This window comes from Alosa sapidissima, chromosome 1 (assembly GCF_018492685.1).
Source record: "Alosa sapidissima isolate fAloSap1 chromosome 1, fAloSap1.pri, whole genome shotgun sequence".
NCBI classification, from domain to species: Eukaryota; Metazoa; Chordata; class Actinopteri; order Clupeiformes; family Clupeidae; genus Alosa; species Alosa sapidissima.
Genome location: NC_055957.1, coordinates 11292651 through 11359785, shown reverse-complemented (window position 1 = coordinate 11359785; position 67135 = coordinate 11292651). Strand labels below are relative to the sequence as shown.

Here is a 67135-nt window from a genome sequence, read left to right as displayed (position 1 = left end):
ACTAGTGAACTGTGCTCGTCCAGTAGCTTTGTGTTCACTGTGGAATGGCCTTTTTAGAGTTTTTTTTTTTTTAAACCATAGAAATATATTTGGCATATATAGAAAGAAATGTATTCATTTAATGTATACAGACAGTGTGGCATCTATATGTAGGGAATGACATAATCTGTATATTATTATTAATGTTATTTTGTGTGCTCTCTCTCTCTCTCTCTCTCTCTCTCTCTCTCTCTCTCTCCCAGCATGCTCTAGAGGGCCCAGTCCCCTCACCATGGGCTCGCAGGACACCCTGCCTGTGGCCGCTGCCTTCACAGAGACCATCAGCGCTTACTTCAAAGGCGCTGACCCCAGCAAGTATGTTTGCCCCTCACAAACACCAACTTAAATCATATACGCACACACACACACACACACACACACACACACACACACACACACACACACACACACACACACACACACACAAGCAGGCTGTGATTCTGCTGCTTTAGTTCGGTGCTGACTTGGCTTGCAGGCCTTCCCATGCTGATTAGTGTAATTATGGGCAAATACATAAATAAAGGAAAACACAAAGCACTGTTTGCCAGACTTTGACTAGAGGAATATCATTTTAAATATGTTAGTTGTTAGTTAATGATACCAATCATAGTTATCATCATGATTGAATGTGCATTGTCATTTTGCATTCGTGCAATATATTGTGCATGTATACTGTAAACAGTAATTGAGCCCATCACCTCTGTTTTGTTAGCGCTTTGCTCTATTTGTCTAGGCAGTTCTTGAAGTGTTTCATTGAACAATGTTTCATTCTCCATGTAATGTTTCACGACACTTTGCTGTAAAATAAATAATGGCGAGGTTTGTGGAGGTTGGGCAGGTGTTGCTGTGTGTGCTGCTGTGCTGTAGCTCAGGCTGATGTTCAGGGGGAACGGTGTTGTTTTGCTCAGGTGTGTGGTGAAGGTCACTGGGGAGATGGTGCTCTCCTTCCCTGCTGGAATCACCCGGCACTTCGCTTCTCATCCCTCTCCCCCCGTGCTCACCTTCAGCATCACACACTACTCCCGTCTGGAGCAGGTCCTGCCTAACCCTCAGCTGCTCTGCTGGTAACCTACCTCACACACACAAACACACACACACACACACACGTGCACACACAAACATACACACTTAACAGTAGTGGCCTTAAGCTAACCTAAGCTAAAAGTTCAAAGCTATCAAAGTATCAAAGCTTTCTTCCCTGCATAAACGGTGGCAGTTTCAAGGGGTGTGTTTGTTCACTGCTGCCATGTTGGATACTGCTGTGCACAGAAACACACATACACACACACACACACACACACATACACATAGATTATACAAATACATTACCCACTGCACCTGCACAGCAAATGAAAGTACTATATCTATACTTATTCAACTATTGGATAAGGGTAAGACATCTGTTCAGCATTGTGGTATGAAGGAAAAGGCAACGCTGGCAGTGCTGTATTTTTGTCCTGAGATCCTCATTAAAAACAAAAACATTCCATAGGTGGCAAGCATTTTTCACTCCAATAATCCCTGAAACATACTGGCATTATAATTTTCTTTTTTAAAAGGTTAAAAGTCATAATCATGACAGCTCTTCACAGCAACACAGACCACTGTTCACTGACCCGAAAATGCACATACCAGTGTCTTCTTACACAACAGATGCTGACCTGTGCCTCTGTAGCCTAATAAATGTGGTGAAAGCCTAATTATTGCAAACTCTTCAGCAATTATAGACAGCAATTTGTCTCATCAGCCCCAGTGTGTGTAACAGGATCCATGCCAGTATGCATTACTTTCGCTGAGCCACAGGCCTTCCTTTCATGGCATTTGCTGACACCCCCTCAGGAAGTCCATATCTGGTGTCACTGTAAACCATTTAATTAGAGCCGTGTGTAAATACTGGTGTTGTGATGTTGCATTCTGATTCACAGTGAAACAACAGAGCCCAGCTCTGACACAAAGGAGTTCTGGGTGAACATGCCAAACCTGATGAGCCACCTAAAGAAAGTGGCTGATCAGAGGCCTCAAGCAACATACTATAATGTGGATATGCTCAAATACCAGGTGAGAGTTTGGCCATACTCCCATAGCATTGGCCCTCATTCGTTACTAATGCCCTGTATGTAACGCTACTGTCTGTATATTGGTTGTTTGTGTAATACTGTAAAAAAAAGCTGTTTACTAAAGTACTGTTTTAGTTTTTGTTGTTGTGTGGTTATTAATAGTGCAATAAGTCCTATATTGTACTGTAATTTAAGTATAAGTATATAAGTATATATACTCTTTTGATCCCGTGAGGGAAATGTAGTCTCTGCATTTATCCCAATCTGTGAATTAGTGAAACATACACAGCACACAGTGTACACACAGTGAGGTGAAGCACACACTAATCCCGGCGCAGTGAGCTGCCTGCATCAACAGCGGCGCTCGGGGAGCAGTGAGGGGTTAGGTGCCTTGCTCAAGGGCACTTCAGCTGTGCCTAGTGGTCGGGGTTCGAACCGGCAACCCTCCGGTTACAGGTCCGAAGTGCTAACCAGTAGGCCATGGCTGCCCCCTACGATGGTATAGTCAAGTTATAAGGCTTTACTGACATTTGTTTCACATTTGCATTGTGTTGAAAGGACATATTGCCCTCACATACATGTTTTTTAAAACACTGATTTCAAGATGTGCCCTTCACCTGTTCACCAACAGAAGCTGTCAAATCCCTGAAAGCCTCTAATGTCTAAGTGTGCATCTTCCACCTCCAGGTGGCAGCAGATGGCATCCAGTCCACCCCACTTAACCTGGCAGTTAGCTGGCGTGGTGATGCCACCAGCACTGACCTCAGGATAGACTACAAGTACAACTTGGAGGCTATGCCTGATCCCGTGCCCCTTACTAACATCAGCTTCATGGTGCCTGTGGATGGTGGCGTCGCCAAACTCCAAGCCATGCTCCCACCTGCTACTTGGTAATGCCTCAGTACCTCAGAATCTACAGTACATTGTTTCCTAAACTAAGGGAAACACAAAAGCTGTACATGGTCCCTTTTTCTCACAAATCACCAGTTGCGGCTACATAGTAGTTCTCTGAAATTACTGTAAAGATGCTTGCTGTGGGGTCCATGTGTAGAGGCAAGCTAAACAATGGTTATAAAGTCTAGCCTTGTTCCATTTTATGCCTCTTGAAATTTTGATCGAGATCTTCTGCAAAGAAAGGCTCATGTATTGGCTGTCTAAGGCTCAGCAAGATTCATAAAACCTGTCCATAAGTTGACCAAAGTCCAAGCTGTTTTCTTAGTCAAGCAATTATTGTATGATTTTGTATAGAACATCTGAAATATTTGCAGGGTTGTAATAATAAGCTATTTTACCTTTGAAGGAATCCAGAACAGCAGGAAATGCTTTGGAAGATTCCGGAACTTTCTCAGAAATCTGAAAATGGAGGTCAGTAATGTAGCCGTGTATTTGTGGTGTTTAGCTTGTACACATTTGTGTCTGAATGTTGCTGCTTATTCCTCATGTACTCTGACTCAGGAACAGAACTTAAAAGCAGTTTTCTTCCTTCCCATTAATTGCATAGCCACATACAAAGACCAGAGTTCGACCATAAACCAAATAAATGTTCTCAATTAGCATCTGAGTATCAGTATGTACTGTAGGAGACTGAGTGCAGCCAATTGACTAATTTCACCTCTCTCCCTCTCTCTCTCTCTCTCTCTCTCTCTTTCTCTCTCTCTTCCCCCAGGAGTGGGTGCTCTGCTGGGGCGCTTTGCCCTGACGAATGGCCCCAGTAAGCCGTCCAGGCTAGCTGTGCAGTTCTCTAGCGAGGGAGCCACTCTTTCAGGCGCCAACTTCCAGTTAGCAGGGACTGGATATCGACTCTCCCTGGTCAAAAAGAGATTCTGTGCAGGTATCTTTACACTGTACCCCCCCCCCCCCCCCAGGACTGTGTACAAATACCACAGTGTTTTGACTACACACACACACACACACACACACACATACAGTGGGCAGCTAGAGTCCCATAAGGAGCAGTTTGTTGAACTTGACAAAAATGGTTTTGGATTAGTCATAGATTCTACCTTTAGTTCTATAACTAACAGAAAACCCATCTATATGATGTTTAATGTTAAGATGCATCAGCAGTACTTTTTTAAATTATTTTTTATTTTACTGTAAACCTAGACGTGATTCATATAATGTCAGTCTAGGGAAACAATGTTCTATTTTTCTTCACAGGGAAATATATGGCTGATAACTGATGCTGCTGAAAATATGACCATATCTACAATGGCTTTAGACTGCTCTGCAGAAGGAAGGATATCTGTCTTTCATTCATGCGACAAACTGAGAAGGAAATGAGAAGAACATTTTTAATTGAAAAAAATCATCTGAGATCCTTTATCTCAACAAAATGATATGTATTTAGAGAATAATGTGTGTGTGTGTGTGTGTGTATGTGAGAAAGAGAGAGTGTGAGAGAAAGACAGAGAAAGAGAGAAAGGGAGTTATGTGAACCTTGTATGCATACATTTATTACAAAAAAATGTGCAATATCACAACTCCACAATTGAGTTTATGCAAGTTGACACTACCTTATCCTAATTTTTTCATATTCTGTCAAATTTATATACATTCCTCTCTGTCACTTTTCCACCCAGATCTGTTAGTGTAACAAAAACGCTAATTCAAATGGGGCACTCCTTGTCTCCAGTGCTGCTCAAGCCCTGTTTGAAACGCTGAGGAAAAAATAACTAGGACTAACTGCCTGTGATTATGATAACCCAACTATTTGTATGGGCCCATTATGTAATAGGAATATCACAGTACATGTCTTGACTAGGAGTGTTCAATATTAACAATGGTGAGCAATATGTCATATGACAGTATGAGACTATAGTCTGACAACACAACTGTAGGAGAGGGACAATTCTAAACTAGCATGCAGCTGAAGGGAAATGACAAACCCCCCCCAAAGTCACTATACAACACATCCCATAATCTTTTAGAAATATATTTGTAATGTGTGATAGCACTTTTTTCCTAGGTATGTAATCCTGAATGTGGCGTGATATAATGAGAGTTTAGATAAGAGAGGCCTTGAGTTAACTTGGAATGATTTAAAGGTCTAGTTAGGCTTCAAAGACAGTTACACTGACCATTTAAATTATTGGAAATATAAGGGCAGGGTGCCTTGCTGACTGGCTATATTGACTTTGTGTAGAGTTTTTTTATTTTTCCTGCAGTATTTTTGTGAGAAAAAAAAAATCCTCATGGACTGTTGACAGCTTCGTAGTCTAAATCAGTAGACACAAACTAGGTGAATTTTCAGTCTTTCAACATTCTGTGTTAAGGTTTGAAATGCATGACCTTGGGTTGGGGGGGGGGGGCATAATTTGTTTTCGTGTTTCTTTCCATGGTACTCTAAAATCCAGATGATGTGTAGTGGCTGTTTTTCAGTCAACTTGCTCTTGAAATTTTGCACACAAGAAGACCTTAACCGTGTATATGAGAAAGATTTGGTGACTGAAATACAATTTGATCTCATACTGTATGTTAATTTGTTTTCCACAATGTGGAGTATTTTGTTTACCATTTTCCTGTAGCAATATTTCAAGAAATGATATGTAAAAATGTAAAATAAGAATAACTATTGCTATATCCACATGGATATAAGGTTTCTATGTGTGATCATAGAAATGTTCTATGTTGCTAAACAAGATGTCTTAGCCTTTACAACACATGACAGCACTTTATGATTTATATTTTGTTTTCTTTGTCAATTTCTTAATATATATCATTGACTTCATGTAATATATGTAATGGATTTAAATGGAGTTTCTGTTATTATCATTAGACAGTGTTTGTGTCCCCATGTATCACCTGAAGCCACAGTAGCTCTGTATGGATTCATTGTTGATCAAGTTGATTTGCACACGTTTGTTTGAGTCTCAAGAAAATGGTTTTGTTCCTCTTCGTATCGGCACTTTGCAATTTAGAGCAGTAATAGTCTAACTGTGTGTACATATTTTATCACAGTTTCTCCATGTCCAACTTGTTTAAACTCTGCTCAGAGAACTTAATGTCATCATACCTGGCATGACTCAGATTCAGAGAAACTCTCCTGGATATATATTTAAGTGGAAAAAAATAAATGTCATCAAACAACCATGCACCTCATAAATACATTAACCTGGGTCCCTTTTCCTTACAAATAAAACAAATCCAACAAATAACTGATATGATTCTTGATTATGACCCATGTTGCAAAAGACTGTTATATCATGGTGTGACATTTATAGGGCTACCTAATAATCATTTTAAGGCAGCATGAAAAGCCAGTGACTCATTCGCGCACGCATATAGCTACTTGTGTAGCAGGAAAGTGCATGGCCACTGGCCACTAAAGAAGAACAGAGATCAGAATGCATGGCCCTGAAGGTCTGTTCTCACAAGAACTAGGCCTAAGAACTATTATTTCTGTCTGTCATCATCAGTCTCCAATGTTAAGCAAGATCCTTTTCCCCTAGAGGATTAACATGACTTTGACCCATGCATTCGTTGAACTAAGTTCTTAGCCATTAGACCTTCACTGAAGGTGGGCCTGAGAATAGATGATGACTAGGCCTACTCCAGTTTCACTAGGAGGAAGTCGATGAATACAATTGAAATCCCTCCCATCGTTGTCAAGACAACACAATGCTCAAGCTGCCTCGTGAGTTTCCGGTTCTCTGTGAGTTCTCATCATTACACTTTTTAATGTCCCATGGCATTGCAAAAATTATGTTTCATGTTTTACCTTCACTTCCGCCGGTCATGTTACGTCAAACAATGGAAGTTGAGCTCACGTTTTTGTAAACTTTAAATGTATGCTTGCTTAACTTTGGCTGATAGAAATGCGCTCTGTTTATGGTTGGGTAGGCTGTTCTTCTGCCTTGTCAGTGCATTCAGAGAATAATCAGTTTGCCAGTTCGACCACTATGGTTAGGCTACATAATGGCCTCTTGGCCAGACAGACCTAGCAGAGCAATTCCCAAGTCTGCCTAAAGTTCGTATTCCCAGGCTAGAAACTCATATTTAGGTTAAATAGATCTGGTAGGCTACACGATAACGTTAGAGCTTATAGCCCTACTTAGTAGCCTATAGGACATGAAATATACATGAAGTAGCCTGTTCTGAGAAAAATAATGAGTTGTGTTTGCGTCAGATCTAGGCTACCTAGGACTTTGGGAAGATGTCTGATCTTGCCAAAGAGAAAGCTGCTCGGCTGCTGAAGAAGAGAGGCAGTTTGTCTTCTCTTGGAAGTCACGAAATTAAAGCCAAGGAGACTACTGGGAAAACAAAAGAGTACGTCTGAGTTATTCAGTTACTTCTGGAATATTTACTAATTCAGACAGATGCGCACCAGAAACCTTTTTTGCGCATGTCTTAGTGGCTTTGAGTTGCTGGTGTGTAGAAAAATGTTCGGGCGCGCACGCAACAGCAATTTCCTTCTTATTTCGTGAGTGACACACGTCACTATGGTGTACACTGTAATGTGTGGTTGAATCACAAAGTAGGCTTATGGATGGCCTCTTACTATGCATTTCTGATATACAGCTCCATGTTTCATGTCTGCAACCATTGCAAAATAGTACCTGAATAGTAACTACAAGTTGGGACTGCTATATAATAACTGGTCTTGTCAGCTATAAAAGTCCAAATAAATGTAAATGGTCCATGCATTTTCTTTGCTTATGACAGCTCCATTAGTACAGTGTCCTACATAGATGACCCTGGTCACCATGACGATAACCCACGACCAGCAGTGCAGATGGAGAACACCTATCAGCTCAGTAAGACCCCTCAGTATACTAACACATTAAAAATATAATCCACAGCTCTGGTGAGACATTGTTGATATGTCAGCCCAATAGACAATTGAAATTTCACCTCTCCCTTTTGTGGTCCTGAAGTAAAATGGTCATTTGCTGGAATAGATTGAATGCATGATGAAAGATCCTCTCTGTCCACTTCCCTCCAACTCACCTGAATAGGCCCCACCAGACGCTTCCCTGTGATGACAGTCAATGACATTTTAAAGGATGTTCTGGCCAGTTACCTCCAGGAGGAGAAGTATGAGGCAGAGCTGTGTCGGCAAATGACCAAAACAATATCCGAGGTAAACTTGTCAGAGTGGACAGATTTCTATCTATAAATCGGTGTGAATATGTCCATGCTTTCAGTCATAATCTGGTGATGAACCCCCGCAGTGAACAGCTGTGTTCTGAATCGCAGGTGGTGAAGGCAAGGGTAAAGGACCTGATGATCCCACGCTACAAGATCATCGTCCTGATTAGCATCGGGCAGCTGAGTGACCAGAACATGCGCATGGGGAGCCGCTGCCTGTGGGACGTGGTCAACGACACATTCTCCTCGCACACCTTCAAGAACAGCTCACTGTTTGCCATTGCCAACGTCTATGGGGTCTACTCGGAGTGAGTCCTTGTCACTTTTCTAGATAGATCATATAGATCATGAGTCCTTGTCACCTTGTTTCTAGATAGATCATAATAGCACCAATGCATCATGTGTGTAAGGTGTAAAAAATAAGTCTTGAGGACATTGCCCACTAGTTGTTTTCAGATCTGTACTAATGTCCAGGACTGGCCATACATTTTGTTTGAATGAACTGTATTATGGCTTTTTAACAGTATGTCACAGTAATATGAAACAAATGTAGTGTTATTCATGCTTTTTCCTATTATTTATTTCATTATGGAAAATGTCCCATACATAACACTGCTGGATTAGTCATAATAGATATTTTAAATATTGAAATATTTAAAATATTTTTATGGAATCCATTTTACCAATACTAAAGCTGTTACACAGAGACATATATTGGAATATATTACCGATGTTATACTCTATATGTTACCTCTGGATACAACATGTACTCTATGTGCAGGTGGATGAGTGTGTGTTCAGATGAGTTGGATGTATGTTGTAGTGCAATTTTTAAACAATGGTTGTATAAGACTGACTTTTATGACTTGATTGCACATGAAAAGTTGTGACAGATGGAAAGTCAATGGACTTCTAGCTGTTCACCAAAGCACTAGTTTTCAGTTTTTTCTGTTTTGCTGCTATTACTGATAAAATTCAACATAACAAGAAAGACTGCACTACCTACTTCACTGACACTGACACAACTTCACTGTTTGTGAAGATGAATAATAAAAAATGTATTGCAGTTATTGCAGTTTCCTGTGTTTTCCCCAAGTTTTTTCATTGCAACACACTCATCCTGTGCTCCAATAATATAGTAAGTATTGTTCTGTATTTTAGATCATATGAGAAAAAATATCAACACCATCTACTGTATGAATGGGTTTTATTGCAGCAGACGCACTATGCTGGTACAGAAGGTAGGGTGTGACTTTGGCCATCAAAGAGATGTGTCACCTTTCCATGTCTGGCCTGTGCTGGCAAGATCCCCATTTTTAGAGTTAGTCCGTATGCGGTATGTTAGCATAGTTTGATAATGTCGCTCTTGCGGCAGCCCACCTGACAGCAGATGACGCTGAGGAGCTGGGTCATATCTCGCCTCTGTCGTTGTGTCTCAAGAGGGCTCTCGGTGGATTCCAGGCCAGTCGGGTCACTGTAGTAACCTGTGGCCGGGAGAAAACCAATCAGGATCAAGATATGGGGCCTCTTGGTGCACTGTTGTGCACTTTCTCATCATTAACTAAAACTATGTAGTGGAAATACTGGTAGTTGCTCGATATTTACACAAAACTGTATAATGCAAGAGATTATTCAAATGCAAAGAAAGATTGTCTTCTCTGTAAAGTATTTTTAGAAACTTTACAGTAATTACACAGAAGCTTATTCCCAACATTCTATGCTTATAATAGCTGTGAGCACAGCATACAGAGACCAAGTATTCTGAAAGTTGTAACACATTTCATATATATTCCCATAGACATGCATTATGTATAATTTAATCAACATTAATCCTCCTGATTCTGCCCTGTGAAGTGGATACAGTGGCACTGACCTTCAGATGATGGCCCAGTAAGTTCCCGTCTCCACCTGGAACCCCCACACATGTAGACCACGGAGCGCAAGAACTCCCGTCCACACAGCTTCAGACCCGTACTTCCGTTGCTTTGAGCTTGGACAGTCGTGGTCAACAGCAGCATACTCAGCACCATGACTGGAAGCAGGAACGATCCCATCTCTTCTTTGTTTTGTGCAGTTGAGACAAAGGCTGACTTTTTGATAGTTCTCTCTGAGTATTTGACGCTGACAGTTACTGACTCACTTGGACAAGAACACTCTTGACTAGCTCTGTGGTCAGCTCTCTTCTCAAATCTGTTGATTCCTGTTAGAGAACCTGAATGCCCAATTTATACCTGCCCTGTTCTGTGTGCTTTTTGGTGATGCTGGCTTCCTTATAGCATCCAAAAGCCGACGTGTGTGTGTCATATTTCCATCTTCTTCCCTAATGGGCCCATTCTGATTGTATCGAGTGAGCTTTCCTCTTACTCACATTTGATGAGGCTTGGGATGGCGTCACAATTTTGTTTGTGGAATCACAAGAAAAGGCAATTATTGCCATCCTCTGAAATGTCACGGGCTTCCATGGGAGTCGAGTCAATGCTTTAATGACAGGCATATCCCTAATGCAGAGGTTTAATGGTGCTGCTCAGGTAAAGTGTGCCTTAATGGTCAGGCCCTCCTTGACACATAGTGACCTGTCCACCCATAAACAAGGAGATTCCCGGCTCTGATGAGGCCAACTGTCTCTGTGGTTGTAGCACTAACTCACAACCTCCAGACCTTTGTCCTACCTCAGAGGACACAAATATGTTGTAGTCCCTTTGACTGGGAATGGCAAAAGTCTGTCGGCTGTGAACATACTCTATAAGAAGAACATTAAATGTAAATGCTAAAACATCATACATGGCTATATCTTATTTAGTTTTGTTTTTAGATTGATTTGAATTTAATTTAAAACAGAAATATACTTTAGTTAGCAAGTAAGCTGTTATAAGTACTCTAATGGTCTGCTCTGCTTCACAAAACTGGTATGGGCATGTGTAGTTATTTCTGTGCCCATTAGATGTCAGCATATGAATTGTGCTACTGTACTGGAATCATGGACGTGCTTGACACAGGTTTTTGTAAAAGGGAATAAGGATTCAAAATAGGCACATAGACATAGTAACTGTATAGTTACTATATCATGTCTATGCTCCTTCACCCTATTTGTTTTCAATAACTTTGCTATACCAATGCTACACTGCCTTCAAACTATTGCTTATTAGATTCGATTGATCCATTTTGCCAGTGAGTTAAAACTCACCTTCATACAAAACATTAGCTTTATAAACAGTATAAACAAAAAACATCTTTCCTTACTTAATTGCTTGACCGCTATGAATCTGACCCTAGATGACCAGAAGTGGACAAAGTCACAGAATTCATGCTATTAGTTCCACATGGAAGGTCTTGCATAAATTCTTCTATTAAGACTCTCACAGTCATAACAATGTGTTCCACTTCCTTTTGTTTCTACCCCCATAAAGGTCAGCAGGTCAGCACAATGACTTGCCATACAGGATCTCTTTAGAGCTGTGGAGGGATAGGTGTCCTCTACGTTGAACCAAGAGGATCAACAGAAATGAAAATAAGGGCTGTCTAGATTTGAACTACTGTTGCCTGTCTCCAGGCTAGCGAGAATCCCACATTAAAGAGAACGGACACATGACACAGGATCATGAGATCAGATCATGTGCATCATCACTCTCAGTCTATGATACAAAACATCCACCAAGCAAGCTACCCCCAGTTTGAAGGTGTTTACTGACATATAATACGCTGTGCTAGGAAAAACAGGTGTCCTTTAATGTAGGTCAAAAGAGACAGCTTTTGAAGAAGGATACTGACCTCTATGGTGAAACTTCTATAATATCCTCTTTTCATACACACTGGCTGTCCTCAATATGATTATGCTCTACCTGTGGATTACATGTCTCAGGTTTAGTGCAGTTTAATCAAACTTTGCTGCAAACTTTCTGGTGGTTTTGACTTCAAAAGCAAAAAAGTACCTGAAAAAGTATTCCTGCCCCCACCCTTGCTGATGACTGGTGTCTGTCAAGTGCTAAAAGGACAAGACTGACCCCACTAACAACTGGAGGCTCTACAGCGGTATTGATCAAACTAAGTCTTGGTGTTTGTATGAAAAGCACACCCAACACTGATTGATGAAGTAATAGTCTCAGGCTGAATATTTTAGTATTATGACTTGTCCATTTCTGGTTTGAATACATTTGGTTTCGTTTCGTTCACATAATGACTGGTTTTGTTTCATTCACATTTGCTTCTAACTGTTTCAGTTTGTTTGGTCTACAACTGATATAGGTTTTTGACACAGCCTTGACACAGTTTGACCTTTCCCTCCCATGAGCCATTCCCTCTTAAATCTAGTGTGTAGGCTAGTAAAGCTTTGCTCTATTTCACCACTAACTGTGACTAACTAACAAGTATGGACTGGCTTTTCCTTATACTTCTGCAACCCTCTGTGTCACACACAGAGTTGTGCTATGAAATAGTAGACATCCAGATTTATACTTATGGCATATTTAATTTTTATTTGGACATATTCAGTGCTTTACTACAGGGTCAATAGCGCTGCAAAACCGCTAGATGTCTCGTACCAAAAGATCACCTTACTAGCTGAAGTGGGTAAACATGACTAGAGCAGATTTAAAGAAAGAAAGAAAGAAAACTACAAAAGAACAAAAAACAGCTCTAAAAAAACGTTCAGTCTTGCCTATGCCAATCATGTCATGTGCAACTAAAACTCAGCCTTACGACTGTACCCCTCTAGCCATGCGCCAGATGGGGCACATACCAAACATAACTACAACATGCTGGTTTCATTTTCTTTTCAGCATTGTCCCTGTTGAAGGTAGGTGGACATGTGCCCACCAAGATTTTTAATATCTGGATCTTTTAGGTTTTAGAATAATCCTTCCACTCAAGTCTTTGAGTATGCCCAATTTAAGATAACGGTTACTTTTTATCCTGGTAAAGGACCAGGGACTTCATGCCCTCAGCTCTAATTGTGCCACCCAAAATGTTGCTTTCCACATCACTCTTATCTGAGACCAGTTGCACTTGGACATTCAACAATATTGTGCTGGGTGAAAGTTTGCCCCTGCACATGATGTATTTATTGCAGCTTGTTACAACAAAAAGAACTTGCTGTTACTTGCTGTGAATTGCTGAATAGTTCATGCTGATGGTGTGGAATCCAAAACCACACTGTGATTGCGTTGCCATAATGGCAATACTTACTTTTATTGGTGTTTTTCACTTATAGCTAAATATACGTATTGTAGAATGTTGTATGTGTGTGTGTGTGTGTGAGAGAGAGAGAGAGAGAGAGAGTGTGTGTGTGTGTGTGTGCGTGTGTAAAGCCACATCCAGGGATCAGAGAACACCCGTCTCAATGGTAGACAGGCTCCTCCTGCTGGCAATATTCCAAATGCCCTTTTAATTGTGTATTGTGTTTTCTTCACACTTTAAAAACCATGCTCATAGGCGTTGTTTGTTTTTCCATTGCAAATCTCACCATACCAAAATAGGTGATACAAGGTTGTGCTGCTAGAAGTTTGCTTAATTTAAAATAACTGGCATGTTATACATTGGTGCTAAATGCTTACTTTAAGGCTTTAAAGCACTACTGATTGTTTATAAATCAGTAAATGGAGCAGGACCTAAATCAGACATCCTTCAGCAGTACACACCTTCTCGTCTTGACTTCGTTTTTCCATGGCCAATCTCATCACCAAATAATGTAGGTGCTATAAAGTTGTGCTAAGCTTGCTCAATTTAAAATAACTGCATGTGTTATAAATTGGTGCTAAAGGCTTGCTCAGTTTATTAGAGGTGTAAGTGCGATAAATTGGTGCTAGAAGCTCGCTCAGTTAAAAAAAATATTGCCATACCTCACAACACTTGTGCCTTCCATTATGCGAAAATTAACCACTTTTTCTATGAGACAATATAAACCAGCACAATGGTATAGTGTGTTTAAAGGCGCCATGTGTAATGTCCACCAAAAATCAATTCCACATTCCATAAAAGATGGGGGCAGTATACCTCCAGAAAGTGAGTTGGTCTACCCTAGAGTAACAACCGAGAAACGTGTATTGCTGACGGTTATGTTGCCCGCATACCGCCTCCCATGGCTGAAACTGGTATTATGACACCTGTTGGGCTGTGGCTAGTAATTTAGCATGCTAATTCAAGTTGATATCTCTGCAGCACTATACCTTGTCATTTTTTTTATGACATCATCACCCTTATTTCTTATCATTCTTTTGATGTGTTTAGCTCATTTTTTGGATATTCTTGCCTCAATTCTTACATAACTTCTAAATAACTCTGTCCTGCAACCATACAGCCTTCCAGATAAGTAGCCTATAGCTACACCACACTTTCAAGTTCCTCCACTGTTGTTTGTAAATGAGTTGAGTGAGACCAATGAAACCAGCTTGTTTCCAGCTGCCACATTTATCACACGTTTATTCTTACGCTGGAATTGGAGTGATACGAAAGTTTCATGAATCGCATGAGAGCGTAAGATTATTTCTGCACTCAGACTATGTTCCAAATACAGAAATGGAATCTACAGCTTTCCTTGTTAGACCCAGATTTTCATGTACACATATATGGTGTACTTTGTCCTCTATCTGTTCATGGGATCATGCTGTGTTCTGATCAAGGACATACTATAGCTACACAGCATAGAGGACAAGAAGGCTCTCTGTTTTGAATGCCAGACAGAGACCTTAAATAGCACATAGAACGAATATTCAATTGAAGCACTGAACGGAAAATGTAGCCTGACGAGCCAGACCCACAGTATGTAATTTGCTGCCGCTAGGGGCGCGTCTAGATTTCTAGGCAACTGAAAATGAACCAATAAAAAAAATCTTGAAACACTGTATTGTGCCTATGATCTTCTTAAGAAATCAGACAGCTCTATATTCTATTTACACAGAGGAAAATAATGTTAAGTTCCTTGTGGTAGTAACCAGTGTGACTAAACTGAACTAAACTTTCGACTGTGTGACTAAACCCTGCACTTGTCTGGGCTCAATCCTTCTAATTTGCCCCCTAGAGGCTGGCATGCTAGCAAGGAGGCTAAAACCCATGGATGCTAGCGTCTGTCAAGTCTCTTAAAGAAACATATGCTGCCTTTTGGGAAATTAGCTATTTTGTATTCTATCCTAGAGTTCGATAAATTAGTACATACACCCAGTCATAGTTAGATAAATTAGTACATAACCCAGTCCAACACATCCTACTGTTAGCCTAATTCAATTGAGGTGGGAGGGTCTAATTCCCATATGCTAAAGTTTTTTTTAAGGCTTATAGTGATTGTTTGAAAAGGTCTATTTTGTTTTATTGTAGTTTAACATTTTGCATCCCATAAAATTATTATGCTTGTTAATGAAGCTAATTTAAATACGTAATACCTTATGGGTTTAGCTCCCTCCTGACACATTAGGGCTCATGCTAGTCAGTGAACCAGCACTTTTAGGACACTTGCTAGTGCGTTCAGCGCCCAGTCCTTGGGTGTGCTTTGTGGTGGAAACACCAAAAGCTGAAGACAGGTAAAGTTGAGTATCGTCCGCATAGCAGTGATAATCAAATTCATGGGAGCGAATAGTCTCACCCAAGGAAGTGTGTAAATAGAGAAAAGTAGGGGCCCTATTACTGATCCCTGAGGCACACCTGTGGTGAGGTCATGTGCCCTTTAAGGTAGGATTTAAACCAGTCAAGGGCTTTCCTAGACATCCCAGTTCAGATAGTGTAGAAAGGAGAATGTCATTGTTAACAGTATCGAAGGCGGCAGATAAGTCTCGTAGAATGAATACTAATGACTTAGCAACTTAGATGAGGACTTAGCTACTCTCAATACTTCGGTCACAGACAGAAAAGCAGTTTCAGTAGAATGACTCTTGAAAACAGACTCCATAGGGTCTAGCAGGTTGTTCTGATATAGTAAGTCCAAGACTTGCTTAAAGACCACTTTCTCCAAAAACTTTGACAAGAAAGGAAGAAGGGAGATAGGTCTGTAAAAACAGGAATGGTTTTAGAGGTGGTGGCAAATGATACATTTTCCATCTTTATCCTCCTTGACTGGTTTTTCACTAGTTTTACATTTGGCTAGGGTCAGTGTCACTACTGGTAGCATAAGCCAGTACCTGGAGCCTACAAACGTTGCACAGGTAGTCCAACTCCTCCAGAATGTGGCAGAAGGCATTGATACCATTGACTGTCCCCCCACACTCCCCTGACTTAAATCCGATTGAACACCTCTGGGACATTATATTTTGGTCCATCCAACACCGCCAGGTTGCACCACAGACTGTCAAGGAGCTCAGTGATGGCCATCCCAAATAACGAAGTGGCATCCTTTTGGTCCTAACATATTACCCAGTCCATATCAGTTTGAATCCTACCTCACAGGATGCTCGTTTAACGTATCATGGCTTGGACAGCTGTCCGCACCTCACCATCCCACCACAGGGGTCCCCCAGGGCTCAGTACTGGGCCCCCTTCTCTTTGCTATCCACACTACTTCTTTGGGACAGATTATCCATTCGAACACCTTCTCATACCACTGCTATGCAGATGACACACAGCTTTATCTTTTCTTTCCACCTGATGACCCCTTGGTCTCGGCACGGACCTCGGATTGCCTCTCAGACATATCTACATGAAGGCACACCACCTCCAGCTAAACCTCTCAAAAACCAAACTGCTGGTCCTCCCAGCTAAACCTACTGCTCCCACCTACTCGAATGCCCTCATACAGGCATATATGCTATCCCCCGACCGTTGCGCTCTTCAGAAAAACATCGTCTACTGTAGCTCTGCCTCCGGTACGCTCAGGTCAATCCAAACTTTTTTCATCTGTTGTTCCTCGTTGGTAGAACACGCTACCAGTTCCTACTAGAGCAGGGACATCCCTCTCAATCTTCAAAAAACTCCTGAAGACCCAGCTCTTCAGAGAATATCTCCTCTCGTAGCACTACTTACAACTAGCTAATTCTAGCACTTACCACCTGACTTGACTGTATAAAAACAGCACTCACTGGTGCACTTTTCCCTATTGTACTCTACCTTTTTGAATTGTTGTTAACCAGGTTGTAAGTTCCTTTGGCTAAAAATGCGTCAGCCAAATGTAATGTAATGTAGAAATCCAGCATGATGTTTTTTCCCCATTGAGATCTGATGTGTTTTATTTTTGAAAGTGTATACTTTTTTTGAGCAGTGTATAGTCAAAGTTAAGGTTTGCTCAGAAAGAGAAGAAGGTAGAATAAGAATTTATTGATGATGTAGGTAGTTACTTCAATTAACCAAGATATAGAATAATTGGCTTATTTTCTTACACATAGTGGCCATATTGGAATATTACCAGATTATACTTGATGCCTCGTATATTATTGAGGTTGTCATGTGATGAAATTGCTGTTCAAACTTTGAAATTGTTTTTGATATTGATTTCTATATAGATGGTCTATATTTTCACATTTGGTATCCGCCATATTGGATTTCAAAATGGCCAACATCAAATTTGTTTGGAAATCATGTCAATAGCTTCCTTGACCCTAAAAATTGAGTGTTAGAACTTAAAAGACTTTTTTTTATCTTGTTTAATTTTGAAGTTGTATCAACAATTCTATTAAGAATGGTAGGTATATTTGAATTCAAGATGGCGGCCACTAGGGGGTGCTATATGTTTGGGTCCATTTCAATTTTTGATCACTAGGGGTAGTAGTATAACTGTGCCAAGTTTCATGCTTTCTGCAAAAACTGAACGATTCCGGTGCTTAGCCGCTGTATTAGGACAGCCTGTGCATAGCCTACTGACCTGCTTCCTGTAATTTACATGTCTTCCTACCAACTGAACCTGATTTTTTCTGTTCTATTGGACCCATAGAGTTTAACCATCCAAATTTGCTTTAGCACATGTAATATCACTTTAGCAGTGTTAATGTTGGTATTGGTTAGCGTACATCTGTCTTACTGCAGGGTATTGGGCTGCATTTCACATCAGTCAGATGAGCCTTCTCAGAAAATACTTTTTATTATACACGTATAACATCCACTGGTCTGGTTGCATGGTCCAACACTAGTGATTCAAATAACAATGAACAGAGAGAGAGAGAGAGACTGTGTGTGTGTGTGTGTGTGTGTGTGTTTTAGGTTTTTCTCACGAAACAGTTTTCAGAATCTAACAAATGGAAGGACTGAAGGAAGGCTTACAATGAATGCCCTGATCAGTAATAACACCGAGTCACATGCAGAAGTTTTCTGATAATACTGCAATTGTGGGGTGTATCAGGAACGGGCAGGAGGAGGAGTACAGGAGCCTGGTGGAGGACTTTGTGCAATGGTGCAAACTCAATCATCTTCAACTTAACACTTCAAAGACCAAGGAGATTGTGGTGGATTTCCGCAGGTCTAAGCCCACTCTGCTACCAGTCCACATTGATGGGGTCAATGTGGAGGTGGTTAGCACCTACAAGTATCTGGGTCTCCACCTGGACAATAAACTGGACTGGTCAGCCAACACTGATGCACTCTACAAGAAAGGGCAGAGCAGGCTGTACTTCCTGAGGAGGCTGCGGTCCTTCAATGTGTGCAGTAAGCTCCTCAGGATGTTCTACCAGTCTGTTGTTGCCAGTGTCCTCTTCTATGCAGTAGTATGCTGGGGAGGAAGCACAAGGAAGGACGATGTGGGGCGAATTGACAGGCTGGTAAGGAAAGCTGGCTCTGTGGTGGGAGCTGAACTGGAGTGCATCACTTCACTATCTGACAAAAGGACCCTGAACAAACTGATCAACATCTTGGACAATGAGCGTCACCCACTCCACAGCACTATTGTTAAGCAGAAGAGCCTGATCAGCTGGAGACTTCGCTCACTGCCTTGCACAACTGACAGACTGAGAAAGTCATTTGTCCCCAGGGCCATTGAACTGTTCAATGCATCACTTAAGGGAAGAGGAGAGATAGACTTCTCTGCATAGTCTGTCTGCCTCTTCACCCCCTCCATGTTTGGTACTGTCTGTCCACTAGCCACTTGTACCACTGTCTTTATGCCTCACTGTTTGCGTGCTATATTAGCACATTAGCACATATGCATAACCCCCCCCCCCCCCCCCCATGCCACAGCCGAACTGTGGCCACACTTATACATTTTCTTAAATAGTTAAATATATAGATATATAGACTTTACTTTACTTTATTTCTGCATTGTTGCACTGTTGACTTGCAAATGTGACAGAGCACCTTAGAGCACCTTACCATATTACTATGCACAGAGAATCACAGGCTCAGTCCCTGCCTCAGTCATTGCAAGCGCCTCTGATTTATTAATCACCACTATGTGGATACTGTTTTTAGAATTGATTTAGATTAAGTGTTAGTATAATTTGTATTTTTGTAATTTGTATTTTAGTATATTTTTATATATTGTATTAAGTGTTAGTATAATTTGTATTTTAGTATATTTAGCATATTCTTTATCTTCTACTGTCCTTACTGCTTAGTTGTGTTTTTATATTATATACTTTAATTACTCTTTCTGCTGTTAAAGAATGTGTTTGTGTTGTATGTATGCTGCTGCTGAGACCTTGAATTTCCCCTGGGGATCAATAAAGTATCTATCTATCTATCTATCTATCTATCTATCTATCTAACCTACCTATGACTGTGTCATTCTATGAAACGTTTCTGACCCACTGTCTGAAACTCGAGTTCATACGTCACCTCAGATCATACCACAAAGGGGGGTGTTAAAATAGACTCACAGAATGAAACATTTGATAAAATGATGATATACTATATTTAAATTACGGTTGTTGGAAAATAGATGGTTAACAAAGTCATTGAAATGAGTAGATTTAGCCATGACAACAATAGACCCAAAGTTGAAATTAAATACTTCCCCTATCCGGTAGACATGGTACTGTCTCTCGGGCTAATTCCGAGAATTATGCTGTCGAGATTCTATGAACGGACTTTCCGAGAAATTGCTGGAGGACACTTCGAGGAAACACAACAGGTGGATTTTTAAGAATTTTACTGTATGGATAGACTATACATATACATACACATTAACATTTAAGAAGTTGCCAATGTTTGTTGATTTGTAAAGTATATCACAGTATTCATTTTCCACCAATCCATTTTTATGTTTTTAATACTAGTCTTTGCCTTTAATGTCATAGTGTTTGCTTGGCACTTTGGATAGGCTGAATTATCGAAGATTGTTAAATTGAGTAAAGTTTATGTGAACATGTGAATGGGGTTTTAAGCGTAGGCTACATACAAATCCTGGTGTTTTATCAGATTAGGCTTAATCCAGTTGTCTACGAAGTTGACAGCCTTCTGTGCTGATTTGACATTTGATTTCATGTTTGGTATGGCATGTCTGCTGCTATGATTGTCGTGATAGAACAAGGTCATAATAACTTTGCTGGGTCATGATCACGGATGGTCATTTAACAGTAATTTATAAGCCTTTCCTTGTAATGAAGAAGGCAGGTGATAGGGATGAATAGTTCTAAGCATGGCTATGGGTTTATTGCTGAGCCGGTCCTGGGGAAAAGGCACATTCTGCAGGACTGCATGCCACCTAGTGTCAATGTGATAGAATAGGCTATAGATTTAAATGTAGAGTTACAATGTTGGCAAGGTCATGTAAGACATAAGGGATGTATGCATTGAGTTAAGAATTCTTTCACACACACACACACACACACACACACACACACACACACATATATATATAAAATGTCATTCCTGTACTGGTAAAGAGGAACTTTATTCGGAAAGTCTGGGTGATGAACTCTGGGACCTCTGGCCCTGTGCCTATGGCCAAATCACAGCTTCACAGCTATTGGTATATCCTTTACCAACCCCACTCTCACTCATGCCATATTGCCTATTGACTGGTGGGTAATGAGCTTAATTTTTTACCATATTTGAAGTGCCAAAATTGACCGGAATCATCTTTCTTCATCATCACCTTCCATTGTCTTCAGTAGGGTATTGTGTGGTCATGACAGGTAGAGCGATAGTGTTTGTTTTGTTTGTTTCTCTTTTCGATAAATAAATAAATAAAACTACCATTATGTTGAGGTCAGATGAGTCAACTAAAATGTTTAACAACGTCCAGCATCAGTGAAAAGTTATGTGCCGTCTGTTATGTACTGTTGTCCTATACGAGCGGTGCACTTCACTGTCTGGTCGAGGGGATCTCTCGGGACAGCTGGACCTAGGCTAGGCTACTCTGCGAAAGATCTGCCGTGGCCGCCGAGCTGTTGCTGACCTGCGAGCTGCCATGCCAACTGCAGACTAACGTTAACGGTGAAGAGCTACAATCTCACGGAGCAACAAACGGTCGCTGTTAAAAGTCCATATACACGATCGCCCACTACTTCAGACTGTGCTTCCAGTGATCTCCAGACTGCAGTCTACAAGGCCTAACGTTAACGTTATCTCCAGACTGCCAGTGAATTCACCGGGTTGGTCAGTTGCTAAAGAACTTTGTTGGCGTTGCATGTGAAGACAGCTCTGTGCGCAGAGATTTTTCAGCTGGTTTGGAAATTGGACTAATTTTAACATCACTTTTCCCACTTTTTAAATATATATATGTTTTACTTTTTATTTGTTTTGTTGTATGTCTTGGTGTCACGGGTACGCTGGCGACTACGCCGCTCCGTCCGGCATTTTTTGTATTTGTTATTTTTTAAATGTATTTGTCATGTCTTGATGTCATGGGCACGCTGGCGACTACGCCGGCATCTTTTGTCTTGTTATGTGTCTTGTTTGTGGAGCGCTTTGGGTTGCACTCTGTGCATGTTTAAATGCGCTTTAAAAATAAAACTGACTTGATTTGACTTGACTATAGGATTTAATTAATGAGATTGCCCAGATTGTTACTAAATCGTAACTATCTGGAAGCCCTCATAACAGTTCCGTTTGACTGTAGTGCCTTTCAGTTTCCTCTGATTCAGACTTCCTAAATGGACAAAGATGAAATGAAAGTGCAGACTGTTAATATTCTCAACATGCTATGGTGTGCCAAAGTCAGTTTTATGTACATTTGTAGCTCTACCTTCCTGGTTGTTATTCTGGTGAGAGTACACACATTGTTACTTGGTCTTTTATGTGTACATATTGATACCCAGTCTGAACTTGACATACAAAGAAATGTCATAATGTGCTGTATGTTTGTCTGTGTACCACATTTTATAAGATGCTGAACTACAGTACCAGTACATAGCACACAGCATTTCATTATTTATTAAATTATTTTGATCAGTGTTGTACGGTATATGAATAAGGTAGAATCCTCTGGCATAAAAAACAGGACAATGTAGCTTACTTTAGTTAATTGATTTGGATGTTGTGTTGTGGTTGCAGGTCCCATACTATGGCAAACACACCTGATGGCTGTATTCAGTTTACGCGACATGCTGGATATGTCCTTCTCAACTTCAACCGTTTACGCAGTCGAAATATCATGACGGATGTCACTGTAATGGTCAACGGACAGCAGTTTCAGGCACACAAGACCATTCTCATGGCCTGCAGGTTAGTGGTGTGTTTGAATGAGTGGTAGTGTGATAGAACTCTGAAAAGTGTCACATGTCATGTGAATTTTGCCAGGTCATAACCAGACTGAGGACTTAGTCAAACAGATATATCAGAATCAGAATCTGGCTCTATTCACCGAGCATGTTCACACATACAGGGGGAACGCATTGAGCTTTTATGATGTGAGTTCAGGGCATTATGCCTTTGATGCCATGAAAGTTCTCCTACATTTTTGAATAATTCCTTCCACACAAATGCTACTGCCATTATATTGAAACGCGAGGCTAGGTACCGGTAATTGTCTCTCTGCCCTTTATTGCATTAAATCCAAATCACAGCATGAGTACTTGTTCTCTTCTCCACATACTTATCTATCTCATCCACTCTGCCTTCTCTCTTTACTTCTCTTAGTGGGCTCTTCTACTCCATTTTCACCAGCGCTGACAAAGGCAACGTGAGCACCATCAGTCTGGACCCCTCCGTGGACGCTGTTGGTTTCTCAGCACTGCTGGACTTCATGTACACCTCCTGTTTGGCCCTGAAGGACAGTGATATCTTCTCCATCCTGACCACAGCCATACACCTCCAGATGGACCATGTGGTGGACACATGCCAAAGAGTTGTTAAGGCCAGGTGAGCAGCCAGTTAGAACAAAGAGGGAGTTGAATTAAAACACGCTTTTAACCTGGTGTACTGTAATATGTGTTGCGCGCACACGTGTGTGTGGAGGTGGTGAAGAAGTGATGTAACTTTGTTCTACAGATTAATCTATTTCACTCTCTAACATGAGGTACACTTGCTCTTTAAAATAATCCCCCCTCCTCTCATCCTTCCAATCAAAGAGGCCTGCATAAACGACAGGAGGACTTGGCACGAGTCATTTGGCGGACGCAGGACCTACCTCCTTCTACACGCCGTGCCAGCAGTGATGCCCCCTTCTCTAGTCACAGCAATCCCCTCAGTCACATCTATGGCCAAGCCCCCATTCCCCTTGTGCCAGCGGCTCCATACTGGCACATCCCCAACCGCAGCAGTGCACCTAAACAGCGCCCAGCCTCTCCGTCCAACGTGGTGAATTTATCTGCAATGAGGCGCCTCCACTCCACATTTCAAAGCAACCTTGGTAGGCACCCCGCCCCCTCTCTGTCCCCCATGGACTACCAGAAGCAACTACCTCGGCCCGTGGCCAGGCTGGAGCAGAAGCAATCGCGGGCACCAGACACTGGCTGCCATGAGCTCCAGGAGGTGAAGAGGGGTGATGAGGAAGAGGAGGGGGAGCAGGGGGATAGATCAGACTGCCGGCCCAGCTCCCCCATGGAGTCCAGCAGCTGCAACAAGGAGACCTCCTCCTCCTTATCTTCCTCCTCACCTCCTCTTGGTCCTCACAACAGTCACAGTCAGAATGAGAAGGTGCACAACTGGAAGAAGTACAAGTTCATTGTCTTGAATACCTGTCAAGAAGATGAACAGCGTAGCGAAGAATCTACCTCACAGATTGGCCAAAGAGAACGGGAGGAACAGGAACATCAAGTCCAACAAGTCAACCAGCTTAGTAACATCAGCAGGTGAGGACAGGACATGCCATGCACTCTTAAGCTGTGTGTGTGTGTGTGTGTGTGTATCAGCGAGAGCAAGCGGTTAATGTTTTTATTTCTGCTGCTAGGATATCTGAAGAGGGTCATCAGAGATTTGACTCCGCAAAACCTCAGGCAGAATCTTCAGAATCAGATTGCACTGCTTCAGGTTGGTCCTCAGACATACCCGGTTACCTTTTGCCAGAAGGTTTCTTTGATGTAATTACAAATGAGAACAACAGAGTTCTTCATTTATCAGAAAATATGTCTTATGCAAAATATATTCTCATCTAAGGAGTTTCTCACCTAAGCTGCTTTGTTCTTTGTTTGTTTCTCTGAAAACGTAGCCGACTTCTGCAAGAAATGTGAGTCCCAAATCACAGATGGAGAACACTCCCTTCAAGCCCACTGCATCAAACCATACAAATGTGACTATTGCCCTGCAACTTTTCGGTGCAAAGGAAATCTTGCCGGTCATAAGTCTGTTCACACAGGTAAAGAGTCACTTTTAAAACCAATAGGCAGAACTATAAATAGTAGTGCAGTAGTTTAATAGTAAAATTGAAGGAAAGATTATATGTGATTTCAACATTGGCTCTTACTACTTTTGAGCTAGAAATTATACTTGTTCACTATTAATTCTGCCTAGACATAAAATCACAAATTGTTGATAAATATCCTTGCTCAATCTGATGTTTTACAGGAGAAAAACCTTACCGCTGTTCCGTGTGCGGAGCTCAGTTTAACAGACCAGCCAACCTCAAGACCCATAGCCGTATCCATTCTGGAGAAAAGCCATACAAATGTGAAACATGTGGTGCTCGCTTTGTACAGGTTAGCCTTGCAACTATTATGGCTAATGCAATAAGTCGTTTTAACAATACAGTCACGGTGGAGTGGAGTTGGACTCAGTGAAGTTGGATGTAGCCAACTGGGGCAGCCGTGGCCTACTGGTTAGCACCTCAGACTTGTAACCGGAGGGTTGCCAGTTCGAACCCCGACCAGTAGGAATGGCTGAAGTGCCCTTGAGCAAGGCACCTAACCCCTCACTGCTTCCCAAGCGCCGCTATTGTAGCAGGCAGCTCACTGCGCCGGGACCTCTTCCTCACTGTGTGCTGAGTGTGTTTCACTAATTCACGGATTGGGATAAATGCAGAGACCAAATTTCCCTCACAGGATCAAAAGAGTATATATATTTATACTGTAACTCATATTTCTGCATATTGTTGTTTTAAAAAAAAAAAAACACACAAAAAAACAATAGCATGTTAATTCCTAGAACACTTTTGGGAACAAATAAACCACATTAATGTAGTACTCTTATAAAGGTCACAGGAGATCACTGCCCTGTGGTGTCCCAACCCTATATCTCAGTCCCTTCTCTCTCTCTGCAGGTGGCTCACCTCAGGGCCCACGTCCTCATCCACACAGGAGAGAAGCCTTACCCCTGTGACGTGTGCGGCTCGCGCTTCCGTCACCTGCAGACTCTGAAGAGTCACACACGCATACACACTGGGGAGAAGCCTTATCAGGTGAGCTGTCGTCGGTTGCCTTAACTGCAACACAAATCAAAAAACAAAATGAATATCACAAGAACTGCCAGTCTCAGTAGTTTAGCACATCCTCGTTGATAACACTTGTACACACTTGAGTACACAATGTAACCCAGCTCAGCATTCCTCAGCTAAGGCTTTATGAACCCTACTTGAAAAGACACAATAGGTTCACCAACATTTCTGGGGCATAAATTCTGTACAGTATGCTGTGTTATTACAAATTAATGGGGCATCTAGGGAAACTGCATTGTTTTAATGCCAGGTGTCAGTCTGACATGTAAAGCTGTCCTTTCCCTTCATTTTCCTTTTCTCAGTGTGACCACTGCAAGTTGCACTTCCGCCACAAGAGCCAGCTGAGGCTTCACCTGCGGCAGAAGCATGGCACTGAGTCCAGTTCCAGGACTCCGCACCTCAGGCCGGCCACTGCCCCTCACAATCCTGCCGTCCACACCCACTGAGCAGAGAGGGGTCTGCCTTAGGGGAGAGGGAACTGGGCTACTTCTACTCAGGGTTACAAGGTCCAATTTAGTGTTCATCAGTTCATCAGTGATGCTGAAGAGATGTTAAAAAATGTCTAGCTTTGTTCCATGGCTTGTTTTTAATTTGTGCGGAAAAAAGTGTAAATATTTGTAAATATTTAAGTGTTAAAGTTTGTATTAAAAAAAATCCAAAATTAAGGTATGTGATTTTTTCTTTGTACTAGGATTATGCCTGTTATAACATCAGGCAAGGGTGCCGTATTGGTATACATCAGATTGTATGAGTAAGTCGACCATAGTGAATTCAGCTTCACTGAGATATTGGTCCAGCATCCAAAGATCCCTAGCATTTCTGCGCAGACTAATCCATGAGGGGGGTATCAGTGGTTGCAAAATTTGCCTTAGGTAGTGGAGCTGCCTCATTGACAGGCACCACTGGGAGTCAGTATGATGTAACTAAATGCAACACCCATGCAAGTGTGGTTACTGCCGTATTGCATTACTTCTGTGTGCAGTATCACTTCACTTTTGAAGTCTTCTGGCTTTGTTTATAGTGCAATTTCCTCTTCAGTGTGCTATCCATGAGTTTCAGTTACTGAATCAGCAGCACCACTATCTTCCAGCTGTGTGTTTTTTATGACAAATATTTGGAATGCATCTCTATTCATTTAGTGTTAAACAAATGAACAGTTACACAGAAAATAGTTGTCAGGTGCTTTGACAACTGAGCTTCCTCTTCAACTTCAGCATTACTAATACAATTTCCTGTAGTGCAAGTCATTAAAATGCATGATATTCAGTTTGGTCTGCATGGATTTATGCAATACTGCGGACACAAGAATTTCTTCTGAGGAACTAACTATGCATACAGTGTGCAATTAAAAAATCTGTTTTTTTTCAGTGTTCAATCATATAAATATACATAAGAGAAATGTTGTGTATGTATGTGTGAGAGGTACCCTGGAAATCCAGAGTTCTCGTGAGAGCACAATGGAATTGTCTCTGCGAGACACTCTGGTAAGGAGCAATGATGCACGTCACTTTTACCCCAACATTCCGGGGAACCAGCTAAACTGATGAAGACAGCGCTGCAACGTTGGAGAACAGTACACATTGGTCATAGTGTTCTCCGATTGCGTTGAAGTCCGAAATCATTCAGAGTAAACATGGTCTAGTGCAGATTTTTAAATGCATGCTTGTTGCCGCCCCTCAAGTTGGGCCATTACATTGTTCTTGGCCAGACCCTTAATCTTTCTAGATAATCAGGGTCTGGATTTTCCAGGCTATGTGAGAGGGAGAATGAGAAAATCTTTACACTGAAAACTCACTTGAGTAGAGATCATATTTTCTGTAGTAATGACTTGACCAAGGACACTGAAAGAATCAGACAATGCAATGGTCCTTTTTCTTTACTAATTGTCAACAACAGGTGTTGTTACAGCACAAACAAATACATTTGGAAAAAGCCATTTGTGCACCTGTCACTGACTTTCAAGACTTGGCATACAGCAAACTGATGTTGGAAGGGTAGGGGAAAAAAGCATGATTACTGGCCCTTGCTAAACAAAGAACTATTATTGCAACTTCATCTAACAAAATGCCGGCAGTGATGCTAGCTTTAATCCGGTGTTTATAGTTGCTCCTTAACAAGCTGTTTCTCTGACCCTGTGGTCTTCTCACAATCAGATATCTCCTCTGAGAGATGTACTCTTGTCAGAATAAGCCTACGAATAAGCAGGTGTTTTATTTTCTTACATTGACAGATATTAAACATTTTGTTCTCAGAAACATACTCAGTCTAACACAGGACTCCTGATCTTTATAACATGAAAGTAGCAGTGATTAAGTATAAAGAAATGTATTTGAACTGAATACCAGTTTACTGTTAGAGGAAAAATGCTACTTTTAGTCCAAATCATCATGATAAGGTTTTAAGTATTGAACTGGGTACAGCCTTTCACAAGCAGCCTAAGTCCCTTTTCTCCAGGTTTCCACAAGACTTTCAGATTAACCAAATTTACTTGGCAATTGGAATCACTGGGTGAATAATAAAAAATAAAAAAAAACGTCTGGTCTGACTAACTATAGGCCACCATAGTCGAAGGAACGGAAATGTGAAATGTATTTCAGTCAATTATGTCAAAGTGGCAATAAATCAATGAGGGTTAATGAGAGCTACATTATCCATGAATCAGTAATTTACTTCAAGGGTAGTGTTCGCTGTAAAGAAGAAGAGCTGGACCCTTCACAAAAACAGTTGGTTTAGTGTAAACCTGGAGTCAAAGTCAGTAAATTAAGGAAGCTCCATGGTTGGAATCAAACTGTGGCCATTTTTACTCGTAAGACACTGCACAAGGCCTGGCGAGGAGACATCCCTGAAATGCACATTCATCACTATACAGCTTCCCAATTTGACATGGAGGGGTTGTATCCTGCCCTCCACAGACACTATGTAATTGTAAATGTATCATGAACAAGCATAGGAACAACTTATTGTATCACTCAAAACACTGCTCTGCAGCCTTTCTCAGAATGGATCTTATGCCTAGATTTAGAGTGCCTTCCATTCACATACATGCACCCTCTCACACATTCACATTCACATACACACACACACAAACCAGTTTTCTACTTCTCTAGACTAACCTACCAAAAATATATTTATAATTACATGAGTAAAAAGTCAACAAAAATGTGGACATGTGAACAAAACAGAGTATTTGCTGACACTGATAAAAATAACATGTTGAGTCATTGTGATGGGACACAGTCCTTGGCAGCCTACATGCGAGACACTTGTCAGCCCTCCTTTTTGAAGACGCTCTTCACATCCCCAAACACCTGTACCGAAAGGAAACAGGACAGATGATCAGAGGGAACCAGCACAGAAAAGGATGATGCAGAATGCAGAAAACACACACACACACACACACACACACACACACACACACACACACACACACACAAGGCGGTAAGATCCATTCAGAAATACCAAGATGGCATTTTATACTGAGCCAAGCCAGCACACCCAGAGAGGTCAAGCTCACCTCATCCACACCGCGAGAGGCATCAATGGTGCGCACTTTCCCCTGCTTCTCAAACAGGTCAATGATGGGGCGTGTGGACTGCAAGTACGTCTGGATCCTAATAGAAAAGGGTGACATTTCTCTGATCATTCAACCACACCTCCCGAAGACAAGTTCATAATTTGGCCGTGTCTGTAGCTATTGCTAGTGCTTTTCTATTGCTAGTGGCAGATTAGAAGGTTTTGTCTCCGAAATGAACAATAACCAATCTGTGTTCTCAGACTGTAAGAACCAAAGGACCTAACACCTGTATGTGAGGGGAGCGGTCAGTTTCGGCAGCAGTCCTTACCTCTTCTCCATGCTCTCTCTGTTGTCATCGCTACGGCCACTGCTCTTTCCCCTCTCTAGACAGCGGTCAATACACACCTATTGCAAGGATACACCACATCAGCCGAGAGCAGAGCATAACCACACAGTTCATTACACAATTTGAATCTTTGTTGGCACTGTTCATCTGTGACAGACCCTTTCAGTTGAAGCCACTATCTTCAACAGAAGAAAGAAGAAACAAATATTTGAGACAAGACACAGAGGAATCTTACTCCACACATTATATTTATTTCTGTACAAGCAAACTGTATCTGTACAGTATAAAAAAGATTGTGCAGAGAATATATCAAAATGTGAATTAATATAATGTTTTTGCAGTGCGTCATTGCTCTGCATTGGTGTATCCCCTACAATTATCAGCTCTGCTATCAGCTTATACAAAAACACACACATTTGGCCTTATTTTCTTATGATGGCTCACCTCATTGCTACAGTCAAAGAAGAGGACGAATTTGACATCAGCTTTGCCATCCATGACCGTGTTCCAGCCCTGCAGGTTGTCTTGGTTACGAGGAAATCCATCGATTAAGAACCTGAACTTCTGTTCATCTGCCTGCATGGTGGATTCCATGGCCTAGATAAAATACACAAGATAAAAAGTAAGGCATATTTTCCTGACAAACAAATATGTTAGTAAAGTTTGTAAATAGTAAAATGGCATCAATTTAGCCGTGAAAGAAGTCTACAAGTTTATTTAAAAAAGTAAATGTTAACTTTAAAATATTTACAGTAATAGAGCCAACACATGATTCTAATCTGATATTCAAATTCAGCTGCAAATAGTAGCTCAGACTGAGTAAAATATCATGTCAGCCAATCAATCATTATTAGTTCCCATTTTATAACTGTCAGCATTTGCAGCAATGAGTCCAAACCTTTTTAAGCAAGTTGATGGTGATCTCAACAGGCACAATTTTTCCCTCTTTGATGTAGTTGTCGATAAGCTGACCAAACTCTGAACCAGTTCGGCTGCGTTCCTCCCTGAGCAGGTCTCCTGCAGATAGATGGGTGTAGCTGTAATTCTACAGAGAGGACAAAAGGTTAGCCAAAAAGGCAAACACACGTTTCAAGAGACTCTAATAATAATCCCTTAACATTTCTATTGTCCTATTGTATATATGGAGCTGTTATTTGTTGCTACTTACACCTGTGAAGAAGGAGCAAAGGTCCTAACAGGGTGGAGATTTAACCTTTGCTTCAAATTTTATACCATCATATAATGTTGAAATGTAGCCTATTTTCTGTGCTGCTACTCAGAAGAGACTCAATATAAATCATTTAAGTAACGGTGAAGGATTATGGCATGCTCAGAAGTCATAATATATAACCTATACATTTATGACCCAATAGTTCTAACATAACCTCCAAGATTTGACACTTACACTGTGGCTTCAAACATCCTTGAAATCCTGTCATCATGCTAGGCTATAGGCTATTATTGAAATGAAATGACACGTCACCTGGGCCCCGTTAACCCTGTTAATAACAGGCCACATTGAAATTAAACCTGACAGGAAACAATGTGCAACAATGTAACAGTTTTGAAAATATGTATCCCTAATAGTCATTTTGTAACTTTTCTCTTTATTTTTTTAAGAGGACACCCGGAAGTTGGGTTAGCTAATGAATGATGTGCTAGCGACTGGAAGCCAAACGCCAATGACACGGCAAGAAAACCAGACACATCCACTCTATGGGTATGCAAGTTTAAACGGTAAAAATAATTTGGTTAACTTACAGTCCCAAGCACTTTAACCATGACCCTTTAATTATTGCTCTCCATTCGAGGTTTCTTACCTCCACGATTTTAGCGCATTGTGTCCCTTTCCCCGCGCCAGGCCCGCCCAACACAAATACAACTTGAGGCTTCATGGATGAAACGACTCGATGCACTGTATTTGGAACTTTCTCAGCGAGCCTACGTAGTAGTCTGAAAATCATTAACTGATGCCAGTGGTGATGTGTTCAAACATATGAATGACAACCAACCCCAAAAGAGTCGGATAGCAAGCTTAAAAACCGGCTGTGTCGTGTCACCGGGGAAGTAGCAGCAATGGTACTATATCCGCTGTACACGTGTTCATCCAATGAGAAGAGAGAGGGAGTGTTCATGTGGTACAGACCGCGCCCCCTCATTGACAGCGACTCTCTCAATGCAGAGGGCAATGCAACTGTAGCACCCCACCCCCGTTTCCCCCTCCCTGCGCTTGTGTTCTCTAGCATCAGCACCTTACCCCCGCTGAACAGCGACCGTCCTCGAAGATGTGATATCAAGCGTGCTGAACTGACAGCGACAACAGTCGACCAGGCCTGCCAATTGCTAAGCCAATCATGGAACATTTCAAACCACGGGAAATTTGAAATGAGCGTGTAAAGACCACGTTTGTGTTTGTGAAGCCTTCATCGGTGCTTTTGTTTCTTTCCTCAGTTGTGCAGGGTATCTGATGTGGATGATGGCAACGCACAAAGAGCAATGAAATGAGACCGACCCTTGGGCAGTGTATAGGCCTAAGCTGCCTGTTCATGATTCCTTGCCGATGTTTCCAGATTTTGGATTTGCTTCCTTGAGCTTATGTTCAATTTAGGCTAGTCAACGGCGTCCCTCCTGATCCCAGATTTTTTAGGGCGCCGCATCATGATGATGTTGGGAATGTCAGCCGCCGCGGGTAGAGAAACCCGGACTCCCTCCCTGCCTCACCAGCTGCCTGCACGCCACTGACATGACAACGCGTGGCAGGAAAACAAAGATCAAAGGGCTCAGACCTATAGCTGGACGTGTGAATGGGGAAAGAAGGGGTCTCACGCCAGGTTATCAAACTGGAGGAGGCCGAAACGCATCTGTTGGGGACAAGCACCAAGGGCAGTGCGGAACTCTAACGCGCCGGGAAGAGACTGGGAGAGGTATCGGTGTGTCGTACCCTCCTTACCCTGATAAGGTTGCATCTTTTTCTATAACTGCTTAGTATGTCCCAGATTCTGAGGATAGCATGATTTTTATGTAACAAAATGTGGATATTTCTATCACCTGTGTTTGTGTTTTTCCACATTTGCCCGATTTGATAGTTCGGTCCAGTGCCCACTGAAGATGATCATACTCTGCAATTCGAGGCTGATTATGGAAAAGCAAAGGCACCGATGAATAAACTGGTTAAATCAGAACTCATTCTACCGTCGGTGGTCGTTCTGGCACTGCTTCTAACTAGCACCATGGGTTGCATTCAGAGCATCGCCTGCAAGCCGCGAATCAGACGGGAGAATATTGTTGTGTATGAGGTCTCGGCCTCCATTGACCAGTGCCCTACCGTGATTGAGGAGAACTCACCGATTGTGCTGCGCTACAAGACGCCCTATTTCAGGGCTTCTGCGGGTATTGTGATGCCTCCTGTGCCACGAAATGAGACCTGGACTGTAGGCTGGATTCAAGCTTGCACTCAGATGGAATTCTATAATACATATGGGGACATTGGAATGTAAGTATAGGCTATATAAACTTCTTTTTCTAAATGCCACTAATTGCAGAATATGCAGTGATGGCACACTTTTGTTCAATTGCATGGTGGGTTGACAGACATCAACAAATGCAGTTCTGTCAATTTCTGAAAATTGTTTGGCTGTTTTAAAATGATTTTGTTTAATTAATATATCAAGGATAGACTTCCTTTCCTTCCCCATCCCCTCTCTCCCATCTCCTGAATCACACATAATATTTGCACGAGATTAAGTCTTAAGCTCCTCTTTCTCACCTCCAGAGTATCAACCTTTGCCTCAGCAAAGAGCATGAACTGATCCCTTGCGCCATCTTAACCCATCTTAGCTCTTCTCTCATTTTTCCTCTCACTATCTCTCTTTCTCTCCCTCCCACCACTGTGGTCTTCTCCCAGGTCCAGCTGGGAGCTTCCAGAGTTGCGCGAGGGCCGTGTCAAGGCCATCAGCGACTCCGACGGCGTCAGCTACCCCTGGTACGGCAACACCACTGAGACAGTCACGCTGGTGGGACCCACGTACAAACCCTCGCGCTTGACCGTCAGCATGAACGACAACTTCTACCCCAGTGTGACCTGGGCAGTGCCCATCAGCAACAGTAACACGCCCATGCTGACGCATATCACCCGTGACCAGAGCTTCATCACCTGGCTGGTGGCACTCAACGCCGTCACAAAAGAGCGCATCGTGCTGCAGACCATCCGCTGGCGCATGCGTGTGGACATCGCCGTGGAGCCCGGCATGCCGCTTGGCTCACGCGCCTCCCTGGTGGGACGGCCGCACCAAGAGCAGCCCCACATCCTCAACAACCCGGAGCCCATCCCGCCCAACGCGCTGGGCCGGCCGAATGCCAACGACGCACAGGTGCTCATGTGGCGTCCCAGGAGAGGCGCTCCACTCGTGGTCATTCCCCCCAAGTAGCCGCCAGTGGACCTAAGAACTCACGCGTGGGAGTGGCTGGGTTGGAAAAAGAATCCCTCCCCACCCCCAACCCAAACAGAGGCTAGGAGCTACTGGAGATCCAGATGTGCGGACAGCAGAGTGGAGAGCACGGGGCCGCCAAACTGGATTTGTGGTGAAACGTGGCTTTGGAGAGGCTTGGTTGAACTGAAAAGTGGATGGTTCTGCACAGCACTCATTTGCAACCAATACACTGTACACTGCATGAGAGGAAAAGAGAGAGAGAGAGAGAGAGAGAGAGAGAGAGAGAGAGAGAGAGAGAGAGAGAGAGAGAGAGAGAGAGAGTTAGAAAACTGATGCTCTGGAAGGAAAGTCGGCGATTTGGTGTCAGGTGGCATGAGATTCTGCAGGTCTCTGGGACAGAGGGGACTGTAAGCCCCTGCACTCGGACAGTACAAACCAAATGAAACAGTGCTTGTAGCCAAGAAGTTTGTGGTGAAACAAAAAAAAATTAAGAGCAACACTTTCATAGACTTAAAAAAACATATATTCAATAATTTGTAGTTTAATTTAATTGGTTTACAGAGAACTAAACCATTTGTTTTTAATTGACTAATTTAGATACTGAAACAGCTCCGATTATTTGAGGAGGAGAGAGCATGCGTCACCACCATCACCACCATCACCACCACCACTGATGAGCATTTAAACCACTACCTTCAATGAACACACCTTCCTTTGCCTTGCATGAGAATAGTAGTCTGAACATAATAGGTTCAAAGCAGAGGTGCAGCACTGTGAGTGAGTCGTGTGATACACACACACACACACACTCACTCACACAGACATACTGTATATACACACACACACACATACACATACACACGCGCACACACACACACACACACACACTCCATCTGTGCCGCTCCCTTGCTTCCATTATCCCCTCCCATCTGTCTTTTTTCCAAACCTCCCCCTGATTTTTCCATGTCTCACCGCGCCCCCCGTCTCCTCTCTGTAGGTGTGTATTACGTTGTGGAGACCTGGACGCCACGGCCAGGACTGGCCTGGTGTGATTATTCTGTGTTCTAGGATTGAGGCTGATAGCTGTTGACTTCAGCAGTGTCTGCAGGCTCACCACCCCAGGCACAAAGGCAGAGACATAGCTCTTTGGGAGCTGAGGGTGTGTCCATGGCAGCTTCCCCAAGAAACGTAAGGGAAAGCAGTCATCTACAGCTAGGTCCATGCTCTTTTCTTGTCTTTGTATCGGTTGATTGTGTCACAGTGTTGTTGTAAAACAAAAGACTGAGTGAGGACTTTGATTATATGTGTATCAGTGCATCATGTTTTTGTCATGATTCGTAGAAATCAACTAATTGAATTCCACCAGTGCTGCAAAAAATAACAATAATGAGAAAGTACAATGCAGAATCAATTTGGACAGTTACAGGTACATACAGTAGATTTTCACCATTTGATCTCTGGCTCCTGCTGACTCTGATATGGATGTCAGAGGTCAGTCAGTATTGTGACTTGTCCAAGTCCAGGAGCTTTTGAAATGCTCATTGCAGTCTCAGGGTGACCACTCCATCAAGTGGTCACCACCACAGCCCCTAGGCATAATCTGCAGTGATTAATTAAATTCCATACCTGTTTCTTTTCTGCACTTCACGCTGGTCTCCTCCGTTTCAAAGTGGTCTGCCCATCACTGTCTGGCCTGAAGTAGGGTCTCCTTAAGTCGCCAGCACCTTTCCTTTAAAAACATCACTAAATGATGACACTCGTAGTGAATGGGTAAGCCACTGGAGTGCCCAGTACACCATCTAAAATCACATTTGGACCACCAGCACCATCAACACAGGGAAGAGACTGAGATATTTGATACCAGTGTTTTTATACCATGACTGTATTCAAGGCAATGAGAATGATTTTCTCTAATTTGAGAAGACATTTATCTGTCACTATACTATCATACCATAAACCAGTGAACTTCAGGTAAAAACAAGTACAAGTAAAGTCATATAACATGATTGCATGATGAAAATTATTACAATTACAATTTTTATTTCAACATAATTTACAGATAAAGAACCACTACGGGAATGTAAGTTTACTGCAAGTGCTAACACTGAAGACAAAAACAATCTTCATTTCATTTCAAGAGAGTTGTCCAAGATGACATAAGGTGTATTTATTCCAAGATGGCAGAACCTTCTTTTCTCCCAAGGGATTTTTTTTTATTACTTCAAAAGGGGTTCACTATTGGCAGAGCATCAGTGCTATAGCTTACACAATTTCAATACAAACAGTGAAGGAGCGAGACAGGTCTTTATCACTTCTGCTCTGTCCATAAAGTCTCTTTTGTGTGCATAAAATCTTTGCTCCTCTTCCATGTATGGAGAAAGATGGTTCCAAACTTGAATTGCAATGTTTGTTAATATAACAGACTGATCGTTTTCGACAGTATGTATGTCTACTTATTTTATGAATTTTTTCCCCCTGTGTCCCAGTAAAAACAGACTGGTCCTATTTTTCACACAGGAAGTGCATCACAAATACTGCAACAACCATTCAGTTCATGTTGTGCTGTCTTACCTCATCTTGTTTCTTCTGTGGGTACTATGATTACAGTTTACGTTTAGAGATGTTTTTGCTTCTAAATCAATGTTACCTCAATCCAGAATCAAAATGCATAATGTAACATTATCTGAAATGCCACATCACAAAGACAAGATTGTATTTTCTGTATGATTTGAGCAGCAAAACTGAGTATGGATGGATGTAATATGACAAGGTGATAATTTTCCTTAAAATAATATCTTAACACCAGAGTTAAATGCATGGCCTTCTTTCTGTTCTTTTTACATCAGTATGAATAGACAGACAGACAACATTGGTAATAACTTTCACCCAATGAACACAAGACTATGCAAGGTAAGAATGATTATGGTGCTGAATCTTTAGGCATGACTGAAAAGCTGACTTGAATCCAAGGTAAATAAAATATTGTTTAAATTGTTACAATTTTTTCTTTGCATGCATGTTTTTTTGCATAAGATACCTGTGACTGACTCAGTATGCTTTGTGCTGAATGCACAAGCTTAGAGCAATGAGGTTAAAATGCTTTACCTGAAAACTTCTAATAAATAAATAAAACCTGTTAACTTTCCATTGTCTCCTACAGCTGTATGTTGTCAGTTTCAATTGATGAAAAATTCAATTAATTTGGTGGGCATTGTGTACTGCCCTATTCTTGCGTGTGTTGTTGCAAGCTTGTTAAAATTAATGTTAAAACCTTCCGTGGAGAGGCTTCAGCTTAACACTTGAAAATTGTAGGCAGAACTTTATTGATTATAATTTCTCTCTCGAAATGCTGTAGACTCTATTGTACATACAAATCCATCCATCCTCATATTGAGTCCACAGGCTACTATTGTAACAAAAATTCTACTGGGAACACTCGCATACTGCCCCAGTGTCCCCTCGTCCCAGTAAACATGTTTGAGCTCTTTAGAGCTCAGCTCTCTGACTTGGCCGTTTGTTGTGTGCGCCATCAGATGCATAATACGAATGATCAGCTGTAGACCATTTCAGGTCTACCGGAGCATCCTCCTGAAAAGGCAATTGGACCTCAATGCAGAGGCGAACTGTCTCCTCTTGTTAGTGCATTTTTCCATCATCTCTTTGTTCACCCAAACGGCCTGTCCCACTGATGTGCAACCCGATGCCGTTTCATTTCATTTCATCTCTTCTCCACCCTTTATTGGAACCTGGTCTTTCCTCCCTACTGCGGACCCTCGCTGTGCTCCACTTCCTCCTGTGTGGTGCCTGGCCTCTTTACACACTCTGTGGACTCCCAGCTGCCTTCGCTCTTTCCCCGTATCCGTACAGAACCGTGGCGGCGATGACCAGCACCGTGCCAAGGAAGAACAAACTGTAACAGAAGAAATAATATATTTAGCTTGGACACGCATGTGAGCTGGGTAAAGTACAATTAGAGCTCTGTTCAGACGGTCTGTGAAACAGTCCTAGAGGGCTTTTGGTAGTGAGGTGACAGGATGTGCTAAGCTTCTCTTGAAATTTCCTAGTGTGCTTGTACCTGGTAGGATCAAAGTCCGCTAGCCAGAGGTAAGAAATGATACAGGACAAAATGATTGAGAACGGTGCGGCAAAGCTCTTCAAAATGTTGTCTGCATATTTGATTACAGTTGCAATGACCAAACCGCCAAAAGCCTGTCAATAGAGAAAAAAGAATCGAAGATTGCAGTAACACATGATGATGAAATTCTCTTTAAATATAATGAAACAGCCAAATGACACACCTGTAACAAAACAACTGTCCAAGTGAGTCTGTTGTATCCCCGGAACATACTGGACTCTCTGACAGCCTCTCCATCGTGAACAAACATGACCACCAGACCAAAGATGAGCCCGGATAAACCTGAATAGACATAATAGAATAGACACAGATATGAATGGATGTTGAGAACATGTTCCTAGTGTGTGTGTGTGTGTGTGTGTGACAGAGAGAGAGAGAGAGAGAGAGAGAGAGAGAGAGAGAGAGAGAGAGAGAGAGAGAGAGAGAGAAACACAACATGAATGTACTGTAGTGAACTGTAGTAAGTTATTAAGAATACAACCTGAAAAGAGTATATTCAAAGAAACATTTATTCCCAATGTGTGTGTGTGTGTGTGTGTGTGTGTGTGTGGGGGGGGGGGGGGGGGGGGGGGGGGTTGACTGTGTTTTGTTCAAAGTATAACTAAGTTGCTTTAGACAGGACACTTAATTAAAAGTAAATGTCAATGACTAACCTAACTGGATGTTCCGGACCCATACACTTTGTGTGGTCTCCTTGAGAATCTTCTCAAAGTAAACACCAGCAAAGCCACTGGAGCAACACGCTGCCAGAACAGCCAGCACACCAACCAGCTGGGAGCTGGACGAGGCCTCTGTTTGCTCGGGAGTTCCTGGTGCCTCTGCTGGCCACTGGATAAGTAACAGGATGTATATGTACACACACAGACACACAGACACACAGACACACACACACACACACACACACACACACACACACCCTTAATTACACACCACAATCACAATTCGTATAGAAATCTCTGGGAAAATGTATCATAACTAATGCATCATAATTCAGGTTAAACAGTTGCACATTATTGACATTTACCTGGACAAGAGCAATCCCAGCCATTAGAACGAGCAGAGAAAGCCATTGGTAGATCCCCAGTCTCTTCCCTAGCATGGACATGGAGAACAGCGCTGTGGTCAAGATCTTCAGTTGATAGGTTACCTGGTACACAAACAATATATGTGTGTGAATGTGTGTGTGTGTGTGTGTGTGTGTGTGTGCCACTCTCCAAGATGTGTACCACTCTCACAATGTACTGATTGGTATAAATGTAATTTGTATCCCACAGAAAAGCATCCTACAAGTATAATGACTTATGAAGACAAATAACATACATATACCTGTAGTTTGTTTACCTGGTAAGTGGCAGCATCCAGGTTGGAGAGGGCGACGTAGAGCAAGTTATTCTGAAATGTGTAGATGCCAGATGGAATTGCGAGCTTGAGGGTTTCCTTGGGCTTGTTCACAATCTCCTCCCTCAATACATGATTCAAAGCCCTCCAGCTAAATGCTAGAGAACAAACAAAACCAAATAAACAAACAAACAAACAAAAACAAGTTGAGATCTGGAGTAATCAGCAGAAACTGTTTGACAAAACCTGAAAACTAACATCACGGTCATATCATGTCATATCTCTATCTATCTCTGTTGTAGTCTGATGATGTTAATGGAGACAACATTTACACTAAGTTATTTCAAATACCACAAACAAACAGAACCCTCCCTGGAGACAAACAGAACAGCGCAACAACCTTGTAATCAGCTGCTATGGTCATTGAATGCATTATCCCTGAAATGAAAAGAGCAATCTGAGGCTTACAGGGAAAGCTCTGAGACATGATGGGCCACAAGGCAGAATGACATCCACCGGGGCTGGAGAGCAAGGGACGGTAGCACTTACTATGGTCCCTGAAGATGAGAAAAATGCAGGCCACAATCTTCAACATCTCGGCCGACACCACTGCGGATGAGGCCAGGTAGCGCGGGCCGTCTTCCTTGAGAGTGCGAGAATAGCGCATGGTCAGCACCAGCGATGTGTTCTGCAGCACCAGAACTCCCAGGGAGATGTACTTCAGCTTTGTTGGCGGGGTAACCGCGGGTGAGGGAGACATCTTTTCGCTTTCATACGCTGGCAAAGAACTGGATTCCGGTGGGCTGAGCTGCACGAGAGACAAAAATGCCAGAAGATCAGCATGAGAGGCAGGAGATCAGAGCGGTGTCAGATCCATACATCACTTGATATGGAGAAGACAGCGAAACCCAGAGAAGACAAGTAATGCGGTAGAAATCTCTGCATAGGGCAGGGAGCATCTAGAGGTGTGCAAAGAGAGAAGGAACAAATGTTTAGCCAGTGTATGCCACATACTCATGTCATGGCCGTTGTTTAATGAGTCACCTTCTACAAACACAATCTAAGTGCCTCCAGCACAATAGGCTGTGCGCACTAGACTGTGCGTATCTGTATTTCTGAGATACTGAGATATTTGGATAGCCTATAAATCTAGACGCACCCTATCGGCAGCAAATTACATTTGCTACATTTTAATGTGGGTCTGGCTTGTCAGGCTAATATTTGGACATATTTGGGTTAGCATTCAGATTAACTGATCACAGATTAACCCTGTATGCCGAAAACCTTGTCAGAACATTGTCATATTTACTTGAAACATGTTTCAGGCTCTTCATTGTTCCCTCATCAGTTTAAAATAGTTTAAATGTATACTGATTGTCAACAATAAACTATTTTAGTATGGTTTAAACTATTTTACTATGGATTATTGATTACATGGAAATTATAAGCCATTAGAATTCAAATTACACTGAATAGAAATTCAGAATAGAAAAAGAGAAGAAAGAACAACTCTCTCTACACATACTGAGTCTTTACCTCATCATTGGGGCTGGACGACCACAGCTTACATCTGAGCATGCCCTGCTTTTCCATCTAGAACAAATCCCCTCAGTCCTCTTCCATCTTAGAGCTCACTGAAGTGACTATGTGGGTGTGTGTATGCTTATGTATATACGCACGTGTGTGTGTGTGTGTGTGTGTGTGTGTAGTGTACAAGGCTAGGCTGTGTTTATGGCTGCTACTACTGTAAGAACCACTCCCTTGTGCATGAAGCCGGATAGTTAGAAGGATATTGTATGATTTCAAAATGGTCCTTAAAGGTGTAACTGCTTTGTGAGAGGCTTGTTGAACTCTGAACTCACCTCTAAGCCCCCAACTACACTCTGAAAGTTCTCAAAACACATTAATTTCATCATATGTTAGAGGACTTCAGGATGATGTGATAGCAGTGACTAATAAGCCAGGTGTCTTTCATCAAAAAGACTTGGCTGTGGTCGTTATGGCTCAAAGAGGTGTAATATCTGACACACTTACTCAAGGATCACTCCTTTGTGTCTACAAACCTAAATTTGTCATGTACATATCTCCAGAAGGCTGGATATTTGTCGCAGAACAAGGTTGACTAATTAAGACTCTCAAGTCTTTAGGGAAGTTGAGTATTAGAGGAGTTTTGGGGATGACTTCTGGATAGCATTTATAATGAATACGGAGCAGTTAAGTCAAGCCAGGTGAAGGGAGCATAGAATGCTCCTTATGTGGCCCAGCCCCAGCCACGTCTGCTGGGAGAGCCACCCGCACAATCCCCCCTCTGTGCTCTAGAAGCCACTCTCAGCCAGGAAGCTCTCCCCACCTTAGAGTCTGTCCCAGCACTGATGCTAGTTGTTTTCTCTTGAGTGTTAGTATTCACCGACTTATTGTCAAAAGTATCGGAACTACAAGAACTGGGTACACAAGAAAAATACATGGGCATACACGCACACAGACATACAGAAACAACCTTACAGCTATGTTTCAACATCCAAAATCCTCTGTCATTTTACAGTTTGCATACATTTGAATACTAGCAAGCATATGTAGTAGCAACTAAAGATGACATTGATTGAGAGACACTGAAACCAACATGTCTATTAAAATGTGTCTGTAATCACCACAATATGACTATAGGCATTCAAAGGAAGAGCTGTCACATTATATTCTAAATTTCCAAGTGTCCATTTTATAAGCTTTTAAGCTAATCAAATCTATGAGTCTCATCCGAACATACTGTAGGCTACCTATTTCATATCAATGGGATAACAAAACAAACCAAGCCTGACCACAGACCATTCTGTGACATATAATGATATTTAAATAGCCTACCGCCCTTTTTACATATAGGCCTAGATCTAAAGAGGCTTCTTGAATTTATACACACGTGTATGGACGGCGACAGAGTGGCAACAGACTAGTTCAGAGAAACACAAATCAGAGTTCGACTGAGGTCTTCTCAATAGCTGGCAAGCAGATTTCCATTGAAGTTACACTATAAGTTTTTAAGGTCGTATTGTGTTCTGTGTAGCCTACCTGAACAACTGGAAGAATGTAGCCTACGAGTGACGCATCTCTCCCCTCAAGTCACACCGACGGCGCTACAGGAATAATCTACAGGAGCCTGTTAATTCTGTCCATACCGAATGTCCTCTGCCCGTGATGTGGATATCTTGGTTTTCACACCACAATAAAAATGTATGTGTCATATTTCAACTCGTCGGTGCTTCTGCTCACCTTCGATGTTGAAAAACCTGTCTAGCGACATCTGGTGGCGCGAGGCCAGACACAGTGCAAAAGGAAATATCCTGTTTTACAACCATGATGACTATAATAAGGGCTTAGTCTACCAGTGCCGCGTTTGTGATGAGCTTAGCTCAAATAACTACCATACTTGGCAGTGGCACACTGTAGCCTACATTCTGCTATCAGAAAAGGCAAAAAGGAAAAGAAATGTCATAACTAATGACATGTAGCTTATCCCTAGAATGTGCTTTCTGGTAGGCCGGTCGTGCCTTTTTTGTGGCTGTCATACTTTTAAATGGCTTCGCAAGAAATAGAACACAACTTGCACTACTGTCATCTTCTTTAAGAACCTTTCCAAATATTTCCCATAATATTATTAATATATTAAAATAAATTAATATTTCCCATCGCTTTTCCTGGAGGGGTGTCTTTATTATTTTAACTTCTCGTGTCTTCAGCTTCTTAACAGTCTCTAGACTAGGCAGGATTTTGGAAAATGTGCTTATTTAAAGCCCCGAAGGCAAATCATGTTAATTTTTGGCATACAACATTTTTAGGGGTTTTGAAGGGTGCTGAATTCAAATCTTCTGTATGCCAGGCTCAAAAATGTCCCATAATGCCTCAAAATGGAGAAATCAAATATGGCCGCCGCTGCCAGGTCAAAATCTAATGAATCACTTATCTTTTGGACTGTACAAGGTAAAAACCTGAATGTAATGTGCTTTTATAGGTTTTCACATATAGAGAATTCAATGCCATGCTCAGATTTAAGATCAAGACTAGAGAAAATGCTTGAAATGAATGTACATGGTTAAAATTGTTGTCTCGGATAATGAATAATTCATGAAAAATTGGACCATGAAACAGGTTGATGGCTTTCTGAAGAATTTACTTGAAACATGTTTAGAAGCAAGGTTGATTACTGTATTTTAACTATCTATTTATATTATTTATCTGTATTTTAACTATTTATTTAGTATTTGAATAAAATGCTTGAAACTCTAAGCTAAATGCCGAACTGTTACTACTAGATTTGCATACTAATGAAATATTGTACCTGAGGGTATTGTTTTGATGTCCAGGGTGCTATGATGACATGTTTGCCCATCCCACCCCTACCCTTACCCCTACACACACAAATACCCATATGTAACCCTAAATGAGGCCACACCCTCTACCTATACACTGAGAAGGCGCTTGTGAATTATATCGCTACCCTCACATGATGCTCAGCAGTAACAGGTAAACTATAACATAATATCATAACAATTTGTTTAGGACCATGTAATACGTCTGTAATAGCATGTAAAGATTGTTATGTGAGGATTATGTATAGGCTAACTGAATAATTAATATATTATAAGAAACTAAAAACATGTTTGCTAGTTAGCCTTTGTGAATAGGAAGAAGCTAACTAGAGCCTCCACTCTCCAGGATGTGGGCCCCCTCTTGACAAGATGTTGCCCACAGCATTCAAGGCCCCCGGCACATGAACTGCTCTGAAAGAGCTGAACAGGGGATGAGCCCAGATCCACAGGTCTGTCGCCAGGTTGCAAAGACCTGGAGACCCCAAGCCCCCCTGTCTGTTGATGTAGGCCGCAGTCACCATGCTGTCGGTCCTCACCATCACATGTTGGCCTCTTAGCCACGGTAGAAAGTGCCGGAGGGTGAGGAGAGCGGCCCTCAGCTCCAGGATATTGATGTGCTGGGATAGCCAAGGTTCTGTCTAGAGACCATTGATGCCCTGACCATCGAGAACGGCGCCCCAGCCTACTGGGGATGCGTCTGTAAATACGACCCGGCGACGAATCACCGGTCCCATGGCACTCCCCCTCTCTGTGTTGGCGGGATCTCTCCACCAGTGTAGGGCCCTGTGAAGCCTGCGGGACACAGTCACCTTGGCCTGGGAGGGCCTTGGGGCACAGGCCTAGGCTCAACAGGCACCTCTGGACTGGGCACATGTGAAGGAGGGCAAGGGGGACTACCTGCACCATTGCCACCATAAGGCCCAAGAGGCGAAGGCAGAGTTTCCACTCCACCTGGGCGTGCAACGTGAAGCGACTGAGACATGCGGCGAACCCTCGGAACTGTGATGAATCTGCACCTCAGGGACCGGAGGTACCCTTAGGATGAAGGTCCCCTGTGCGCTTGGGTACAAGAAAATAACGGGAGAAGAACCCCGCTTGGGGGTCTTAACACCTGACTTCCCTTATCGCCCTCTTATCCAGGAGGGTGGATAGCTCTGCACGTAAGGTCTGAGCGTGGATGGCACTGCTCACCAAGGTAACCGTAGGTGCCCTCGTCACACAGGGTCTGGTCCTGAACTGCAGGTGGTACCCATGGGTCATGGTGGAGAGCACCCATGGATCCGCTCCTAAGCCCAGCCAAGCCTTCCTGCATCGAGCTCAGAGGTGAGGCTGGCTGGCCCGCAGATTGTCAGGAACGATGAGGGCGCCTGGAGGGGCCACGGGGACTAGCACACTGGCCCCCCCGGGGATGCCTGAAGCCGCTGCCTGAAATCAGTCGGCCCCCAAGACGGATGCCCCAAGGTAGGTGTGCTGGCTGAGGCGTGAATGCTCTAGGGCGCCTAGACCCCTGGCATGCCTGCCAAGAGACCCTGACACCTCTTCTGCACAGCGGCAGCTGTCACGCGCCTGCTGCAACAGGGTGGTTGCCTGTGGGCCGAACATGGACCCAGGCTCCACCGGAACTCTCAAAAGACGCTCTCTGTCTGCCTGCTGGAGCTGAGATTGAGACAGCCAGAGATGGCGTCTAGTTACCCAGAACTGAGCCAAGGAGCGGCCTGATGCCACTACCTGCTCCTTAGACACTGCAGCGAGGCACACAGAGGCTGACTGGAGCTCTCTCAAAATAGTGGGATCACTGGCACTGCTTTGCAAGAGACCAGAGAGGTGTCGAACAGGCGGGCTTGAATCGCTGTGGGCCTATGCAGCTTACCTAGCAGCCTCCATAGTCCTGCCATTGGCACTGAGGCAGGAGGGACCACCAAAGAGGGAGTTGGGAGAGGAGAAGAGGGGCTCCAAAGCTTCATCCACTGGGGGGAGCGAGCCACAACCAATCAGCCTTTCGCATGTTGGAAAGGCTACTATCTCTCACCAATTCAAAAAGCTTGTAAGGAGATCACCTCCTGTGGTTGCTTCAAGGGATGTCTAAGCCTGCGCTGCAGTTGCAGGAAAAGTGGCACGTTATGCATGGAGTCATGCAGCTGCAGCAGCACCTGTCAGAACACTGCTGGAGAGGAGGAGGATGAGGATGATTAGGATAGCCTAAGGCGGGGATCACATTAGCCAGCGGCAAGCGGCAGGTTTCCTATTGTTCTCTATGGTTCGGCAGCGGAACGTAACGCTAGCGTTGAACAAGCTGAGCATAACTTGGTTTAACTTTCAAAGCGCAACGCGGGCGTATTCAACTGACAAACCGTTTGTGTTGCTTAGGAATGAGACAAAACGTATTATGGTCTGAGTGTTGCGTTACGTTTGCCGCTGCCGCTTGCCGCTGGCTAATGTGATCCTCGCCTAGTGTAGCCTACCTCTTCATACCTAGAAGTTTAAAGAATTAAATAAAATAGAATGGATTAATTACTAAATAAATAGGTAAATATGCATTATTAAATACATTGTTAAAATACAGATAATATAAATAGATAGTTAAAATAGGCATTTAGCTTAAGAGTTTCAAGCTTTTTCTTCAAATACTAAATAAATAGTTAAAATACAGATAAATAATATAAATAGATAGTTAAAATACAGTAATCAACCTTGCTTCTAAACATGTTTCAAGTAAATTCTTCAGAAAGCCATCAACCTGTTTCATGGTCCTCTTTTTCATGAATTATTCATTATCCGAGACAACAATTTTAACCATGTACATTAATTTCAAGCATTTTCTCTAGTCTTGATCTTAAATCTGAGCATGGCATTGAATTCCCTATATGTGAAAACCTATAAAAGCACATTACATTCAGGTTTTTACCTTGTACAGTCCAAAAGATAAGTGATTAATTAGATTTTGACCTGGTGGCGGCGGCCATATTGGATTTCTCAATTTTGAGGCATTATGGGACATTTTTGAGCCTGGCATACAGAAGATTTGAATTCAGCACCCTTCAAAACCCCTAAAAATGTTGTATGCTAAAGTCAAGTCAAGTCAAGTCAAGTCAAGTTTATTTATATAGCACATTTCATACACAGAGGTCATTCAATGTGCTTTACATAAACAAAACCAAACGATAATAACAAATAAAAGCATAGAAGGGCAATATAGTCAAAGAATAGTTAAAAGGTAAAGATCATAATAAAAAGAAAACATAAAACACAAGGTAAAATCATTTAAAAATAAAGAATAATTAGTAAGCAAAAACAAAGGCAAAAGTAGTAAAAAAAGTAATAAAAGACAAAGTAGAATAATTATCGAGGCAGATTCAGAATTTGTAACTCGGCACAGTTAGCAGAAAGCGTCTGAGAACAGTTTGGTCTTAAGTCTAGATTTAAAACTGGCTACAGTTGGGGCCTTTTTAATGTCATCCGAAAGTTGGTTCCACAGCTGAGCCGCATAGCAGCTAAAAGCTGCTTCACCATGTTTAGTTCTAACTGTAGGTTTTACTAGCAGGTTTTTCACCTGGGACCTGAGAGGACGAGAAGGTGTGTACTGCTGAAGCATGTCTGACAAGTATTTAGGTCCTGCTCCATTTACTGATTTATAAACAAGCAACAGTGCTTTAAAGTCAATTCTGTGACTTACTGGAAGCCAGTGCAAGGACTTAAGAATTGGAGTAATGTGGTCAGTTCTTTTAGTTTTTGTTAGAGTCCTAGCTGCTGCATTTTGTATCACCTGAAGCTGTTTAATAGTCTTTTTAGGAAGGCCTGTGAACAGTCCATTGCAGTAATCAACCCTGCTGGAGATAAATGCATGAATGAGTTTTTCTAAGTCATGTTTTGACATCAGCCCTCTGAGTTTGACAATATTTTTGAGGTGGTAAAAAGCTGATTTAGTTATCGCTTTCATGTGGCTGTTGAAATTTAGATCACTGTCAATTAATACACCAAGGTTTTTAACAGTATCCTTTGCCTTCAACCCTTTTGTGTCAAGGAGAGTGGCAACCCTAAGTCTTTCCTCATTTTTACCAAATATAATTACTTCAGTTTTTTCTTTGTTCAGCTGAAGAAAATTTTGAGACATCCAGGTGTTGATTTGTTCTATACACTGACACATAGATTCAAGAGGACCATAGTTGTTTGGTGATAGAGCTAAGTAAATTTGTGTGTCATCTGCATAGCTATGATATGAAATCAAATTATTTTGAATGATTTGTCCAAGTGGGAGCATATAGAGGTTGAATAATAGTGGCCCCAAGATCGACCCCTGGGGAACACCACAGGTCAAGGACGTTGGTGTTGAGGTACAGTTTCCGATGGCAACAAAGAAGCTCCTTTCTTGTAGATATGATTTTAGCCAGCTGATAACTATGCCTGTAAATCCAACCCAGTGTTCTAGTCTGTGTAGTAAAATATTGTGATCAACAGTGTCAAATGCTGCACTAAGGTCCAGTAGCACTAGGACTGATGTTTTACCTGAATCTGTGTTGAGGCGTATGTCATTGGAAACTTTAATGAGAGCTGTTTCAGTGCTGTGATTTGCCCGAAAACCAGACTGAAAGTAATCAAAATACCCATTTGATGTTAGGAAGGTGGTTAATTGATTAAAGACTACTTTTTCAATAATTTTGCCAATAAAAGGTAGATTGGATATGGGCCTGTAATTGTTTAGCATGGAGGCATCCAGGTTATTCTTCTTGAGAAGTGGCTTTACAACAGCTGTTTTCAGTGACTTAGGAAAAGTGCCAGACAGCAATGATACATTTACAATTTGAAGGACATCCGCCGCTATGAGGTGAAAAACAGTTTTGAAGAAATTGGTAGGCAGAGTGTCTAAGACACATGTGGAAGGGCTGAGATTCTGTACCGTTTTTTCAAGTGTTTCGTAGTCTATCAAGCTGAACTCTGACATCAAGTTTAGTTTCCCTCTGTTTGTTGCTGGAAGTTCAGGTTGTTGAATTTGTAATTGAGCAGATATGTTGAGTCTGATTTTGTCAATTTTACCTTTAAAAAAAGATGAAAACTCATTGCATTTATTAGTTGAGAGAAGTTCAGGCGCTAATTGTGAGGGGGGATTTGTTAACTTATCAACAGTTGAAAATAGAATACGAGTGTTATTTGAACTTCTATTGATAATGTTAGAAAAGAAAGACTGTCTTGCTTTGCATATTTCAGAGTTATATGTGCGGAGCATCTCTTTATGGATTTCATAGTGGATCTGAAGTTTGTATTTACGCCATTTTCTTTCAGTCTTCCTACACTCTCTTTTTAGAAGTTTAACTGCTGGATTTTGCCTCCATGGTGCTTTCTGTTTGTCCTTAACTTTCTTGAATTGTAATGGAGCAATGTCATCCATAATGTTTGCCATTTTTGCATTAAAGTGATCAAATAAGTCTTCAGAGTCTGACAGTTGACTTGACTTTAGTGAAAGTGCTTGCTCAAAGAGAGCACTTGTCTGATCATTTATGATTCTCCTTTTTACCATCATAGCTGTGTTTTGAGTGTGTGGGGACATAGACACATCAAAGAACACGCAAAAATGATCAGATAAGGCCAGGTCTTTAACAGCTGTAGAGACATCGAGACCCTTTGTGATAACAAGGTCGAGGGTATGGCCGAGAGAGTGTGTTGGCCCCTGTACATGCTGTGTTAGGGAGAAAGTATCGATTAGTGCAATGAATTCCTTGGCATAATTGTTTTCAGGATTATCCACATGCAAGTTTAGATCCCCTGATATAATAAGACAGTCATACTCTATGCAAACAACTGATAGCAGTTCACCTAGCTCTTCAAGAAAAACTTTAGCTGAATGTTTTGGAGGCCTGTAAATTGTCAGTAATAAAATCTGAGGAGAAGACTTAATGCATGCACACAGATATTCAAATGAAGTAAAGTCACCGAATGACGACTGATTGCACTGAAAAGACGTCTTGAAAATTGTGGCTATCCCCCCACCTCTTTTATTTGCTCTGGTAGCACTCAAAAAACTGAAGTTTGGGGGAGCTGATTCGATGAGAGTAGCAGCACTGTTTGCTTGATCTAACCATGTCTCAGTTAAAAGTAAAAAATCAAGGTTGTGTGTGCAAATTAGATCATGAATTAAGAATGATTTGTTTGAAAGAGATCTGATATTTAGGAGTGCTAGTTTTGTTAGTTTAAGTGTTGGGGAAATATGATCCATGGGGGAAATCTGAGGTTGATGTGGTACGGGTAGGAGATTGGACTGGTTTACCCTATAAGCTCGATGCATTTGTGTTCTATTTCTTGTCAATACAGGAATAGAGAATGTCATGGGCTTACTGGGTCCCGGCATGTTCTCAAAACTACTGTCAGTACCATTTATATTGCAGGGACCCTGAGAATATCATGCAATACAGTCATCATATAATTGTCCCCTGCTGCTGCCATCTGTATTTTCCACTGCACATTCCATGCTATATGCCGGCTGAGAAAATGAACTAAGAGGTTGCTGCTGCTTAAGAGATCCTTCTAAACGGGGAGGGGGAGGGCGAGGGGGTGGAGGTGCCCTTCGCTTCTTTGGTGCTAATGATCTTGGGCTAGTAAAACTCTGCATGGCTACTGGTAGCAGTCTCTCCATTCTTGCAGGGAACATCATGTGCTTGGGTGGGGATGGTGATGGGTATTCAGGGGATCCTGTGGAGTTTGAGTGGGTGGTGGGATGAAGGGGTGGGGATGGGGATGAGAGATTAGGGGGGTTTGTGTGGCCTGGGGAGTTTGATTGGGTGGGGACGTGATTGGGTGTGGGTGGTGATGGGAAATCAAGGAGGTTGGGGTTGAAAATTGATCCAGAGTCTCCATCTGCCTGCTGAGGTTCTGGGAAGTTTGTTGCAGATGCTCCGCTTTCAGCATGTATTCCAGTAGTGTATTCCATGTTGTTGTGTCTTTGTGGTGACAAGGAGACGACGGAGGTGGGGAGGGGTATTGGTACTGGTGTTACAACATGACCCTTCCTTTCTGATATCCTCTCAGCAGCTTTGATAGGTGCTATCTCCTCATGCTCATCACATCCATTTGTTTGCTGAGATTCCAGGGAGTTTGACGCCAGTGATTGACTTTGAGTCATTTTAGCAGCACCCATCTTATCTTGTCCAGTGGACATGGCTTGGCATTGTTGAGCTGGTTGTTTATGTTTCTCCAAGGTCTGCATTTCAGTGGAGGCTAGCGGGTGGTTATCAGAGGGCCCCACAGCAGGGGAGGTTGGGCATATCTCTGTTTCAGCCTGTGCAGAGTGTTTTGGTTTAGCTGAGTTGTTGATGTCATCCGCTTGTTCCGTCTGTATGGCCACTGAGCGCTTATCAGAGGCTCGGCTCAAGGTTGGCAGAAAAAATGTTGGGTGCAGGAGAGAGAGGTGATAGTATTCGGTTAAGATCTTGGCCCCAGTCCAACTCAGCTCTGTGCTATTTGGTCTGAAGTATTCCCTGCGATTCCAAAAAAGGTTAAAATTGTCAATAAAATTCATCCCAACTGAAAAGCATGTTTTTGCGAGCCAGGTGTTTAAACTGAATAGTCTGGAAAATACAAAGCTTCCCTCTGCTGGGAGTGGGCCACTGATGAAAATTTGTATTCCAAGCTCATATAGGGCCGAGAAAAGTTCCTTGAAATCTTCTTTGACATACAGCTGTTCTCTGTAGATGTCATTTGCTCCAACATGCACAATGATGCGCTTGATAGTTGCATATTTTGACACCAGTTCTGCAAGCTTGTTTTTTGTGTCAGACACTGAAGCATTTGGGAAACAACATACAATCATCCTTTCCCCATTTATATGTCTCACAGCAAAGTCGCCTAGAACGAGGGTTGTGGGATGAATAGGGGTCGAGTGCTGCTTCTTGTCTGTGCCCATCTTTCTTTTGTTGTGGTTTGATCGCTGCCTGCTTTGGGTCTGTTCCCTGGGAAATTCCGCTCTCACGTCCCGGAGGCATTCAAATCTGTTCCATAGTGTTAGGGGCTGTGGGCTTCCCTTAGGACCACAAGCCCTGTAGTAGTTTGCTGATCTGTCTGTATTTCTGATACGAGGCCTGAAGTTAACATCTGAATTTACTGGTGTTGAGGTAATTACAGTTCTTGTATTACGTTTTTTGTTTTTTGGTCTGGCACCTTGCCTGTGCCAAGGCTCTGTACTCACATTTCCCTTTGTGAGGTCGATGCATTCATCTGCTCTATTAGCAGTGATATTAGACTGCTGGGTTACATTCTCTGCATTTCCAGTAGTTGCTGTACTCACTTCATGAGATGCCTCTCGTAGTTCATCTGTCGTTGATGGAAGGGCATGCATCTTTGATTCCAAAGTAGAAATCCTCTGTTCTAGCTCAGTACATTTTCGGCATGATCTCCTGGGTCTCTGGCCGGAGGAGCGCATTTTGTTTTAATCCAACTTCAAGGTGAATTGCCGTTCAGTTTTTGCTCGTTGACTTGGCTGGCTCATTTAAAGTAAAAAACTAACCACTAAAGTTTCAGATTTAAATGTACTGGTTTCACTGTCTTTGCTAAACTAGCTTGTAAATGAAATAAAAGAATGAAAAAGAGTGGAAATTGCTAAAAGGATAGGTGAAGCAGGAGCAGTGTGAAATGCGTCCTACTCGCTTGAGTAGGAGTTGAGGCCTTGATTTGCCTTCAGGGTTCATTTCTTTTAAAAATTGACCTAGACTACTCCACCTATGTGGCAAGTAGATGCTTCAACCAATGATATCTTTGAAAAGCAATTATGAGTTAAATATTGATGCTAGCCTTCTCGTGATAACCTTTTTTAAGCATTTTTAAATATATATATATATATTTAATTAATTTTAACTGACCCGCCCGCAAATGACCCGAATCATTACAATATTTTTTTTATGACTCCTAACCACGGGTGACCGCTTAATTTCGGGCGGACCGCGCAACACTGACACACACACACACAAGCAGACACACACACACATAATCACACTCATGCATAAACACACACACACATAGATAGACATGTAGGCATACATACACACGGCAGGCACATGCACATACACAGGAACGCATGCACAAACACACCCACAAACACATGCACACACACAAAAACACACCTACATACACGCAAACACACATAAAACACACGCATGCAGGCAAGCAGGGACACTCACATACACACACACACACCCTATTACCCCCACACACCCACTCACAAGTGAACACACACACACACACATGCAGGCAAGCAGACACACACACACGCACACACACACACACAAGCGAAACACACACACAAGCATGCATACACAAAAGCAAACGCACACATGCACACACTCATTTACATACACAAAAGTTGCAAGAGTAGGGGATGGAGACAAATTGACAAGCATGATTTATTTTTGCGGTGATAATGTGCAGGACTGAGCGGCGGTCATATTTTGACCTGCTTTTGTACCTCTAGTTCTACATTATTCTAGGACTGTGAGAAACGCTGAGGGTGATGAAGTGTAACCTGCGTTGTGTTGAACCTGCGCGATTCATGGGCTTCCGTCCATGTCTATGACTGATTCAGAAACAAACAGTGGCAATGGAGGCCAGAGGAGATGATCCAGAGTACTATAGGCCTACAACAGCAAGAGAGAAAAATACAAATTCTGACAAATACAGTGAACAGAAGAAAGGTGCCTACAAAGCACCAAGGAGGACACATAATAATTAAAAAAGGGGAAAAGTATATTGGCCTGAAAATGCCCAAGTTTCAATTAAAACAATAATTTAAAAGTTACAATCAAATGGAATTTTCCTGGAAAGGGATCCATATCTATTTTCCCCTATCAAAATGAGGAGATGGTATGGCTGGAGTTGTTATCTGCTACAGGGACTTTGCCTGGAATTGTGTTCTATGGTCAGATGAAAAGAGCTCTTTGCCAACAAACATGCACAGTTTTGGCGTACATAGGAATGACCATAGGCCTACTGGAAAGAGCCCCATGCCAAATTGTATGCAATGTTACGGCTGATGTGTGTTAGTAGCCTATGTTATACTTGTAATTTAACCATCTTGCGTTATGGACAAGGAAAAACTATGCTACAATGACAGAATTCTTCCAGGACGCGGATCCTCCAGTACGTTAGATGGCAGTGTATCGTCACGTGTGCCTGATATTGGACGTAGAAGTAATTCACGTGTGATTCCGAAACATGACTGTAGCTTGAAGTGAAATTGTAGAAGTGTTTCTCAGTCCCTAATTTAATTGAAAATGGTGCGTAAATTGAAATTTCACGAGCAAAAGCTCTTAAAAAAGGTCGATTTCTTAAACTGGGAAGTCGACAATAACTTGCACGAGGTTAAGATACTACGAAAATATCATATCGAGAAGAGAGAGGACTACACAAAGTAAGTAATGCTGCTAGCCATCTATCTCACTAGCATGTGAACCTCCGGGTCGTGTTTACATGTTTTGTAGACATATTGAAAATGGGTGTGTTGTGCTTTTGTTTCTTTTATTATTATAGGTACAACAAATTAAGTCGTAATATAAGAGAATTGTGTAGAAAAATCAGGGACCTTGACGAAAAGGACGGATTCAGGTCTCACAGTACTGCGCTTCTCCTGGAAAAGCTGTGAGTGTGACTTAAAATTGATGATGTTTTTGGAATGGACTGACCTGGGGCGTGTTTCCCAAAACCATAGTTGCTAACTATGTAAGCAACTTTGTTGGTTGCAATGCAATTTCCCATTGCCAACCAACTAAGTTGCTAACAGGTAAGCAACTATGGTTTTGGGAAACGCACCCGGGCACTAGAGCTCTGGGTCCAAATACGTTTAGTGACAAATCTAAGTTAAGTTAACTCCGAGTAAGTGGTAAACCTCTTAATAGAAGAGCTGTATGGCTTCATTCTCAAAAAAACAATGCCATAGGGCTCTTCTTGTAGGAGGTCTATCACTTACTTTGAGTTAACTCAGATTTGTCACCACGTATTTGGAATAGCCCCCTGGTTAAATCTATAACATTACTAAGTTGCCATTGACTTAATGCTTACAATAACTTCACAGGTACACTGTGGGATTGATCCCCACCAAACAGAACCTCTCTTTAGTTGAGAATGTCAGTGCCTCCTCCTTCTGCAGGTAAGATGGATTGCCACTTTGCCAAATGCTTTTGTGCCCCTTTGTCTGATGCTGGGAAACGTCACTTCAGTTGACGTTCAAACAAAACAGAAAGCTAGCTCGCTACTTCCTCCCGTGCACCATCTCGTCGGTGATTTGCTGGTACAGTTTATGTTTTTATGGGCAAGGTTTGCCCAAGTTGTTTTGTGGCTGTTTTTGGAGCCTGGGTTGTCCAGAGATCGCGTTTTTTTTTAGTGTATTCAAGACACAGGCAGCTAGCGGATGGTGAGGTGATGTTTGCTGTAAGTGACAAAAAATGTTTTAGCCTAAAAAACGTATGACATCGCTAAGAGCGCCTTTAACTAAATTAAGTGTTCTTTGTAAACCATATCTGACCTAATACAGCAGGTCTGCCGATTAGAAATGTTCAGTGTTTTTACAGATTTAGATATAAGCCTGCGTTAACAAACCGTTGTCCTTTCTTTATCAGTTGAAATTAATTAATTAATTGTTAAAGGTGTTGGTTCTTTAATATTCTTTTTGTGTGCCTTTAATTTTGTAGGAGACGCCTTCCAACAGTAATGGTGCGATTACGCATGGCACAGAATCTGAAGACAGCAATTACCTTTATCGAGCAAGGACGTATCCTTACTAAACCTGTTGAATAACAAGGCAGTAGGGCTGCAGAATTGGAAACTCTGTCCCCATGGTTCATCTTGTCACATCTTTTTACATTCATGTCATCTTCCTTGTGTGACAGACAGTGAAGTTCACCTACTAGTGTTGTGCTTCTCATGCACTAGGAATGCTTACCCATCAGAAGTGGCCCAACCTAGTGAAATGTGCTATACTGAACTGAAAGTTGACTTTTCCCAAAATAATTAGACATCAAATCACAATATCTGTTAGACAAATCTGACATTTCCCCCAAATCGTCCAGCCCTACAAGGCAGGCATGATTAGTCTTTTTGTTGAGTTTTATCCATCAAGCCTTTCCTGTTAAGATTCTGTTTTGTCACATTAACTCGTATCTTGAGTCATCCATGGAGGAACCAAACCGAACTTAGTGTGTTGTATGCATGATTTGGATTTCCCTTGACTCCTTTCTAAGACATCAGAGTTGGACCAGAAATTGTTACAGATCCTGCATTCCTCGTCACCAGGTCAGCTTGTGTAGAACTTTGCTATGAGTGATTTCCTGCTGTGTGATGTGGTGGAGTGTCATGTTATAAATGGAGTTATTTAATTTAGTTCTGTGTTTAATTCTATTATTATAGAAATATGGAGGACTTTGTAACGTGGGTTGATTCTTCCAAGATTAAACAGCATGTCATGAATTACAATGAAGAGGTATGGAATACACTGGATTTTGAATCCAATTCTGTTGAAAACCATACACTTATGGCACATTAGTCATATTCTGAATTTTACCCTGGCAAGATATTTTACCATTATGTATGACTTTGGTTGTTTTCAGAGGGATGACTTTGACCTTGTGGTGTAGACTTCTACAGAGAATGGAGCCATTCAAGCAGGCCTCTGTTTGGATGTCGTCTTCAAAACTGCATATGCCCCTTTTGTGATTGTTCCGTATCTTATACATAACTAAAACATCAGAAAACAACTTTTGTGGAAAATTTTCTTTTTTTTATATATAAAAATATTCCTGTGCAATAAAGAATGCTCATTATGTGTCCTGAATACCCTTTCTGAAACACATTAATTTTGCCATTTACTCATCTACAATAGTTAACCACATTTTGTCAAATATCTTTTAACATCACATTAAGTAACAGTCAATAATAAGCTTACTAACAATTGGAAGTGAAATTACAATTGCCTCGCACCTATTTGCGCATGTTCAGAGACAGGAAAAGTTGCTTTATATCCAAACACCGGTGTAACCACATTCTAGAAGACATCCCAGCCCAAAGCATTAGTAATGACAGCTTTTCTGGAGCTGCCAATGAACCAGCACCCTACTGTTCTTTCAGTACAAATAGGATTTCCTGAATTTGGTGGTGTCAGAGCCACCAGAAACGCACATACACAATAAGTGTGATCAAAAACACACCAACAGCTGCCACCTTGGCATATGTGGATCGAGTGTTCAAGTACTTGGCATCACTGCGGTACTTTTTGGAGAGGCTGGACAAATTACTGGCTTTGGAATCCAATGCTACAGGAGGAAAAGAAATATTGATCAACCAGTGCATACATATAGCATGGACTTAACTGCGGCAACAACATAACTGAAGAAATGCAATTTTGACAGAACCAGAGTTGAACAGCAGCCTAGTATAGGTTTCAAACATAGCTCAAACGCTGCTAACAGATCTTTGGCAATATGCAGAGAAGTGTGTTTTAACAAAAGGAGTCTACAATACATCTAGTCTCAGTCTTCATATGACAAACTTACCTGACAAAGTCTCTCCTCTCTGAAGTACTTCCTCAATATTTGCTACCATTATCCTTTGGACATCCTGCAGTTCCGTGTTGATGCTGCTCAAGTTCCTTCGTGCTCGGCTGTCAATGTATGATTTTTTTGCCTTCTGGATGTATGTGTCTGTACATAGAGATCATTTGTCATAAACAATTCAGTTGTAGGTTCAAATGATTTTTGAATAGAGTAAAGCCACTCACCAAACTCAATGAAGGAATAAGGCCGTGAAACTGTAGGTACCTTTCTCCCATACTGCTCACTGAACTCAGTTTGTAGGTCCTCCAAGAATGCGAACGCAAGTTTTCTGGGGAAACCAACCTCGCACAAGGCCAGGTAGCAAATACCTTTCTCTATGGCAAAGCTAGTAAAATGGATGACATTGTGAAGAACTTGCACAGCTACAAACACTGAATACTTAGCCTGGTTGACACCAGGCTTGAGCAAAATTCCAAAATTTAGAATTGGCCTCCATTCAATTCATGAATTGGAATTTGAATTGAATTGGCTCCTTTATGCAGAGCAGAAGCAGCGACTGTTCCATTATAGTCTATTGCCATAGCTCAGAATTTCACCACATATGCTAAGATCTTGGTTCTATAGAGTTAGGAATGTTAATTTTGGGCACGTTTTCATGATCCTCAAACCCGACCATTACAGGTAAATTTTTGAGCATTCCAGTCTTGAACATTTTCAATTATACTTTCTTTAATTCAAATTCTAATTCTATAATTCTAGATTCTGTTTTTGACCTCAATTCAAATTCAAGAATTGAATTGGAATTAAGGAGTCATTCTTGATTCAATTCTGAATTTTTGCACAACCCTAGTTGACACTAAACCGCATATCTCAATTGAGGTTCGTCTGTTTTCTCCCAGGCTACTGAATACTTGTCTAGAACTAGTACTTACTGAAAATTCATGGCCCCCGCCTCTAAAGTGCATCTGCTGGGACTTTCACCATTGAGTTTGCGGCATAGCTGCTTAGCTTGACTCTGATAATGTTGAAGGTCCCGACCCGACTGCAAAAAAGAAAATAGTTACAATTTATCTATGCGTGGAGGCTGGTAGAGATGGGAAGTAACTAAGTACAAATACTTAAAGGAATTAAGCTGATATTAGAAAACTTCTTAGTCGAATTCCGAGCTTTATCAGATTGTATACAGTCGACAAAATATCCTATTCTTTGTTTGTTTGCTTTTCTTCCTTAAAAATCTGTGGGAAAATATTCAGACATTTTCCTACTAGACCTATTCTGCCAGCCAGCTTACCTCAAACAGAATCAAGGCTGTAATCATAATGAGGGGGACATGCCCCGCCCCATATAAAGGCATCACTCACCCGTCCACCCACAATAACATTTAATACAACCTGAACCACTTCACTAAGTTCTTGAAGAACCATTACAACTGCTGCTAAGCTTGGTGTATTTGTCAGCTAGCTAGCTGATGAACGTAGAAAGAATGAGTCAGTCCACGTCATCAAGTAGTCTACTGTAAAATCCACAGTACAAACCTGCCAGAAAACATGGAATACTGAACCAGGCCACAATGAAACACAAATGTTAAGCTTCAAGTAAAATGCCACCTAATCCCCACTTGTTGTCTGACAAGTGCAGAACTACAATGCTTTCTCGTCCAAGCACTCTGGGATGCCTGGAGCACAATGTCGTAGTGCACAAGCAATGTCCCCAAATATGTTGCTGTATCACATTTTAAGCCATTTTACACCTCTGTGTTTGAAACCTCACGTAGCATGATTTTTGTCATTCAATTTGTTATGTATGGTATATCTTCACAACTGAACAAAATGCCCTGCACACAATATATTGTGACATTTATTGTGTTTTAATTTGTGGAATTTTTCACTGCAAAAAAGTGTTGTTGCATTTGTGTTACATGGAGTGTAGCATTCTTTTGTGCATGCAACCCCAAAAATATAGGTAAGATAGCTGCTAAAATGACCAGGTTGATCCATTTGATTTGTGAAAGGCCAAATAATAGGCATAAAACATTAAAATGACCTTTGATACTCAGACTGTTTTGAAAAATGTCACATTTCCTGAGCTTTGACCATATACTGTCAGGGTCATTCCACGTCAATTCAACCAGGGCCCACACACTTAGGTCTCAAAAAATTCTGAAAAAATTACCAGGTGTATCTATGTTACCCAAGAGACACACTGTAAAATTACTCTTATGTAAGATCAATACTTTCCAAGATACAGCCAGTTTTACAGGGGGACTTGCATAAGACAAGTCAAATTGGTGTTTTCAAAAAGAAGGGATCATGGAGAATAAAGAAAAACATATTTAAAAAATCTTTGTATATTCCCACAAGGTGTTTGGGTGCTCTGAAAATGATAACCAAAATGATTTTTCAGACTTGTGAGGTCTGCTGTTCAGACCCTGAAGGGATTTGTTTTCTGTTCATTGCTTTTTGTGAGAGTGTTTCTACTTATCTCAGTAAGGAAAATAAATCAAGAGCCTATGTTAAGTACAAATATGTCTTCTGAAGGCTTAAACAGAGCCCAGCCAAAAACTCCAATAAAATTTGTATCAACTTTGAGTGACAGCTATGACCATGCAGGATTATCCAGACCAAACGTGACGATTTTGCTACATACTATTCCTATTTATGTACCAGCATGCAAAATTTGAGCTGTGGGCTTGTGAACTTTGACAAAAAAAGAGGCCGAACAAAATCGACACCCCCCTCCCCATGTAAAACTGGCTGTATCTTGGAAAGTATTGATCTTACATAAGAGTCATTTTACAGTGTGTCTCCTGGGTAACATAGGTACACCTGGTAATTTTTTCAGAATTTTTTGAGACCTAAGTGCGTGGGCCCTGGTTGAACTGACGTGGAATGACCCGTCAGTATATGAGCTTTATTACTGAGGTTAGTGTTTGGTAGCCCATCAACTAAATAAGTATTTTGCGAGCGAAACTGATCTGTGATAGTAACCAGGGATGTAGTGGTAAAATAAGAGGTGGCTAAACTATGATTTCTGTGATCTCAGCGACGTGGACTGCGCCGTGCAGTAGGCTATCGATTTTTTAAAAAAGGCATTCAGAACATCAAAGTTCACAATCCCTGTGCACCCTTCTTTTTCCAGGTGCTGATGGTATGTAGTACAACTATTGAAAATTCAAAAACTAGTACATCGTACACCGGAGGGTATTTAGCTGTTTATTTTGGCATTCAGGACATGTTTGATGATGGTGGCAATACCAGTGGTATTAAATGGTTGATGAGTGTACATATTGCGAATGTAATAGCCTACAGTGTGAATTTAGAATGTTAAAAGTTGCAATTGGTGAATAAACTCTTCTGAGAGGCGGATAAACTCGAATAAGAGGTGAATAAACTCTATTTCTGAAATTTCAGAGGTGGATAATTAACTGCGTTTACTTGCGTTTAGCCTCCACTACATCCCTGATAGTAACACAAGTGAACGTAGCCTGCATATATTTGCATACAAGAACATAACGTGGTTTATCACATCAATTCAAAGTAAAATGGCTGAACTTGGTAAATAGTTGACATAGCTAACGTGTGCTATAAAAGTTTATTCAAACCTGTTCATCTTCTTGAATTGATGCTGCAAGGGGCAATCCGTCGGCCACTCGAACAATCATTGTAAGCAGAACCATCCTGCTACTGTATGTTCTTTAGATTCTGTAATTGCAATTTAAAGCTTTGACGGTACCGCCAGAGAATGTCTAATAAGACGGGCTCTGGTACCGCAAAGATTTACAAGTGGGTTACGGCTACGGGGAATGTGGGAATGTGCTGAGCTAGGGAGCCGCTGACCAGGGTGAGATGTGTCTGTGCAAATACAGTCCGACGAAATCTCCAATGTCTACAAAGAAAGGTTCCGCACCCATCGTTGTACAGGTGTTGGATTTATACAGTCTATGGATAAAATCATCAATGATGCATCAAGATTGTCCACAGTTCTGAGAAATGTAGGTTTTTTTTTATTTATGTGTACGTTAATTGTAAATCTTTCGTACAGTATGACATTTCATGAGTGGTTTCTCATGCCTAGAAAGCACAAAAATATAGCATAAACATGGGGATTAATTTGGTTTACACATTCATTTGAATTGCACCAAAAATAGTTGCATTGGGTAAATTCTTATTGCGTATAGCCGTTGAATGTTTCGGCAATCGTTTAACCTTTCATCATCATAGCAGAGACCGTGGCAGATGAATAGGTGGCCCATCGATTATTAATGTCTGTATGCTGGAATTCACATGCAAGACACGGGCGACAGTTTGAGCGAGTTGTAGATCCCGCATGTAAGAGCTGCTCTTTTACGGTTTTCTAATAAGAAAACTGCAACGTTGTTAATAAGACACTATAAAGTAAGTACGAATAATGCTGTTGTGAGCGTATGAATCGTGATTTTCTGGTTCAGCAACGTCAGTCTGTGCGGAGGCGCCCACAGTGTTCGAAATACCTCGGTTTCTGTTTCTTTGTTGTGCCCCCGTTGTTGTTGTCATCCTTTCGTTTCTTTTGGGCCTCTTGTTTAATTTCTACCTAGATTTCAGGTATTATGGTATTTGCTGTAACATTTGAGGCAGTAACACCTTGTGGATACATTTTAAGCATTACAGGTGTGGGTTAGCTAGCTAGCTGACGTTGGTTGTGTGGCAGCTTGCAGTAATAATGGGTTAACTTGAATGCGCCGATCTCTATCAAATTGCTGCTGTGCCATACTTTCTTTCTGGGTATTCTTGGCTTTGTTGATTGCTGCCATACAATGAAATATGCTACTGCGTATGTGTTTTTAATCGCTAGAGCATATTGCATAGGCCAAAGTTGTACGTTATTATGGGTGCACAGCTGCTCCCAGCTGTGCGGTTCATGTCACCTCGCTGCTGTGGTGAACAGACTGGCAGTAGCTTCTAGTCAATATTTTTTAATTAAGGCATTGCTGGTATATGAGTTATGAGAAAACAAAAAAGACTGTAATATGCAGCTCGTTTTAAACCAAAACTGTCCTGGCACATTTCCCTTTATTTACCAGCTATATTGTCTGTTCGTGCGGTTGGCTGGCAGCCTTCTAGCGATTCACACAAGGCCCATTGCACTTCAGCTTGACACGAAAGATGCTCAGAATAATTGTAAATAAGTCCCTGAAACGTTAGTGAGTAGTGAATTAGTGAATTGGCTAATTGGTTGTTTAGCCGTTATATTGTCCAAATTGTAAATAGTTTTTGGTTTTGAAAAGGAAGAGACTCACCGTGCTTTGGGGGCAAAGACATTTCTGGGTTGTCTGTGAAATACCCTCTGCCAGAGAGCAGTCTGCAATGCTTCATTGGAAAATGTTAATCACTTTTTCTGATTAGTACTTCCCCATGATGAAGCTAGGTGTCTGTGCCAGTCCCTGAGCCTGCACTGTATGACAGTCAGTGGTTACAAACACACATCCAAAGTTTAAATTTAAGGTGAAAAGCTTGAATGTGATGGGTGTGTGGATATTTGATTGGTTGTATGATTAGCCTCCAGGGCAGTTTGTTTTGCATTAGAATTATATGACAGCTAAAGTTCTATCTTAACAGCCTTGTTCAAGTGTTCTGCTCAAAGTTTAAGGCTAGGAGAGATTCAAGATGCACAGTCCATTTTTAAAAACCTGGTAATGCACACATGCGTTTACATGTTGAGTTATTCTTCCTTCACTTTGTTTTGCCTCTTATAGGTTTAACACTGCGATGTAGTGGGCTAACGGCAGGGAGTGAGGCGATGGGCTGCACCTCAGCCAAGCAGTTGTCAGCTGTACCCAATGAGGACGAGGGCCAGGGCAAGGCTTACAGCAATGGAGATGCCTTTTCAGGTCAGTTAAACAATTTCATCAATTGTTTGTTCACCATGGGCAGTTTTCTTTCAAACTAATACATGCCATTATACATGCCAGTGTTTTGCAGTGGGGCAGCCGTGGCCTACTGGTTAGCGCTTCGGACTTGTAACGGTTGACGGTTCGAACCCCGACCAGTTGGAACGGCTGAAGTGCCCTTGAGCAAGGCACCTAACCCCTCACTGTTCCCCTATGGCTATTTTAAAGTTATGCTGTTATTCATTCTATGACTTCTGTTCTTTGTTATGCATCTATCTTTTGCTTCATTTAGAAGAATACAGAGCAAAGGGAGTGGACAAAGTCAAGCATGCGCATGGTGAAGAGGACCAAGTGAACGCATGCAACCAGGAAAACCTGGTAAGATGACAAACAAGCACAGTTTTAGTCAAAGTCCTGCATCCTCAGCCCCTCTCCTCTAACTACATGTAGATATTGTGTTTTTTATTCCAACTGTTGTGTCCTACCAGACAGTTTGTGGATTGTATTGCAATTGTGTGTTTTGCATTTACTCATTTAGCTGATGCTTTTATCCAAAGCGACTTACAATGTTTTGTGGGTTTATTGTAGGAGAAAAGCACACTTTTGCAAAAGGGCAAACTGAAGGACAGCCAGGGTGTTAATGGCAACAAGATAAGGTAAATGGCGTACCTCATCTTCAACAGTGTTGATAGGGAAGTGGAGCATTTCTTTTTTTTTTTTAATCTTAAAAATCAAAACAATGCAATAAACATGACAGCAGAAGATGTGCCATGCAAACTGTTTGAACTGAGCTAAAGTAGCAGGTGGCTTGAGTGTTTGAGTAAAACTACATAGGTTGGGATGTTATGTTTTTTTGCTAATCAATGTGGATGAGGATGAGTGGTGTTGTAGTATGGATGTAAAACTTTGTGAAAACTCAAAGGGAAAATGTTGTTTACAAAACATTCCATAGTCCTGTGGACAGACCTCAAGTATTAAGTCACGTGTTGGAGTTGAATATAATTTATTTGGTTGTGTGGTCCGATCCACTGTAATGGCAGGGTGCCCGTTGTTGTGACTTGTGTATCATTTCTATGTTATTTTGTTCCCATTCCATGCAGTATCCACTCGTCTGAGAGCCAGCAGGAGTTTTTTAGGATGCTGGATGAGAAAATCGAGAGGGTAAGGAAAGACCTGATTTAACCCCATTGCAACAGTATGTAGACATGGAGAGATTTTGTCTCTAGGAACCAATGTATTAAAGCTTATAGACGCTGTCTAGCCATTTACCATTTCCAGAGCAGACCCACATGATTTATTTTCCATTTCCAGGGGCGGGACTACTGCTCAGAGGAAGAGGATGTCACATAGCACAGTTCTGAATTTTTATTCACTTCCTCTCAAGGCCAGATTCCCGGTCTCTCGTCATGGCCAACTTTCGTCTCCTCTCCTCTGCGAGCGCTCACAGGATGAGCAAAAGCAATATGGTGCAAACACAACACTAATCCACCAACGCATTGAGGCAAGGGCAATTCTAAACAATGTTTCTTCCTTCTTTACACCTGTGCTGATACATGTTTTATACGAAGCCCTTATAGGTTTTGTGTACCATCAACAACACTTTGACATACATTTCAATAGTTATATATGTTCCCCTATTATGTGGTAACACAAAACTATTGGGGGGAGGTGCAAAAGTGTTGGGATAGAACACAAAAGCAAAGAGAGCAACTGGTTCTCAGCAGTGTCCTCTCAGGGGCTTCGTCAGTCTGTCAGGAGAGGAGATGGGTCAAAGTTGGCTATGGAAGAGTAGAGGGATGGAGCTTTGGCAAAAGCCATGTTCAGACTGTCCAGCTATGCCCCTGCCTTATCCTGTTGCTGCCTATCTAGAAGATTTAAGAGGGAAAGAGGAGTTGTTGAACACTAAGGCAGTGCTGGACACCGTTCTTTTTGGCCATGTTTAATTTTGAACTTTTTGCAAGTGATCAGGATTTTTGTTTCTTAGTAGTTTTGAGATACTAAGTGATGCCTTTTTGGGGAAGGGAGTACACCCCAGATATTTGTTACTGTTCCCAAGCACTAGAGTTATTTTATTTCAGATAAATGCCATTCCATTTAGCACTGTTGCATTCTTACAAGATATTTATATTTAGTACAGCACCCTCAATGAAAATAATCATTCTCAAATCATTGGCTTGTATTTCTGTTTCACTCAAAGACAGCAAATTTACTGTCACTCCAAAGAAATTCCCATTCTGCACTCATTCATAGACAAATATTAGGTGATAGTTGGAATTTCTAACCGGATATTTTTCTTTCCTCTGGCCTTCCAAGGAAACTTGGTCATTATCTTGCAAGTTGTGTGGTCTTCATATGTACATTTTTTCTAGTCTTTTTTTGTAACTTATGCTCCACCTCTGGATCATGTGTGCAAATCTCAGGACACTTGTGCTGTTCAGTATTGACTGCGATTTACTGTAGAAATACACTTTACTATCGGGACATTTCAGTTCTAGAATCCATTCTTCAGTAGTATCTATATGTGTTGCCATGCAAAGAATGTAGGACCAAATAACTATTTAAAATGACTTTGTTGTATCTACAGAACCTCTGCTGTCTAACAATAAAGGTCAGATAACACAAGATTGAGTTTAGAAGTTGAAGGGTCATTTGAGTGGATGATGTAAATGGCAATGGTAAGTGTTGGATCATCTGAATGGCTCAATATATGTAGAATCAGCTGTGAGGGGTCTTTTGGTTTACTTGATGCAAGATACAAGCCAGTCCTGCATACAGTCCTGTGTATGTTTTATTCCTGTAAGTCACAGTAGTGTGTCCAAATGTACCTGAAATGTTTACTTCAAGTATTGAAATCACAAAGTACGGCATTAACATGTATAAGTATACATGGACAGTATTGTAATATGTCTTAGTATCCAGCCATGTGAAATCCTTAAACTGCTCTAGATATAATACTCTATCTAGGTTATACTTGCCAATCCTACAGATCTGTTAAAGAGACTTGCTTGACATCCAATTCATTTTGTTTTTCTACTAAAAATAATAATAAAAAACATGCATTAAATCTTTTCCGTCCTGTGTTTAATGGATATTATCTGTTCAATTGTACATGAAGAACACAAAAAAACAACTTATGCCTTTTCTTTTGTCATATGAATCACCTTTCTGGGAAACTAGCTCATGAGTTAGATAAGAGTATACATACCCTTCTCTTTCTGTGTGTGCAATAACCCGATAGGCTAGCTCAGCATAACTCACTGGAAGTGGGTTACACAAATTAGCCTTTAGCTTCCAAAAGTGACAAAATAGACTTCCTAACAACTGAAATGTAGAGGAAAAACAAAACTTTCCCAGGAGTTTAGGAAAGAATTGAATGGCAAATTTTAATTTTGAAATGTAGGAAGAGAACAATGACGCACCCGTGATACTCCTGCCACTGGTTAATATTCCAACTCACTGGATGCAGTTCTCCCAACCGCATTATGTTTATATGTCCATACCAGGCCCTCCGGGAAACAACCCTCTTTAATTCCAATGTCTCTGGAGCAACTGAAGAAAGCTCATATTAATTAGTTCATGACTTCTGTTGAGACTCAGGGAGGTATCCTACGCTTGCGGTGCTGTCGACGTCCCTGATCTTGGATGTCAACTGGGGGGTCAGGGGTCACGAGGCCATTGCTAAGCCTCTGGTACACTAGTGTGGAGTCTGATGCTACTGCACATAGCAGCATGGTAGCACCCCTGCTCAAAACCCACCGCACCCTGTGTGACAAAAGGAGACAGCAG

The 67135-nt window shown here is 41.7% G+C and overlaps 11 protein-coding genes across 29 annotated transcripts in view; 6 read left to right on the top strand and 5 right to left on the bottom strand.

Moving 5' to 3' along the window:
- Positions 1-5957, top strand: part of sgip1b (SH3GL interacting endocytic adaptor 1b) — a 15319-nt gene extending 9362 nt beyond the window's left edge. For all 7 annotated transcript variants that reach the window (XM_042057890.1, XM_042057880.1, XM_042057870.1 and 4 more), the window contains 7 exons: positions 243-354; positions 948-1103; positions 1965-2097; positions 2784-2986; positions 3397-3461; positions 3763-3927; positions 4257-5957. In XM_042057890.1, coding sequence (XP_041913824.1) covers positions 243-354; positions 948-1103; positions 1965-2097; positions 2784-2986; positions 3397-3461; positions 3763-3927; positions 4257-4279 — 857 coding nt within the window. In that variant the 3' untranslated portion in view covers positions 4280-5957. The remainder of the gene's footprint in view (positions 1-242; positions 355-947; positions 1104-1964; positions 2098-2783; positions 2987-3396; positions 3462-3762; positions 3928-4256) is intronic.
- Positions 5958-6724: 767 nt separating this feature from the next.
- dynlt5 (dynein light chain Tctex-type family member 5) lies at positions 6725-9256 on the top strand. Of its 3 annotated transcripts, none has more exons than XM_042058265.1 (5): positions 6725-6750; positions 7225-7364; positions 7761-7852; positions 8054-8178; positions 8295-9256. In XM_042058265.1, exons 2-5 carry the CDS (start codon positions 7252-7254, stop codon positions 8496-8498), a joined length of 534 nt encoding a protein of 177 aa, XP_041914199.1. In that variant the 5' UTR covers positions 6725-6750; positions 7225-7251; the 3' UTR covers positions 8499-9256. The 3 variants fall into 3 exon arrangements, with proteins under 3 accessions (XP_041914199.1, XP_041914201.1, XP_041914200.1); XM_042058267.1 differs by lacking the exon at positions 6725-6750 and adding an exon at positions 6776-6884; XM_042058266.1 differs by lacking the exon at positions 6725-6750 and adding an exon at positions 7099-7112.
- A 154-nt stretch (positions 9257-9410) lies between these two features.
- On the bottom strand, positions 9411-10398 carry insl5b (insulin-like 5b). The gene is made up of 3 exons (XM_042108373.1): positions 10060-10398; positions 9567-9670; positions 9411-9479 (listed from the first exon to the last, which is right to left on the bottom strand). Exons 1-3 carry the CDS (start codon positions 10238-10240, stop codon positions 9411-9413), a joined length of 354 nt encoding a protein of 117 aa, XP_041964307.1. The 5' UTR covers positions 10241-10398.
- A 9702-nt stretch (positions 10399-20100) lies between these two features.
- On the top strand, positions 20101-26504 carry bcl6ab (BCL6A transcription repressor b). Of its 5 annotated transcripts, none has more exons than XM_042057998.1 (9): positions 20101-20157; positions 22524-22694; positions 23109-23330; positions 23540-24262; positions 24361-24440; positions 24619-24765; positions 24975-25105; positions 25666-25803; positions 26142-26504. In XM_042057998.1, exons 1-9 carry the CDS (start codon positions 20105-20107, stop codon positions 26283-26285), a joined length of 1809 nt encoding a protein of 602 aa, XP_041913932.1. In that variant the 5' UTR covers positions 20101-20104; the 3' UTR covers positions 26286-26504. The 5 variants fall into 5 exon arrangements, with proteins under 5 accessions (XP_041913932.1, XP_041913962.1, XP_041913951.1 ...); XM_042058028.1 differs by lacking the exon at positions 20101-20157 and adding an exon at positions 21228-21622; XM_042058017.1 differs by lacking the exon at positions 20101-20157 and adding an exon at positions 21228-21626.
- A 1196-nt stretch (positions 26505-27700) lies between these two features.
- On the bottom strand, positions 27701-31775 carry cmpk (cytidylate kinase). Its single transcript, XM_042058256.1, has 6 exons — positions 31520-31775; positions 30598-30744; positions 30144-30296; positions 29682-29758; positions 29354-29450; positions 27701-29147 (listed from the first exon to the last, which is right to left on the bottom strand). The coding sequence occupies exons 1-6, from the start codon at positions 31661-31663 to the stop codon at positions 29106-29108; spliced, it is 660 nt and encodes a 219-aa protein (XP_041914190.1). The 5' UTR covers positions 31664-31775; the 3' UTR covers positions 27701-29105.
- fam78ba (family with sequence similarity 78 member Ba) lies at positions 31375-36469 on the top strand. 2 transcript variants are annotated; one of them, XM_042058251.1, is made up of 3 exons: positions 31375-31436; positions 32151-33192; positions 33604-36469. In XM_042058251.1, the coding sequence occupies exons 2-3, from the start codon at positions 32858-32860 to the stop codon at positions 34124-34126; spliced, it is 858 nt and encodes a 285-aa protein (XP_041914185.1). In that variant the 5' UTR covers positions 31375-31436; positions 32151-32857; the 3' UTR covers positions 34127-36469. The 2 variants fall into 2 exon arrangements, with proteins under 2 accessions (XP_041914185.1, XP_041914187.1); XM_042058253.1 differs by lacking the exon at positions 31375-31436 and having other exon boundaries at positions 31902-32623; positions 32786-33192.
- Positions 36470-37434: 965 nt separating this feature from the next.
- slc35a3b (solute carrier family 35 member A3b) lies at positions 37435-42855 on the bottom strand. Of its 5 annotated transcripts, none has more exons than XM_042058230.1 (9): positions 42666-42855; positions 41953-42043; positions 40152-40410; positions 39606-39760; positions 39289-39411; positions 38918-39092; positions 38428-38546; positions 38205-38338; positions 37435-38039 (listed from the first exon to the last, which is right to left on the bottom strand). In XM_042058230.1, exons 3-9 carry the CDS (start codon positions 40360-40362, stop codon positions 37943-37945), a joined length of 1014 nt encoding a protein of 337 aa, XP_041914164.1. In that variant the 5' UTR covers positions 40363-40410; positions 41953-42043; positions 42666-42855; the 3' UTR covers positions 37435-37942. The 5 variants fall into 5 exon arrangements, with proteins under 5 accessions (XP_041914164.1, XP_041914165.1, XP_041914162.1 ...); XM_042058231.1 differs by lacking the exon at positions 42666-42855 and adding an exon at positions 42517-42658; XM_042058228.1 differs by lacking the exon at positions 41953-42043.
- Positions 42856-54117: 11262 nt separating this feature from the next.
- imp3 (IMP U3 small nucleolar ribonucleoprotein 3) lies at positions 54118-56688 on the top strand. The gene is made up of 7 exons (XM_042058263.1): positions 54118-54350; positions 54470-54577; positions 55011-55085; positions 55627-55706; positions 56176-56227; positions 56342-56414; positions 56542-56688. The coding sequence occupies exons 1-7, from the start codon at positions 54214-54216 to the stop codon at positions 56566-56568; spliced, it is 552 nt and encodes a 183-aa protein (XP_041914197.1). The 5' UTR covers positions 54118-54213; the 3' UTR covers positions 56569-56688.
- Positions 56689-56734: 46 nt separating this feature from the next.
- Positions 56735-61347, bottom strand: sec22ba (SEC22 homolog B, vesicle trafficking protein a). Its single transcript, XM_042058261.1, has 5 exons — positions 61085-61347; positions 58416-58525; positions 57708-57868; positions 57484-57630; positions 56735-57243 (listed from the first exon to the last, which is right to left on the bottom strand). The coding sequence occupies exons 1-5, from the start codon at positions 61157-61159 to the stop codon at positions 57089-57091; spliced, it is 648 nt and encodes a 215-aa protein (XP_041914195.1). The 5' UTR covers positions 61160-61347; the 3' UTR covers positions 56735-57088.
- A 394-nt stretch (positions 61348-61741) lies between these two features.
- zgc:55943 (uncharacterized protein LOC406337 homolog) lies at positions 61742-66413 on the top strand. Of its 2 annotated transcripts, none has more exons than XM_042058275.1 (6): positions 61742-61877; positions 63215-63349; positions 63645-63727; positions 63938-64005; positions 64450-64510; positions 64661-66413. In XM_042058275.1, the coding sequence occupies exons 2-6, from the start codon at positions 63259-63261 to the stop codon at positions 64697-64699; spliced, it is 342 nt and encodes a 113-aa protein (XP_041914209.1). In that variant the 5' UTR covers positions 61742-61877; positions 63215-63258; the 3' UTR covers positions 64700-66413. The 2 variants fall into 2 exon arrangements, with proteins under 2 accessions (XP_041914209.1, XP_041914208.1); XM_042058274.1 differs by having other exon boundaries at positions 63642-63727.
- Positions 66414-67135, bottom strand: part of tsen15 (TSEN15 tRNA splicing endonuclease subunit) — a 1690-nt gene continuing 968 nt past the window's right edge. The window contains exon 4 of the mRNA XM_042058264.1: positions 66414-67111. Within this exon, the coding sequence (XP_041914198.1) occupies positions 66943-67111 (169 nt within the window). The 3' untranslated portion in view covers positions 66414-66942. The remainder of the gene's footprint in view (positions 67112-67135) is intronic.

Bases quoted from the DNA above. Each gene is read 5' to 3' on its own strand.
- dynlt5 (XM_042058265.1), top strand. From the start codon at position 7,252: ATGTCTGATCTTGCCAAAGAGAAAGCTGCTCGGCTGCTGAAGAAGAGA. The intron at 7,365-7,760 runs GTACGTCTGAGT...TGCTTATGACAG, and splicing joins ACTACTGGGAAAACAAAAGA to CTCCATTAGTACAGTGTCCT. The intron at 7,853-8,053 runs GTAAGACCCCTC...TCACCTGAATAG, and splicing joins GGAGAACACCTATCAGCTCA to GCCCCACCAGACGCTTCCCT.
- insl5b (XM_042108373.1), bottom strand. From the start codon at position 10,240: ATGGGATCGTTCCTGCTTCCAGTCATGGTGCTGAGTATGCTGCTGTTG. The intron at 9,671-10,059 runs GTCAGTGCCACT...TCCCGGCCACAG, and splicing joins TACTGGGCCATCATCTGAAG to GTTACTACAGTGACCCGACT. The intron at 9,480-9,566 runs GTGGGCTGCCGC...TTGCCAGCACAG, and splicing joins TCAGCGTCATCTGCTGTCAG to GCCAGACATGGAAAGGTGAC.
- bcl6ab (XM_042057998.1), top strand. From the start codon at position 20,105: ATGAACGGACTTTCCGAGAAATTGCTGGAGGACACTTCGAGGAAACAC. The intron at 24,263-24,360 runs GTGAGGACAGGA...TTCTGCTGCTAG, and splicing joins CAGCTTAGTAACATCAGCAG to GATATCTGAAGAGGGTCATC. The intron at 24,766-24,974 runs GTAAAGAGTCAC...GATGTTTTACAG, and splicing joins TCATAAGTCTGTTCACACAG to GAGAAAAACCTTACCGCTGT.
- cmpk (XM_042058256.1), bottom strand. From the start codon at position 31,663: ATGATTTTCAGACTACTACGTAGGCTCGCTGAGAAAGTTCCAAATACA. The intron at 30,297-30,597 runs GTTTGGACTCAT...TATTTTATCTAG, and splicing joins CCATCAACTTGCTTAAAAAG to GCCATGGAATCCACCATGCA. The intron at 29,148-29,353 runs GTGAGCTTGACC...CTTTCGGTACAG, and splicing joins CCTCTCGCGGTGTGGATGAG to GTGTTTGGGGATGTGAAGAG.
- fam78ba (XM_042058251.1), top strand. From the start codon at position 32,858: ATGAATAAACTGGTTAAATCAGAACTCATTCTACCGTCGGTGGTCGTT. The intron at 33,193-33,603 runs GTAAGTATAGGC...GTCTTCTCCCAG, and splicing joins ACATATGGGGACATTGGAAT to GTCCAGCTGGGAGCTTCCAG.
- slc35a3b (XM_042058226.1), bottom strand. From the start codon at position 42,120: ATGTTGAAACATAGCTGTAAGGTTGTTTCTGTATGTCTGTGTGCGTGT. The intron at 40,411-41,952 runs GTGGGGAGAGCT...TCTCTCGTGCAG, and splicing joins GTGCTGGGACAGACTCTAAG to CTCAGCCCACCGGAATCCAG. The intron at 38,040-38,204 runs GTACAAGCACAC...CTTCTGTTACAG, and splicing joins GCGGACTTTGATCCTACCAG to TTTGTTCTTCCTTGGCACGG.
- imp3 (XM_042058263.1), top strand. From the start codon at position 54,214: ATGGTGCGTAAATTGAAATTTCACGAGCAAAAGCTCTTAAAAAAGGTC. The intron at 54,578-55,010 runs GTGAGTGTGACT...ATAACTTCACAG, and splicing joins GCGCTTCTCCTGGAAAAGCT to GTACACTGTGGGATTGATCC. The intron at 56,228-56,341 runs GTCAGCTTGTGT...CTATTATTATAG, and splicing joins CCTGCATTCCTCGTCACCAG to AAATATGGAGGACTTTGTAA.
- sec22ba (XM_042058261.1), bottom strand. From the start codon at position 61,159: ATGGTTCTGCTTACAATGATTGTTCGAGTGGCCGACGGATTGCCCCTT. The intron at 57,631-57,707 runs GTGAGTGGCTTT...CTCTATGTACAG, and splicing joins TTATTCCTTCATTGAGTTTG to ACACATACATCCAGAAGGCA. The intron at 57,244-57,483 runs GTAAGTTTGTCA...TTCCTCCTGTAG, and splicing joins GAGAGGAGAGACTTTGTCAG to CATTGGATTCCAAAGCCAGT.
- zgc:55943 (XM_042058274.1), top strand. From the start codon at position 63,259: ATGGGCTGCACCTCAGCCAAGCAGTTGTCAGCTGTACCCAATGAGGAC. The intron at 63,728-63,937 runs GTAAGATGACAA...GGTTTATTGTAG, and splicing joins CATGCAACCAGGAAAACCTG to GAGAAAAGCACACTTTTGCA. The intron at 64,006-64,449 runs GTAAATGGCGTA...CATTCCATGCAG, and splicing joins GTTAATGGCAACAAGATAAG to TATCCACTCGTCTGAGAGCC.